Here is a 71,137-nt window from a genome sequence, read left to right on the forward strand (position 1 = left end):
AATTAAACAGGATAAACTATGGAAAGTAAGGAGTTGTTACACATAGCAAAAGAAATACTACAAAATATAAATAAAAATAATAAATGATATAAAGAAATAAATGTATAAATATATAATAATATAAAAATACAAATAATATAAATGCATAAATACTAAACATAATTGATGTATAACCACTACATTAGTTAAATGCAAAAAAAAATGCAAATTCGTAATTTAATCCCTATTAATATGTAACATACGTTTCCTTTTTATTTATTATTCACGTTTCATTGTAAATTTTAGCCTGTGAAACGCTGTGAACTCTGCGTGTAACCCAGTTTCGCTGGACGAAGCGCAGGGGACGTAGGCGCGCGGAAACCGGAGCCCGAATGGCGTGCCGCGGACCGAGCCGCATCTCCGCAGACCTTGAAGTAACCCTCCGCCCGCAGTGCGAGTGCTGAGGCTGCACGCGCCGCCATTTTGAATGTCAAGTTTGTTCCTCCCTCCGTCGCCAAGAGCGAAGATTCCAGTTTCTTTCTGGTGTCAGCACGACTGGTGAGTAGAAACCCCACCGAGTAAAGAGTCTTAAACACCCCTTTTTCCCCCCGAGTAGAACGCGCAGGAGGTGCGTTTGAAGGACCCCGCGGAGAGACGGCGATAATCCGCAGGTTTCTGAGGCAGTTTCAGGAACTGGGCGCTCGTCGCAGCAAGCCGCAACTCACAGGAGGGTTCGGCTGCTGCGGTGCTGGTGACTGGTTTTAACCAGGCAGAACTCGACTAATGGGAATGTTAGACCCGAACTGCTACTACATCTCTATTACGTACGAGTGAGCAGGGATGAAACGGCTCGCTGGTGCGAAGGAGGCCTAGGCTAGCCTAGGCTAGCTAGAGGGTTAGCCAGCGCAGCGTTACGCATTATCAGAGCTGTCCTGAGCTCTGCTTTTCGTTTATACTCGGAAACAAACTGTGTTTATTTATTTTGGCCTGACAGATATATACGTAGATGATGCTGCGGGACGTCAGTGCTGTCACGAAGGCTGTCGGTGCAGTGTTTTCTGGTCAGGGGCTGGACAGCAGGCCTAGTTCCGAGCATCAGCACCGTCCTGTTTGCGCTGCAGCTGTGTCTTCATTGAGTCACTTCTATTACATTATATTCTTACGTTTATTAGTCTCCTACATTCCTCAGGTCTGCTGGACTTTTTCAACAGAACTGTGTGTGTGTAGTGGGAAGGGATGGATGTGTAGATGGATGGATTAAGTCTTCCAGGCTGGTTTTCTGGAGTTACTTGGTGGTAATTTGTGATTCTGCTTTTCCCACGAGTCAGCACGCCCAAAGTTGATTAAAATTATCTGTAGTTGCGTACATAATAGGTGCATTAGTTCATTTATAATGTATAGTTAGCTGCTCTACATTATGAACTTGTTGAACTTGCTTTACTCTTCATAATTACCCTATTGGCAGCAAGGTCAAGAACTTTGAAATGTTATTTTTTTTTTAGTTCTCAGTATGGGGTTTATTAGGCTGCTAAGTGTGCTTTGCAACTTTAAAGGTGTGGTATTTCACTCAGTAGAAAGTTGAGACTTTTTGGCTCATTAACCACATCAGGCATTCTGGAAATGACATAATTCATGTTGTGACAGTATCCTAGTCAGAGTTAATTCCTCCAACCTCCCCTGTGCATGCAGGTATTCTTGGATAATCAGTTTTGTGTAGAATGGGGAGTTCATACAGAATACTAAAGAAATACATATTTTAATGGTTTATGAAGTGTCATGTGACTTACAGGCTTATCTTCCATCCCTAACTTAACCTGGTGTATTAATCATATGATTGCTTGTATTTGTTAATCAATCTAAGCGTCATTTGCTCAGTGATGATGGGGAAGCATACCTGAGTCATCAGACCTGGTGCTGCACCAACAATATTTGACAAGATATCGGGCAGTGGCTCAGCAAGATGAATACCTTTTCCTGCTCTAGCAAGTCACTCTGTGTGCATCGTTAGACAGTGAAATCTATATTTTTTTCCTATGCATCAGACCAAACACGTTTAGAACAGTCCTTTTGTTACTTTGTTGGCGACAGGTGTAGAATAGTATTTATACCCTTTCCGGTGGTTGATATGTATCTGGCTTGCCGTTGCTCAGGATTTGCTTTCTCAGCGTATAACTGCTGATTCAAAGTTGTTTTTAAAAGGTGTTCTCATGCACCACAGCTGTACAAAAAGCAATCAAGAAGATGGAGTATGTTGAATGATGCATCAATCATGATTTATCCTGACTCGTGACTTAGTGTTGAAAAGCATTACAAACCGTCTCATTCCAATAGCAGCATCTTAGATTATAGCCAGGCTCAGGTATGTATTAATTATCTTTCGGTGTTTGTTCTGTTTTCTTTTATATTTCATTGTACTAGATTTGTTCTTTATTTGGTGAAAGAAACAGCAACATAATGTAGGCTGCATTTGTTATTTAAAGTTTATTACAGACACACCACAAATGTGGTATAGCAGCATCAATGTTTCTTTTTATAATTTTGAAGACTTATTTTACCACTTTTATTAGTTGGAGAACATAGGTTGGTAAGGGAATATAGTCTTTGAATACAGTTTCCAAAAGGTTTTAGGCTGTGAATAACCATTTCAGACAGTACTCTTTGAACATCCTTGATAAGCATCCTTGTAGACTCTACAGTGTTTCTACTTATTCTGTTTTTATTTTTTTTTACTTTTATATATCATGAGGGTGCAGTTCTGACTGTACCACTTTATATTGATTGTTGAGCTGTCAGCTTTCAGTTCCAAAGTGCTAGATATTAGTTTTGTCTTGACAGTGAACAAAAATATGTTCTGAATATACTGTGTTTAAAAATGTCAGTTTTGTTGTGTGTATCTGAAAGATGGAAGAATTGAATTTCACTTCAAAGCACATGCTTGATAAATCTTTAATTTGGATACATGTGGTTTGAAACCTAAGTACTTGTCTCCTCAAGCACTGAGATGGAATGGAATTTCAGGACTCAGACCTTTCAGATACACTGAATTGCTGGCATGATATAAAATGTCCCAGGACAAATCTCAAAAAGATTGATAAAGCTTTCAGTGTTTAAGAAGTTTATTTAAATAGATGAGCAACATGCATGCAGTTATGAGCATTCTCTTAATGACAACATACACCGATCAGCCGCAACATTAAAACTGCTGACAAGTGAAGCGAATAATATTTATCTTGTTAGAATGGCACCTGTCAAGGGGTGGGATATATTAGGCAGCAAGTGAAGTCAGTTCTTGAATTAGATTTGTTGGAAGCGTGAAAAATGGGCAAGTGTAAGGATTTGAGCGACTTTGACAAGGGCCAAATTGTGATGGCTAGCCGACTGGGTCAGAGCATCTCCAAAATGGTAGGTCTTCTGGGGTGTTCCCGGTATGCAGTGGTTAGTACCTACCAAAAGTGGTCCAGGGAAGGCCAACTGGTGACAGGGTCATGTGCGCCCAAGACTCATAGATGCGCATGGCAAGCGAAGTCTAGCCCGTCTGGTCAGATCCCACAGCAGAGATACTGTAGCACAAATTTCTGAAAACCTTAATGCTGGCCCTGATAGAAAGGTGTCAGAACACACAGTGTGTCATAGCTTGCTGTGTAGCCGCAGACCGGTCAGAGTGCCCAACTGACTCCGTCCACTGCCAAAGGTGCCTACAATGGGCATGTGAGTGTCAGAACTGGACCATGGAGCAATGGAAGAAGGTGGCCTGGTCTGATGAATCACGTTTTCTTTTAGATCATGTGGACGGCCGGGTCTGTGTGCGTCGTTTACCTGTGGAAGAGATGGCAGCAGGATGCACTATGAGAAGAGGGCAAGCCAGCAGAGGCAGTGTGATGCTCTGACCAATGTTCTGATGGAAAACCTTGGGTCCTGGCATTCATGTGGATGTTACTTTGACGTGTACCACCTACCTAAAGATTGTTGCAGACCACGTAAACCCCTTCATGGCAACGGTATTCCCTGATGGCGGTGGCCCTGCTACACTGCAAAAATTGTTCAGGAATGGTTTGAGGAACATGACGAAGAGTTCAAGGCGTTGACTTGGCCTCCAGATTCCCCTGATCTCAATCTGCTCGTGCTAGACAAACAGGTCTGATCCATGAAGGCCCCACCTCGTAACTTGCATTTATTCTTTTAGGTGACGCTTTTCTCAAAAACGACTCATAATGTTACAGCTACAAGCATTTACCCATTTATACAGCTGGGTAGTTTTACTGGTGCAATTTAGGGTAAGTACCTTGCTCAAGGGTACTACAGCTGGAGGTGGGGATCAAACCTGCGACCTTTGGATCCAGAGGGAGTAGCTCTAACCACTATGCTACTAGCTGTCCCTGGAAGGACTTAAAGGATCTGCTGGCAATGTCTTAGTGCCAGATACCACCTTCCGAGATCTTGTGGAGTGCATGCCTCAACGGGTCAGAACTGTTTTGGTGGCGCGAGGGGGACCTACACAATATTAGGCACGTGGTTTTAATGTTGTGGCTGATCAATGTATGTGTGGGTTAAAGAAGGTACTGTATTTTGAAAAGGTCACACATAGGCAGTTTGTCAAGGTGCATAAATTTAGTTTGTTTTGAAACCTTGTTGTTTACGCAGTAGAATATTAAAATTTCATTTGTATACGTCATCATGTATTAATAGTACAGGTCTTTTGTGGAAGTGCTTTTGGTCAGCTGAGTAATAAAGTTTAGCACTTTTTATGTTCAGAGGATGCCGGCTCCAATCAGACTCCGGGAGCTCATCCGGACAATCCGGACGGCTCGGACCCAGGCAGAAGAACGGGAGATGATCCAGAAAGAATGTGCTGCTATTAGGTCATCTTTCAGAGAAGAGGACAACACATACCGCTGTCGAAATGTTGCTAAGCTACTCTATATGCACATGCTGGGCTACCCAGCACACTTTGGTCAGGTGAGTGGAGGGTTTTTTATCTTGAACTAAGCAACATTTAAGGATTTTTTTTTTTTTTTTTTTTTTTTGAATTGGTGTTGATCGTATGCACACTTTTTTTTCCTCTTTTCATTTAGTGCTTCATATGCAGTGTCTCAGCTAAAAGTACAAAGTGATGATTGTTTTTCAGTTGGAGTGCCTGAAGTTGATTGCATCTCAGAAGTTTACAGACAAGCGAATAGGTTACCTAGGTGCCATGCTATTGCTTGATGAAAGGCAAGATGTACATCTTCTAATGACAAACTGCATCAAAAAGTAAGAATGGGTTTATCTTTTTTTGCTTAGAAAATTGCTAGCAACAATAATTAACTGTAATTAGTGTCATCTACTTCACCCTGTGCTGTGCTATTCCTGGAACTATTTGTGAACTTATGAACCCAACTAAGATTTGTCCTTCTTGGCCTTTCACCAGTGATCTGAATCACAGCACACAGTATGTCCAGGGCCTGGCCTTGTGCACTCTTGGCTGCATGGGTTCTGCAGAGATGTGTCGAGACCTGGCTGGGGAAGTGGAGAAGCTTCTGAAAACATCAAATTCCTACCTGAGAAAAAAGGTACTTTTCAGTGACTGTTTGAGTTCTGCATTTTGAAAGTTAGCATACATTTTAAATGTGGATTATGTATCTCAGCTACTTTTTTTGACATATATTTAAGCAAGCTGTGTGATTACTCCAAAATGCCATCACAGTTTAGTAATGTGTTTCTGAACTGTCTGTGCAGGCAGCTTTGTGTGCGGTCCATGTCATCAGGAAGGTGCCTGAGCTGATGGAGATGTTCCTCCCAGCAACAAAAAAACTTGCTGAGTGAGAAAAATCACGGTGAGGCTATATCGGGGTCAATTAGTACTTCAGTTTTTGTATTCATGGGGTCAACTTCAGAGCAGTCACACCAAACACAGTCAGTATTTTGACTTTTAAATATACTGAAACAAATTAATTAGTAGTCCACACCATCCATGTAAGTTCTGGCTTAATTTACCTCACTAAAGTCCTTTTTGTTAGCTTGAAAAATTAAAAAAAAATTCTGAAGTTAGGCTTTTTTTTTTTTTTTTTTGCCTCCTTGTAGCTGTGCTTAGTATTGTAGAGGTCTGAGTGTTAGTCATTCATGGTGCTGCATGCTGTCTTTGTCTAGGTGTTCTCCACACATCTGTCGTTTTGATCACAGAGATGTGCGAACGAAGTCCTGACATGCTTACACACTTTCGAAAGGTATGAAATAAAAATCTCATATTTCCGCCTTCTTTATTCTTGTTTATTTTTAAGGCAAAGATGAGTTTTAAACTTAAGGACACGCTGTAAAGGGGTTTCACCTCAATCTTTTCCTTACATGATTACATGTAGTATATCTGAGAGACTAAGGGTTGCATCTGGGCCAAGTATGTGCTTTAGTTTTGAGAGATGTCAGGCTTTTCCTTATTAGACTCTGTACTGTGTTTGAACAAAAACAACTAGCTATCATTTAACTTCAACTTTTTTATGCTTTGCAAAGGGATTTTTTCAGCTGCTGTTTCACAACGTGTTCAGGAACTGTGTTGTTTTTAGTCTTAGAGAACTGGCGTCTTTACAAACAGTAAACATTAGTTACAGACAGAACTCGCTAGTATGCAGAATAGTTAGCCAGGGAATGTGTTTGTATGAAAATAAGCATATGAGCATATGGCTCACCAGGAATTGAGTTTGACACCCCTGGTATGATCCATGCTGTGTTGTCCTTCCCTTTTCTCTAAGAGCTGGTTCTTCTGCCTTCCCCCTTTGGCAGTTATAAGGCTTTCACTCCTCATGCTCATAATTTAGACCCTAGTTGAATCTCTTTGAGTGATATTCTTCTAGTTCCTCCTAACATCTACCTCATTTTTTCTGTCATTTGTCTTTGTTACAATTCCTGCATTGTGTTAGAATGAAAAGGTAAGAGTACATTCTGGTTGATTGCTGGTGCATGCTCGTACAGAGATTTTAAGATCATTGTACTGCAGTTGTGTTCAAAGTATTTTTTGTAATTGTTTTTGAAATGTATTTGTCCTTTTTGCTGTCATGAGTTTATTTACATATATACAGTATATACACACATCCTTCAGTTATACTGTCCTACTTGGCATTCACTTTATAATACTGTGTACCATTTGAAGGTGTATCATTACAAGCATTGTTTTAAATTTGGAAATTCTTTCCCACTAGTGTTAGTTTACAAATCATTATTTGAAATCTTATTGAATTGTACAAAGTTAACTGACTTGAAACTGTTGGGGGGGGGGGGGGGACTTTATGAATAGGATCATACAAACTGAACATTATTTATTACCTTTCACATCAGTACAGTGCTAAAAATATTTAAATCAACCATTTCACAGATACGGCAATAACTGTTTTCAGTAACTTTTAAGAAATGTTATTTTGTAACTTAATTTTTGATCTAAAAATTGTTTCCATATGGCCTAGTTGTATTAAAGTATAGCTGTCTTAGAAATTGATAGACATGAGGTTGTCAGACTTTTACCCACAAATTATTCTTGCTGTGAAGTACATACTATTTTATAGTACAATGATTCACATTCTTACTGCATAAATATTTTGTAAGTCTTATCTGTGATCTTATTCGTCAGCTTGTTGGATAGTAAAGATGTGTTGGATAAGGTCCTTGTTAAAATCTACATTCTTGACTTCTTTTTTTTTTAGCTTGTACCACAGCTGGTGAGAATTCTTAAGAACCTCATCATGTCAGGCTACTCGCCAGAACACGATGTTTCTGGTATCAGTGACCCATTTCTGCAGGTGAGGACCCTTACTTATCGCTCCCTGTAGTTTAGAATGTCCACCTTGAGAGAAGTCAGCTGTTTTTTCTTCTTTAGGTGAGAATATTGAGGTTACTCAGAATTCTGGGTAAGGGTGACGATGACTCCAGTGAAGCAATGAACGACATTCTTGCACAGGTTAGGTTATATCATTTATCTTTTAGGTTTCTTAGTACTTGCAAAAGCTTTAATTTAACAAATATTGTAACCATCTTCTAGGTTGCAACCAACACAGAGACAAGTAAGAATGTGGGGAACGCCATCCTCTATGAAACAGTACTGACCATAATGGATATCAAATCAGAAAGTGGATTGAGGGTTAGTTTGTATAAAAGTTGAATTTTTCCTTTGTTGTATGAGTAGCACTGCTGTAAGGAGGAACAAAAAACTTTCCTGTTTTTACCTTTCAAGTAAAGTAACATGAATTTTGTTTGCAGGTCTTAGCAATTAATATCTTGGGACGCTTTCTACTGAACAATGACAAAAATATCAGGTGAGTTATTTTAAAAACGGAGGAAAGTCTGTCCAACATGGGGGTCGGGTGTGATACTTCTCAGGCGGCAGGAGGGGGCAAGGAGCCGGAACTGGTGCAGGAGGTACAAAAATACCTACTGGATATAGTTGGGCTCTGGAACCAAACTCCTCGATACTCTCTCCTACTTAGGAGTTGCACAGGGTTAGAGGTGCCAGGCGGGTGTGGGGATACTTACAAGCCCCCAGCTGGCTGCCATAGAGTTGGAGTTTATCCCAGTGGATGAGAGGGTAGCCTCAATTCAACTTAAGGTCGCAGAGAGGAAAACTTTGACTATTGTGTGTGCTTATGCACCAAACAGCAGTTCAGCGTATTTGACCTTCTTGGAGAGGGTGGGTGGGGTTCTGGATAGGGCCTCACCTACAGACTCCATAGTCATGCTGGGGGACTTCAACACTCACACTGGCAATGACTGGGAAATCTGGAGTTGGGTGATTGGGAAGAATGGCTTCCCCGATCTAAACCTGAATGGTGAGATATTATTGGACTTCTGTGCTAGTCATGGTTTGTCCATAACACACATTTGTTTGAACACAAGGATGCTCATAAGTGTACTTGGTACCAGAGCTCCTTGAGCCAAAGGTCAATGATTGATTTTGTAGTTGTTTAATCTGACTTGAGGCCACATGTTCTGGACACTCGGGTGAAGAGAGGTGCTGAGCTGTCAACCGATCACCATCTGGTGGTGAGTTGGATCAGATGGCAGGGAAAACTGACGGACAGATCCGGTAGACCCAAGCGTATAATGAGGGCGTGCTGGGAATGACTGTCAGAGGACCAAATCCGGAATGATTTTAACTCGCATCTACAGGAGAGCTTCTCCCATGTCCTGGAGGAGGTAGGGTACATGGAGTCTGAATGGACCCTCTTCAAAACCATTGTGGAAGCAGCCAGGCACAGCTGTGGCCAAAAGCTTGTTGGTGCCAGTCATGGCAGCAACCCAAGAATCCGCTGGTGGACACCGGTGGTGAGGGAAGCAGTCAAGTTGAAGAAGAAGGCCTTTAGAGCCTGGTTGGCTCTTGGGACTCCTGACTCAGCAGACATGTACCAGCAGGCAAAAAAAAAGGTGGCAGAAGCAACATCCAGAGCATGGGAGGAGTTTGGTGAGGCCTGGAGAACCGTCCGGTGGCTCAGGAGGGGTCGGAGGAGCTTCGCTCAAGCTGTGCTCAGCAAAAGTGGAGAAACTCTGACCTGAAATGAGGACATTGTCAGGAGGTGGAAGGAGCACTTTGAGGAATTCTTAAACCTGAGAGCTATGCCTACCTTACAGGAGTCAGGGCCAGAGGCTTCGGGGGCATCGGAGTCCATTTCCATGATGGAAGTCAGTGAGGTAGTTGGAAAGCTCCACGGTGGCAAAACGCCAGGGGTGGGTGAGATTCACCCGGAACTGCTTAAGGTCCTGGATGTTCTTGGGCTGTCATGGCTGACATGCCTCTGCAATGTTGCATGGACCTCGGGGGAAAGTGCCTTTGGATTGGCAAACTGGGGTGGTGGTCCCTATGTTTAAGAAAGGGGACAGGAGCGGCTGGGCCTTTCTATTCTCCCTGTTGCCACCGCGACCCTAGAAGGACAAACGGGCAAGAAGATGGATGGCAAGTCTGTGTGGGTGTTATGTTTTGCTTAAGATGAGACAGGCATTTTAATATGTTGTGCTTGTTTTGTTCAGATATGTCGCACTGACCTCCCTGCTTAAAACGGTACAAACGGACCACAATGCAGTACAGAGGCATAGGAGTACCATTGTGGACTGCTTGAAGGACCTGGATGTGTCAATCAAGAGGCAAGAGAAAATGGCAGGAATTCCTAATTTTTTTTTTTTTTTTAATTAAAATATCAGTGCAGGTGTTAACTGGGATGGTTGGGTTTCTGAGAATTGAGCTTGTATTTCTGTGCATTCTTCAGACGGGCGATGGAACTCAGCTTTGCCCTCGTGAATGGGAACAACATCCGGGGAATGATGAAGGAGCTGCTCTACTTCTTGGACTCCTGTGACCCAGAGTTCAAGGCTGACTGTGCATCAGGGGTTTTCCTCGCAGCAGAGAAGTAAGAGAAATCTTCCTTGCAAAAGAGAAGGTTTAATCCAGTTGTGGCAAAATAGTTTGAAATCTGTTGTAAACTGTGTCCTTGACTTTCATTCACGTTTATTTTTACATTTATTTATTTTAGCAGACGCTTTTCTCCAAAGTGACTGCCAGTGGATACTATGTAGTGTTATCAGCCCACATACCTTATTCACTAAGGTAACTTACACTGTTAGATAAACTACTTACAATGGGTTACTCATCCATACATCAGTGGAATACACTCTCTCTTGTCATTCACACACTATGGGTGAACTTGAACAGCATGTCTTTGGACTGTGAAAGGAAACCACAGCACCCAGAGGAACCCTCACACAGATGTGAGGAGAACATGCAAACTCCACACAGACTGAGTGGGGATCGAACCCATGTCCTCTCACACCACCCAGGTGCTGTGAGACTGCAGCGCTACTCGCTGTGCCATTGTGCCACCCTTTCAAAAATCAGAGGGACCAAAAGTCTTTAATCCAATTTGTTTGGAAATTCAACCACTATGTTACATTCAGTAAATACTTAAGACGGACATCCCTCAATTTATTTATGGGGAACCCCCCCCCCGAAGGTTATAATAAAGTAAAACACATTGTTTTCATTGACTGCTCATCCTATGCAAGGTGGCAGTGTTCCAGAGCCTAAAACAAACATAGGGCATGAGGAAGGGATGTGAATAGGAGGACCCCAGCCATCTCAGGACTTTTTTTGGTCGCTTTTTTTAACTTCTGACGTACAAACATTCATCAGCATCTGACTACTCATGGTTTGCTTTATTATCTACACAGTCAACAAAAGCGTAATAATGGACACACTTTGATTTATTTGCTGGGAAGGTTCTGTAGATGTCCCAGATATGGCTATAATAAATGCTCAACTTTGACATTTTTATTTACTTTGAGTAACATTGAAATTTACACTAAAATTACTGTTTAAATATCTGTGAAAATTTATTCAAATTATGGATTCCCCCAGAAACATGCACCATTTGTCACCTAGTTATCACCAACACTTAAATATCAAACATGAGCTGCAAACACTGGAAGTTGGTTTGATTAATATGGAATTTCCCTTTGTTTACTGCTGGCTAGTATTTGTTTCTCAAATTCTGGAAAATGGATGGGTGAATAAAATGCATATTTTTGTTTCTTTGTTACATGAAGACCTACTTTATATTGAAAGTCTAGTATTTCTAAAGGGCTTACTTACCGTACTGTGTTTCATCCTAAGGTACTATAACAGATGGAGATTTCTTTGGATTCTAAGATTCTAATTGTAATATAAATCTGATAATTTGCGTTGCTTTAAGTAAAATAAGTGCTTTGTTTACAGATTTGCACCGTCCAAAAGATGGCACATAGACACAATTATGAGGGTCCTCACAACGGTATGATATGGATTCAGACTTGTTTACATGCATTGTGCACAACTTCACAATGCAGATAAATTATTGATCTGTTTGGAAAGGCATAAAAATGTTTCTTATGCTGTTGGATGATGATAAATTGAGTGATCCATCGACTGAAAATAAGGATGAGCTTTAAAGTACTGACAACAGCTTGTGTATTTTTGAATGAGCGATTTGTCATCTTAACAGTTTGTTTTGCTTTTAGAGTTGACAATTTAATGGTACAATACAATTGAAAAACTTATGTGTCCAGTAAATTTTCATGAATTTGTTTGTTTTAGGCGGGGAGCTATGTGAGGGACGATTGTGTTCCCAATCTCATCCAGCTCATTACCAATAGCTCAGAGATGCATGCCTACACAGTACAGAGACTATACAAAGCACTTTTGGATGATATTTCACAGGTAAACAGTCAATTCTGGCCCTGTATTTTTTTTGTCACTCTATAAATGAATGAAAGCTTCTATAGTACAATGATTTTCCCAAAAGTTTTATATAGACATTGTAATAGTTGTAAAATGCTCAATGGCTTGAAAATAGAGCCCTGTTGATTTTGTATATGTAGACTCTGAAGTACTCAAAATAAGCCATTAAGCACCTTCTTTGGTTGCATCTTGCTTTCTTTGCATACAGCAACCCTTGGTGCAGGTGTCATCCTGGTGTATGGGGGAGTACGGCGACTTACTGTTATCGGGCCAATGTGAGGAAGAGGAGCCCATCCAGGTGCACATCTGGTCACTTTAACCAGCTTTGGCTGATTGCAAAAGATGATTAGAATTTCCAGACAACCCTGAAATACTGACATCTATGAAACACTGGAAAGTATTGGGTTTGAGAAGTAATAAGATTCACTAGGTGGACATGGGAGCTTTCAGCTTTGATTTGTTGTGTGCAGAAGGAAAAAAGATGTAACGCCAAGAAAGTCATACTTTGAACAAAGGGAAAGGCTTTTTGGCACAAATATGGGGGGGGGGGGGCTTTTAGGTGAATAAAACAAACTCACAAAAAAGACATGATACTCTTGCCTTTTCAAGTGCCAGTGAAGCTTCAGTGGCCATACCTTGTGCTTCTTTCTTCTTGGAGAGCTCTCACATTGGTGTTTATCCATCAGGGAGGTGGTGGTGTGGCTCAAATTGCTGTTGATCACACATTGTTCTTCTCTTCTCTTTGGGTTATAGGTTTCAGAAGATGAAGTCCTTGATGTTTTGGAAGGCGTCCTCATTTCCAATTTGTCTTCTCCTGTGACTAGAGGTTATGCTCTCACAGCAATCATGAAGCTCTCTACACGTTTTAGCAGTGTGAAGTAAGATTTATTAGCCTTTATCGAGTTGTTCCTGTGACAGAAACTTTAGTTCTCAGTTCTTATCACTAGTCATCATGAATGTATTTCAGCTGTTAAATAGAATTTATTTTTTTAAGATTAAAGTCATGTTTTGTGTTTTGCAGCCGAATAAAAAGAGTTGTTTCGATATATGGTAGCAGCATTGATGTGGAGCTACAGCAGCGGGCTGTAGAGTACAATGCGCTTTTCAAGAAATATGATCACATGAGGTAAGTTACAATCACACTACCTTTTTTGCCATTTTTTTACTTTTATGATTCACAGTTGAACATTTTGTATTGTAACTGAATATTTTTGTAGCACAACATTACAGTTCCACACTTCTGTTCTGTAATTTCTTTGGATCTAGTTAATTATTTTAATGATGCTCTCATCTGGTTATAGCCATTTTGAGTACCTCAATCGCTGCAGTCATTGACATAAAAATTCCATTCTGTGTAGCTTGGTAACTTCCTTCAGCGTGTCTAGGAGTAGGACTGTCATTCTTTAAAGAATGAGTTAGAGATCTTTGTATGGGGTTTCTAATTCAGCCAGGACTGTTGAAATACGTGTGGTTTATTTAGTTCCTCTGTACATTTTTTTTTTTTTTTTTTTTTTGCATGTCTTGTACAAGCATGTAGATGTTACTAAAATCTTAAAGTGCTAATGCAACAGCTGATTGTGAATGAAGAATAAATGTCGTACTGTCCCTCTTCCTATGCTTGGAAGAGCTGCCTTACTTGAGAGAATGCCTGTCATGGAGAAAACAGCAGCCAATGGCCCCACAGAAATCGTTCAAACCAATGGCGAGGCAGAACCCTCTGTTTTGGACGTCAAACATGTGCCCAGTGCTCCACAGCCCTCTGTCCAGGTGACGTTCATGGATTTTAATTACTATCACATATTGTACGTTTCATGTCATTAAGCAAATGGTGTATTTTAGTATAATGTTTACAAATGTAATAGGCATAGTTCTTGCAGAGAACTGTTTGTAAATCTAAAAATCCAGTGACCCAGCATATTTTGGATACCTTCTGCTCAGTGTTCTTATTTATCAGGCTTTTCTCTAAAGTGACTTACATAAGGTTTCTACACAAAAATTTTGTGCAAAATCTCAAGCTACTTACACTGATGTACCCATTTATACAGCACTGAATTTTCACTGAAGCATTTCAGGGTTAGTGCTGTGCTTAGTTTCTGAAAAGTGGGGATACAAACCCAGGGCCTTTGATTGTAGGTGGACAGCTCTGTTATGCACCTCCTGCAGAGCAGTAACAATGTATTAGCCAGTCTTTGGTTTTTAATTTATCTCTGAATAGGGAAATTTGCCACCCTTCATTTCTTTAGTTAAGTAATCGGATTGAACGATTTGACTATAGTCTCCATTTACACATCTGTAAATACACAGCATTAATATATCTGTACTTTTGTATTTTGCCTTCTAGGCCAATGATTTGTTGGACCTTCTGAGTGGAAACGACATGGTGCCTGTGATTCCAACTACTGTTCCCACAAAGCCTGCTTCTGCAGGTGGAGAATTGCTGGACCTGCTGGGGGATCTCTCTCTGACAGGTGAGCCCAGCTCCTCTTTGCTTGTCTTTATCAGCCATAAAGGTTGTTGTCTTACAGCGGTATTGACACACAAATTATTCTGTAGCATTTGTGACTCTCCTTTGTTAAATCTGTAACATCTAAAAACCCTTTTAGAAAAAGTATTCTGAGCTGTGATATCCATAAGGTGGTTCCATGTTGCTCTGAAAGATCATATTGTCCCAGCTTGTCCTGCCCTTCTTTTATTTCACATTATCCCATCTCAGGTCAGGATACCTTGTTCTTAAGCTTTTCTTGAAACAAAACAGGCCAGCAGGGGGGCATCCACAACTGTACCTCTACCACTTTGCCAGCCCACAATCTAACCAATTTATAAAATAACTCTATGAAGCATGTTTTTTTTTCTTGGTATATTCTAGACCTGAAAAGAAATAAGTATTTGTTGTGTAGTGTTTCTATACTGCCTGCAGAAATGCATTGTTATACCCTAAACCCAGGTGTTCCAGCCTCTGCTCCTGTTCCAGTGTCCATCTCCCAGCCTCCATTCCTGCTGGATGGCATTTCGTCGCAGCCTCTTTTTAATGATGCTGCTGCAGGTGAGGGTGAATGGTGGTGCTCTGCTATGTGCTGCTCAGGACTATTTCTTTGGTGGGGAACTGAAATGTTCATAAACCAGGTCACAAGGGGTGATTATTTGGATTGGTGGAGTTGTGATTTTATTAATGACAGATTGTGGTCTCCTTTACTAAAGCATTTACATTCAGCTATGATTGAATTTCAAGGGTAAATATATGTAAAATTGGTATTTAATATATATTTTTTTAGGCATTCCACCAATGACAGCCTACAATAAAAATGGACTGAAAATAGATTTTACATTTGAAAGATCCAACTCAAATCCCAATGTAGCGGTTATTACCATTCATGCGTCTAACTCCACCGAGGCTGACATGACGGACTTTGTATTCCAGGCTGCAGTTCCAAAGGTGAGTCCTGTTTTCCCTCAATCACACTGCTTTGCGTGTCACTCCATTGTTCAGTATTATCCATATTGTGTTCATCGTGCACTTTTCAAACTGTAAACCCATAGGAGGTTACCACTGTTAATAGTTTTCAAACTCTTTTGTATACATGTAGTGGCTGTTATGTTTTGGAATTTGGTGATGCAGTAACTTTTGCCATGCACATCTCTCTGGTTTACTGAACTTTTGGTGCCTCTCTGTTGAAGACATTCCAGCTGCAGCTCCTTTCCCCCAGCAGTAACGTCGTCCCAGCACTCAACAAGGGAACTATCACACAAGTTGTCAAGGTGCTCAATCCACAGAAGGTAGGCTCTCTTAATAACAATAACTGTTATATTCACCTTATAGGTGAATGCTTACCTTAATTTCACAAAAAATTTGTCAGTTCTGAGACTATGCAGTACTTTTGCCTGTAAACTGGGTGTACACTATGGCCATGTAAGTGGACATCTGAGCATTGTTTCAGTTGAAATCTTATGGTTTAATTCCCAGCAACAACTGCGCATGAGGATCAAACTGACATATAACCACAGAGGGTCTTCTGTTCAAGATCTGGCTGAGGTCAACAATTTCCCCACCCAGTCCTGGCAGTGACACATTGTTTGCTCTTAAAGACCCCACCAAACGAACTATGGGAGAGACTGCTTCCCCCCCCCCCACCAAACTGGTCTCCTTTGACATCACCACAGACTGCTGCTCTGGGGTGGCATGGGGGAAACGGGATTCTTTCTGATACACGATGTTGACGACGACGATGATATCGACAACATATCTGACAGCATATCCATTTACTAAAGTCCAGTTGGTGTCACCGCCATCTCTGATGTCTGCACTCTGTAGGCACTGCTTTCATGCCACTGCTCTCATGCACGCACACACAAAGCACGTGGTCTGGGAGTCCCCTGTACATCTCTGCTTGGCCTGGGCCAACAGAAGGATGTGCTGCTTGAAATAAACTGTTGTCCTGGTAACAGGACTCTTGTCCCATGTTTTTGCAAACTGTAACAAAACTGAGCTGCTTTTTTTTCTTTTTTTTTAAAAATGTGTTCCCATCAGAAATTAAATGCAGCTGAAGGTTAGAATGTTTGCACTTTAATCATTTTTCTTCTGTGCAGCATACAGGATTAAGAAATTATTTCCGGCTTGGGTTCAGATATTCTTTTTGGGTGTTGTGGCATTTTTCAGTTTGGTGTCTCACTCTATTTATTTTCTGTAATAAAAATGTCCATCTTTTCTCTAACGTACAAGGTTTTTGATCCCGGTACATTGTTTCCTGTCAAATATTGTAAGCTTTCTAAAGTATGGTGATAAAGGTCTAAGATATACTTGTAATGAATTTGCCCAACTGCAGATTCTCCCAGCATTGTTTGAGTTGTCATTGTGTTGTGAGTTTAAATTGTCCTCATATTCTTGCAGCAATATTATCGTTAAATTTTGACATTCGAAATCATTTAAAGTTGTTCAGATGGGACCGGAAGCATGAGGCAGAATGGTGGATGTGACTTACTGGTGGGTTCATTTGTTCAACTTTTTTCAGTGCAATTTCAGTATTGGTGCACTGAAAAACTTTGAACTACCAAACCAATGCAAAATAACCAGTGTTCTGCCACGGTAAAGGCCTGATTAGTTCACTTGTTTAAATAATAATATTGAGTTTTATTGTGATTCTCCCCCCCACACACACCGGTTTTTAATTTCACTTGAGCATGTTAGTTTGGGTTGTTAAGACAATTAATTGTATAAGTACAGCATTTCAGAAAAAAATTCTCCTTGCCTTTAAAGACCATTGACTATGACAAGACTTGAATTGTCATAAAGATGCAGTATTTAACTACTGAAAATGTCCCTTCTACTTACTGAAGTGTTACTGCGTGTCATATGTAGCGTAGCCATAGAAAAGTTTTTGTGTGTATGAAACCTATTTTGAATGTAGTTTTATGCCTCGACTGCAGTTTCCAAAGGTCTTTTGAGGTCCATCTCTTTGGCATGTTTGTCTTTTTTTCCACTTGATCATGTTACTTTTTGGATTAAGCACCTGTGATCATGAATTTTTTTTTTTAAAATTTTTTTTTTATTTTTTAAAACTCCATTTGAATGCTGGCAATGAAAGCTCTCATGCATGTGTGCAGTGGTTGATATTTTCCTACAAAATGCCTGATCAAAGTAATGTGCCTTGTGTCATGTGATGAAATCCAAATTTCATTCCCCTTTGTTTAATCATCAGGATGTTTTTGACATGATCCCACTGTGTTCTGTGGTTGCATGTCCTCCCTCCCATAAGGAGGGTGGGATAATTTTGGATCAAGTGAATCTTCCATGTTACTATACAAGCAGAACTGATGGAAACAAGGCGACTGAATACCTCAAGCTATGTTGTCTTATTTGGATTGCTCACCTGTGAGCAGTTTTTCGCAGGACTCTGTCATTCATTTCAACAATATTAACGTGATAAAGCTTTGTGATGCTACAAAGGCCCCCCTTTTTACTTTTTTTTTTTTTTTCCTCCTCTCCCCCCTCCTTTAAATTCTAGCTATCTTGAATCACTCAGACGTATTATTTATTTAGGAGATCAAATCATACATCTTGCAATAATGTTCTTGGGGGAAAAATAGAAGTTTCACTTTTTGTTTTGACTGAAAAATGCAATATTGAGTTCTGTATATTATGAAAGGTGCATTGATTTCACCCCTTACAGATTTTACATATATCAGCAATTTTTTGTTAATCTAGAAGACGGTCTGTGGCCTGCAGGCCTCATGTTATCATGTACATTAAACAAGTTGTCTGCTGCCTGTGCATTGTATATACTTGTAAAATGAAATCAGCCACTAAAAATAGAAATATCCTATTTAAACAGTTTGGTTAATTAAAGACAGTTTAGAATACAAATTAAGTTTTCCCCTGTAGATGATTTCATTTTCAGCTTTTTTCATACTGAATTAGTCTTAATGTTGTTTGAATTTAATGTTGTCTTTGATTTTAGGGGGACAAAAATTGTAGTTAGGATTATGTTGGCACCTACTGTAACAGGTGAGGGCACATTTTGAAATTGCAAGTACTATTAGTATCTGTAAAAGCATAATTAATTTTAGAACTATTTTGACATGTCACGTGTCTGCTGGCCCAGATAATCTCATGTGACTCATTGACATGGCATCACTTTTGTCTTTTTTTGACATGGTTATAAGGCTCCACCAGCCCTACAGAGCATTTCTGTGGTATTCATCACCTCTGTTCTTTGCATTTTTATAGTCATATCTTTTACCACACTGTCCTCTTCTTAAAAACTGCCTAAGAGGACAGTGGAGTTGTATGAAAATTATTGCTCCCCATCCATGTTGCAGCTAAAGTGAGTTTTTTTTTTTTTTCCTTTTTTTTTTCTCCCCCCCCACTTGCATTCTGTTTGTATAATGATATATTTTTCGAATCCCGGTGCCCGTTAAACTCCTGTCAGTAAAATATGAAAATCTTGACCCCAGGAAGGGATTTTTCTGGAGGTGATGCAGTAGCTTTAGGAGGCTTCAGGAGGGAGATTTAAATGCAGAAAGTGTGACTACCTGTACCTGGTATGTTGTCAGACACTGTGCGTGTGTGCGTGCGAGTTGTGAAAGTGTGCTTGGGAGTTTGCACTTGTCTTACTCCACCCCACACATGATTAAACTGGATTTCAGCTGCAATCGTCTCAATACTCAGCTTCAGGGCTGCATGTGAGAACCAGTGTAAATAGCCTCATTTCTACTCTTTAAGGATACTCCTTTTAAAACCCAAGGGAAGATGTGTCTATGAACAGAACCCCCATGCCCCTTTGCTGAACTGGAACTTCAATGTACATTTAGGAGTGTTCAGTTGAAACATCTGTAAAAATGAATAAATAAACTGAATTGCAAAAATCTTAAACTACCATTTCGGAGGAAAATAAAACTGTGTTCACACCATTCTGTTTGTGTTTTTTTTTTTTTTTTTTTTTTAATATTTCTCCCCCCCCCCCCCCCATTCAGTTTAGTGGTAAATTTGTTGGCCCAAAGCAGGGATTAGTTTTATGTAAGCTAATGTCTATTAAACGTTTTATACCCAAACATTGTTACAATTATTATTAAAACTTTTGAAATTGCCAGGGTAACCTGAAAGTGTCCAGTTCATGACCTCCTCCCTGTTCCTGCTGTAGTACTCTTCAGCAGGCTACTTGGCCTGAATGGCTCTAGTGAAAGTTGCCCTGCTACCTCAATGCATGAAATACTTTGGTGCCGCTACCAAAAGCAACATATATGCAGTAATCAAGCTGTACCACAATGTCCTGAGTTCACAGGTCTCTCAAACTCTACCTCTAGCAGCTTGCTGAGAAGAATGGATTGAAGACCAATGTACCAAGTCGGAGGTGATGTGCATAAAAAGTGGTCATGCAAGCCTGGGGCAGCAGATGGGGTAGTGGTGAGAGCCACTGTGCTTGGAATGAAAGGACTCAGGTTTACTCTAAATTCATGCAGCAAAAATTAACCAGCTGTATTAATGGCTAATAATTTAATAATTTCCCTTGTGGGATCAATAAAGTATATCTATCTAAATCGGTGTCAGTAGCCTAATACTGCCGGTTGCTTTGGAGAAAAGCATCAGTTAAATGAAAAAATGACTAAATACGTAAATTTAAGCCTTTGCACATCTGCACATCCATGGGGAGCCAAACCCTCCCTCTCAGCTGCACAGGTGATTGGCTGGACAGAGATAGTAGACCACGGAGACACCACAGGCATGGACTTCTTAAGAAAGATGAGCTAAAGGTGGATGTGCTTCTGCTTTTCAGTGGGATGACTCTCAAAGGAGATCTTTCAACAGTATCATGGTTTACAAGGTTTCTGAGCCAAGATGTTTTGCTGTTTACTATGTGTTTATTGCCTGTGTGGTTTGGACTGTGGGTCTGAAGAAGACTATTATGCCATATATGTTGTGAAAGGTATATATGAGCTACCTATGCTTAAAAATTACTAGAATTTTGGACTGCTGCGTAGTGTAGTGGTTAGAGCTACTGCATTTGGACCCAAAGGGGATACATTTAATCCCCACCTCTGGCTGTAGTACCCTTGAGCAAGGAGGTACTTACCCTAAATTGCTCCAGTAAATTACCCAACTGTATAAAGGTGTAAATAACTGTGAGCATCTTAACATTGTAAATCACTTTGGAGAAAGGTATCAGCTAAATGAATAATGTAGCTAACCATTTTGTTTTTCAGCAATAAGAAAAAAGGACGAAACTAAACCTCGAGAATATACACAAGAATGTGTGATGTATCCATCAACTGTACTATCTTAGCGTGTACTGAATTGGCCTTAATGCCACAGGACAGAAGTCAGCTATTGTTGGTGCTCTATACCCCACCTGGGCTAATGGGCAAAACTACGTACAGGCCTTCAGAAAATCTGTCCGGGTTAATGCAGATAACATGTAAATCTATAAGCACATGATGATTAATGTTGAAATCAGTTTGTCATGGCAAAAAAATTAATGTTCAACTTTTATGGAGCTATCCAGTGGTCATAATAGTGAACTGTGGTGTGAATTATTACTACATAATGTACAGTATGTTTTGAGTGAGTGTGTAAATGGATGAATGGTATCCAGGGATGAAAGAAGTATAATAAATTCTCTGTTGTCTGACACTTTAATACAGTGTTGTTGTGTCCAGTGTAGCCTTGTCTTTGGATCACTGCCTATGGCCTGTCACACAGTGTGGTAAGTGTTCGTCCAGCAACGTGTGTGTGTGTGTGTGTGTGTGTGTGTGTGTGTGTGTCACAAGAAGAGGAGTGGCACCCACAGTATCCTGGAGCCAGTGAAACAGGGCCATGTGCTCCCTGCTCTTGACAGAAAGGAGGGCGCCCTTCTGTGTATCATTCCGCCTACTTTCACAACTCTCCTCTAGCAAGACAGACATGCCTCTCAGCTGCACTGCCATATCGTATCGATTCAACTTTGATTTTGGAATAGCAAATAACAGTGGTAGAATGCAAAGTAAATAGATCGGAAAGCAGATAGGATGCGCTTAGGTCTTGTTTGGGTGAATTATTTGAGGCCCTAAAGCTCTGAGGTCAGTGAGTCTTGCCGGTTGCTGTTCAATTGAAGACTTTGTTGTCTTTGTACTGCTGTGCAATACAATGAAATGATAGTGTTATTCCCTGAGTTCTTCAGACAATATAAAACACAACACTTAAGTACAAAAATAGAAAACAGTTTAAACAGATAATACAGTGTAATACAATAAAAATCAGGCAGTGTTCAGCTGTTTCGCAGGTCTGGGGAAGAAGCTGTTTTTCATTCTTGTGGTGTGTGAGCGAATTGTCCCGTATCGCCTTGCAGAGGGGAGCAGTTTAAAGAGTTCTGACCAAATCTGTCGTTAAACAGATAAAACACAACAAAAAAGGAACTCTGCACACTGGAACAACACAACACCTGACACGTTTGTTAGTCGATATGCTTTCGAGTGCTGAAACTCAAGAGACAAAAAAGGGAAGAACGGTTCTCGGGAATTATCTTATCTTTCATTCGCTGCTGGGCAGAGTACCATATTTTTTATCATGCTGTAGCCTACATCATCATATTTCCTGCAAGGCAGGCCTCTCCTGTTCATCTAGTCTACATCCCTCCCCCCTCGAACCCCTCCCGGTGTCCTGCCTTCCAAAATCCACTCTTCACACTTTCCAATTTGTTCATGACTAGAGATGCATAAATTAGTATTATTAATATTTAGCTATTAATGTATAAATTAATATAATTTATTATGTATTCAAGGGTGCTACAGAAGAAGATGTCTTCGAACCCACACCCTTCTGATCACTGGTGACTGCTGCTACTCTTTACAGAATGAGTGATTGACCAGGCTGCACTGCAGGAGAAAATGGTGTACACAGATTTAGGGTTATTATTCGAGCCTAATCTGAGTGCGCTCCAGATTTTCTATTAAATTCTTAACACTACAGATTCAGAACGAAATATTACAGAAACAGCAAGCATTTTTTTTCCCCCTCGAAGAGGTTCAGCGGGTGCTGCGTCAGCACCTTCCTATCTTCCAAAGGGCGCCGACCGCCAGGGACGCGCACGCACACTGCCTGGGGACGTCCTGACGTTCAGACGCACGCACGCACGCGCAGATCGGACGCTAGGCGACTCAAAGATGGCGGCGACGAGGGAAGCGGCATGATTTGCAAGAGTGCATGCGCGCGCAAGCGACAGAAAGAAGCGCACTGTCCGCCGAGCTTCGCAGACAAACAGCAGCATGAAGCTGTAGGGCGCACGCTTGCAGCACTGCTCTGACTTTAATGTAACGGGAGTCCCGGACGGGAACGTTTCTTTTCTCCCCCCTTTCCTTTGTAGACTCGACGGAGCGAGGAGGAGGCGCGAACGGCAGGGAGCATGGCTGCGCGCGGAGTCCAGGTAGCTGGAGCGGAAAGATTCTGCGTGCACGCGCGCTTCGCGGTGCGCGGCCGAGCCCAGCCGACCGCTGCTGCGGGTCTCGGTCGCGGTGTCGTCGCGGGGCGCGCAGGGTCGGAAGCCCGGCCGCCGCCTCTGATTGACAGTCCCGCGGCCTCGCCGTGGTGCCTCTGCAGGCTTTTCCTGCGCTCGCTCGGCCCCGTCCGGCCTCGGCTCGCTCTCGTCTCGTCGCTTTTCACGTCAGATTCTCCCAAGTGAGCGTCTCCGTTCGCTCTCGTCAGCGGCGCGGAGCTCGTGCGGCTTCGCGTTTTTGGCGGGGGGTGAGACGTGAGCTCAGTAAGCGTCCAACTAGACTAATGAGACGTGCGGTCGGTCACTGTGACTCGTCAGACGACGGGCTGTGGACAAGCGAAGCGTCGTGTGTGACTGTGTTTCGAACGCTTAGGCGAGAAGGCGGAGAGTTCTTTCGTGAAACTTTATCTTTTCTCGTCTCGGGTTCGGCTGCAGCATCTCTGTTTCCTCATGGCATGATGATAGTAACTTCTTCCACTTGTTCGGAGTCGAGTGTCTCGTAGGGGTTTTCGTTTATCAACCAGGTAGCACACAGACAGAGTTGTTGTTGCTGTTGTGTTGTGTTGCCGCCTCAGGATCAGAAGGTTGCAGGCTCGAACCCCACGCACCTCCTGCTGTGTGTGTGCTACTCTTGATTTACTCTGAGGTAAAAATTCCCCGGGCAGCTGGACCTGGTGGGATGGGTCAGTGTGAGCAGTGCTGTGAAGAATATCAGCTCAGTGAACTGAACGGAAACGTCAGTGGAAGTGGCCAAGCGGCGCCTCTGGAACTGTTCCGGGGTGCCGGTTGTGCGATTGGTCGGGAGAGTTGCTCTCGTTCACTGGGAGCTTCTCACGCGGACGCGGTAATGCGCTGCGGTGGCCGTCACTGTCACATGATCTGGGGTGAGTCATGCGGTGGACTGTTACGGTGGCCGAAATACTGCTTCTCCCCTGGAATCGTGGGAGTTTAACGGCTAATCTGCGTGTGTAATCCAGTCTGCCGTCGATGCCCCCCGTCTCCGGTTCGCTGTCCTCAACACGGCGCGTGACTTTCACATCGGTGGCCTCACGTTGCCACCTCCCATGGACAGATTTGACAGTCTTCATACTTTTCTAGGTGTCGTTTTCTTCCCCAAGTTTTATCTACACACACACACAAGATGAAACGGCTTGCCCTGATCGTGGCGAGCCGGAGCCTAACCCAGCAACACAGGGCGCAAGGCTGAAGGGGAGGGGACGCACCCAGGACGGGACGCCAGTCCATCACAAGGCACCCCAAGCAGGACTCAAACCCCAGACTCGCCAGAGAGCGGGACTTGGCCAAACCCACTGCTCTCCCCTAACTTTGAACTATTTCAGTCATTTTCATTTATTTATCGTTAATAGTTTGCAAAGTGAAAACAAATTGAACGGTTGAGACTGAGGTTTAAAGTGTCCTGTTTTAATAAGTTGTAAATTACCACATTTACTGCATCAGCTGTCATATTTTCACACTTACGATTATTGTGGGGAAATTAACTCAAATTTCTCGTGTGCAGCTTGCAAGCTGCAGGACAGGTTGGTACCTCGATGTGTTTACTCTGTTCAGCATGCAGTGCAGTGTTGTCAGCAGCGCTCTTTTTGTCATTTTGGAGCAGTTGGGATGATTGAAAGTCATCGCTCTTTTTTCACTGCAGTTTTCTCCTGCGTGTTGGAGTGACGGTGGGAGGGGCGATGGCGATCCTTACTTGACAGTTACATTACAGCAGGAGTTATTTATCATCTGAACACTTGAATTACAGCTGTGTTCCCTAGTGGTGCGGTTTCCGTAGGGACGCCCGCTTATACGTACGCTGCAGCTGACTCCTTTGGTCCCAGTTCATCTTGTTCGCCGTTTTCCTAAAGCTTACATTAAACCATATCATTTATTAATTTAGCTGACACTTTTTCCAGAGCAACTTACAATAAACTAAGTATATTGTAGTTGAGCCAGAAGTGGGAATCGAACCTTTGACCTTTGAGTCCAGAGGCAGCAGCTCTAATCACTACTGCCAGCTGTCCACGTACGTTGGTACCTTGGATATCTCATAGCACAAATAGTGTTGTTTGAGCTTTTCTTGGGGAAAATAACTGTAACTATATGTCATGGTTTAAAATTGTTGACATGAAAATCAGTTTATATGCATTTTTGTTGTTGCACCTTAGAAAGCATATAATCAAGGAAATTTACTCTAACTTTTAAAATGTTAGAAATTGTACTTTTAGTTTTTGTGAGTTAGAGATTCATGGGCAAAAATTTGATTTTAGTTTAAGTTCTGTGTATCATAAAACAAACATTTATTTTTGAGAATATTTTTTTCATCCTAGACTAAATAATTTGAGGGCTTTTAGATTTTTCACTCTTTTGCAGTCTTTGTGGTACTTCTGAGGGAAATTCTCCAAAGCTGCGTTTTTAAAGTTATTTATTTTCCAGGAGGAAGCCGAGGTGCAATGCACTGTGGGAGAACAGAGCCGCTTGCCCTTGTTTGAACCCATAAAATCTGACCTTTTAACCAGTCGGTGTTCGTGTGTCACGAGTCACTTTTTTTTTTTTTTTTTGCCACAGTATTTAAACCCTTGCATAAAGTCCTTTAACACAACTGCTTTTGTACTAGCATTTGAAGAATGGACACACGTTAATATTCTGGTGTAGGTTTAATTGGCACAGTTGAAGTAATACAGAAACAGCTAGTATTGCCACATTTTCTTGGAGTTATTCATGAATTGATCGACACCTTGAGTTTCTGATGTGTTTGTGTTGTTAAACAATAAAATTGCTCTCCTTGAGGTCTGTATTGAAGTCCTGTGCTCTTGGTGTGAGGCTCTGGTGTAATTTTAACATAAGGCTGCTTAAGGTCTCCAAGGACAGCCTGTAGCGACACCGCTCGTGGACTCTGGCTCTCATCTTCAGTCAGCGTGTACCGGACCTGTTAAGTGTTTTTTTTTTTTTTTTCTTTTTTTTCTTTTTTTTAACGTTACACGTGACTTAGAATGGTGCGTGAAGTAAGGTTACGGTGCCGTTCCTTGGCTGTCCCTCCACTGCCGGGCTCGATAAGGGTTGGACATTGTTCACAGCGCAGCGCCGTCAGGTCTGCTGTGTCACTGTGACAAGTTGAACTGCATGGCAGTTTCTCATGCGTATGAAAATGTTTTTTTTTTGTCCCCTGCCCTAAACTGCCATGTTATTTTTGGTTTTGTTTGGAAAAATGACTTTCACAATTTAGTTATACAGCCTTTTATTTACCACCGAATTTGGCATTGTTACTGCCTTGAATATGCAAATAAAACTATAAAGTATTGTGCATTTGCACACTGGTGTAAACTGTTTATATGAGGTTCTCTTCTAATGATTCCCCTCCCCCCCTTCCAGTACATCTTTGGGGAATTCAGTGCTGATGAATTCAACCGGTTCTTCACAACTCCCCGATCTTATGTTGAGGTAAATATGCAGAATTTTTTTTTCCCCCACTAAATTGCGCCAATAAAAAAAATCTCCAAGCTGTATAAAGGTGAATAATTGTAAGTCACTTTGGAGCAAAGCATCAACTAAATAAACTGTAAATGTATTATGTGCTAATTTGAATTTTCTTATGAGTTTCTGTTCTTGGGTAACAAAACATTTTTTTAAATTATGGAAGAATTTTTACACTTACACAAATTAATAATTATTTCTGTTGTTTCTAACATGTTATAACACAGCATCTGTGTATGTCAGATTACAAGGCACTAGCCCAAAAGGGGGAGACAGCATTATTTTTATTTATAATTTCAAAATACATTTTCAAAAGTTTCTATTTTGAAATGTTAATTTTCAAAGTTTGTGATGTTTGTTTAGCATTAGGTTTTTTTTGTATTTTTTTTTTATTATTATTTTTAAAAACTCTTGTTTTGGCAGCTTCCTCCAGTGTTGGACAAAGTGTCCTGCGTCAATCAGTCCTCAGGTAAGGGAAGTGTCCTTGTTCTGGAAACACTGGGTGGAAATTCACGCACAGTGCACTGTCATTTGGCCATGTTTCTCTCTCACACTGTAGTCAGTGTTTCATACACATTTTTCCTTTTTATCATCATTAGATGAAGTCTGCTTTGTCAGTAGAAAGTCAATCAAAGTGAAATCACAAAAGTGCCAAGCGAACTTGTGCTCTTGTAAATAAAAGGCAATAGGTTGCCATTTTCGAGCGTGGATGCTATACGTGTGATTGTTTGCAAAAGAGTTCTTTCATCATTCTTGAAGTAGATAAAATGCTGTACATTACATTAAAAAAAAAAAACTGTGAGCCAGCTATGGCACTAATGTAGTTTAATGCACAAGAAGGTAAACATCAATATCCATGTCTTAAGAACCCCCCTCTTAAATTTCCTTTGGCTTTAGAGTGTTTTTTTTTGTTTCAACTTAGGTTTGTTTCTGGCACAGTAATGAAATAATACTGTGACTACAGAGAAAGCAAAAGAATAATTCTAATGCTTGAATACAATTAAATGTGACACATTAAAAAAAAAAAAGGCTGGGAGCATATTCTCATGCTAAAGGGTCTTTTCTGGTTATCGCATATTGAGTAAAATAAGCAAATAAATGCAGCTGCACAGTTTTTGTTTTTGCTGCAAAACCTGACCCCCTCCAATGACAATTTCAGGATCATTTCAGTTTTAAGTACGGTTTTTTGTTGTGTGCGCTGTGAACATCTCAATGTGTATTAATTGTGTATTTAGGAGGTTACTGTACTCCTGCTGTGCCTTTCATGGCGGAATCTGTGAGGCGACAGGTTTGTGGTGAGTTGGGCATCCCGCGCAGTGACTTTTTCGCATCCTGTCCTCTTGTTCTCTCCTGAGAAATCTTTGAGGTTTTGCATGCCCAGGTTTTGTAGGGGCTGAAACGTCTTAAGATAGGTTTCTACGGTCTTTAAGATGATTGCCCTCACCTGACCTTCCTAACTAGATGAGTTAGCTGAATTTGTTCAGCACAAGTTGTTCTAGAGGAGCACTAACAGGCCCTCATGTGAAATGTGTGTTTCTTTCCTTAATCTGCCTGCAGGTTTGAATGTTTTACACCTATGAAGTCAGTGGATTTTAGTGGCATGGGCATAACTTTTTCTGACGGGCAGTCAGAGGAGTGTCTTTGGAAGTCCTAACAGTTCTCAACACATTGCTGCTCTTTCAAACTCTGCATTCTCCATACTTTGAGCTGAGCGCTTGCTTTAAAGCCAGTTCCCTAACCATAATTAACTAAGCAACATGCCACAGCTCTACATGTCCTCCACTGTCTCCTGTCATGTTTTAAAAGGCTTTAAGTGTTTCAAGGGAAGAAGTTGAGATCAATGTGTGGACAGTCCTCCTGAGATCCAGCCCCCCAAAAAACTTTGTGAATGTATTTCGAGGAACTTCAAGGCCCCATCCCCAAACACACAGAATTGCATAAAAGTATATAATTTCCTCTGTAAGGTGCATTAACCTTCCCACTTGGCAGGTACTCTTAATATGTCCTTTACGGTGGACAAAAGTGAACGGCTGATCTTAAAAGGATATGGAATTTTTCCAAATATGGGGTTATAAATATGTTCAGTAAACATTCTTAAAGTGTATATTTGGTGGTGTTCTCTCTGTTTAAGCTAGAGTGAAGTTGTTTTACTTTTTTTGTATAAAAAGCTTTTAAGTTTAGTTGGAGGAGGAAAAAACTCCTCAGCTTTAATATTTAATATGTTCATAAAATTGTAGATAGATGCACACTCAGGCACATGAACATTTATTTTTATCCTTTTTACTGTCATCTCATCCCCCCCCAGTCAAAAGAGGTTGAGGAAGGATTTTCTGCACATTTTCCTTTCTGAAGTCATCTGCTGTTTGCTTTCTGCACAGGAGAAGCCTACGAACGCATCTGCTTTGGAGTAGATGAGCCCATGGGCCTGGAGCCGTTGGTGCTGAAAGACTCAACCTGTAAGGTCTCCAGTACTCTAAACCCCCAGGCTCCCGAGTTTATTGCGGGCTGCCAGGCGGTGCCCAAGTCACTGTCATCCCTGCAAGATGGCAATGGGGTTGACTTCAGCACCACGGATGGTGTGGATCTGGAGGGTGGACCAGTCCTAGGAGGTTTGGAGCAGCGAGAGCGCAAGAAGAAGAAAAAACGCCCACCAGGGTACTACAGTTACCTGGAGGGATCTGGTAGTTCCTCCATGATCCATGCCAAGGTGGCAGGGCTAGTCAACGGTCACACATCAGTCACCCCAACTGAGTCAGAGGACATGCTTGCGGAGTCTCGGTCGGAGCCCTCCGCATGTAGCCCTGGCAACAGCCTTCCATCAGATGCAGTGGAGGCATCTGCTGATACAGGCAGTCGGAGGACTTGTGACAGCCATATTGAATCCTCTCCACACATGAGAATCACCTCATCAGACAGTAATGATGCAACCAATTCATCATCCTCCTCTGACAGTGGTGGGGCAGCAGAGGGAGTAAGGACAGCTGGGGCTCCAGCCCCAGAGAACTCCGAAGTGCTGTGTGGAGCAAGGCAGTGCCCAGGCCCTGCCTGTATGCCCACCATCCCCACTGCTTCTGCTCTGAGGCCACATGTGGCCCGTGCTGCTGATGAGCCTGTCAACAGGGGACCAAACAACCAAGCAGCGCTCAATGGGCCAGGTGTCTCCTGTGAGGTGGAGGAACTCCAGCCACGGGTGCCCCAGCAGGTTGCTGAGAGTGCCAGTGGTGAGACCTGGCCGGGGGGCGTACCCACTGCCTCATCCATTGCTCCTTCTTCTGCTGTCAGCCAGCTAAAGTCATGGGCTAGCCTCTTTCACAACTCTAAGCCCCTGCCGGTTGGGCTACCAGCCTACGTGGGCGTAAAGAACATTCCGGCTCCTGTTCCTGGGGCCGCAACCACAGCTCCGGCAGTGGAGCAGGTCAGGGAGGTGAACGAGAGTCACCCTGTCCATGTTACTGAGGATCCCCTCGCCCCAAGGCTTGCAGGTACCGTATTGTCTTCAGTTCTAATTTGTCTCCTCTTGTGGTTGGGGTTGGAATGGACTCGCTTGGCAGTACATCAGCTTGAACACTAGGAGGTGCCATAACATGAGTTATGAGTTTCTCAAAACATGGCATGGCATTGGTGATATAGCATGAAGCTGAAAGGGTTACAGAGGCAGAGCTGATCACATCTATTTCTGTAGGTGCCTTGTGTATGTGGAAGGATGTTTTTGCACACTTAATCACATGCACACAGACACCATAACCATAAGTGTGATAGGATGCAAACATGACGTACTGGAGACAATTTAAGTGAGAATCAAAGACCTTGTGCATCATTTGAATAAAGGAGGAAGTCATTTCCTCCCAGCACACTGGTAGACCAAGAATGACAAACTTTTTAAGACGGATGCAAGGAAAGGCAGTGAATGAAAAATGTTTAGGTAGGTTCGGAGGGAGGGGGGAGCATTTGGCCACTCCTGCTGGCCATGCAGACACCATCCAATTAGGAAGCACTGCTGGTGTTTAATACAGTTTCAGAAATGATCAGGGAGGGATTCAGCCTTCCAGTGATCTTCGGTGGGTGAGACAGGACAGACAGCCAAGGTCTGCAGAGTCGTCCTGGTGAAGTTCACACGCAACATGGCTGCAGATAAATACATTCATAACAGAGGAAGGAGGGCTGCACAGATGAATACAAACATTGTTAAATAGCCTGCAGTACGCACAGCGGTAACTATAGTTCGAATATACAGTTAGGTCAAAGTATTTCCACAGTAACACAATTTTCATCCTTTTGACTCTACGCCACCCCAATGGTATGAAATGAAACACGATGTGCTGTAAGTGTAGACTTTTAGCTTTAACAGTTTTCTCAAACTTTTTTAATGATCTGTGTATGAATTACGACAATTTTATGAATAGACTCCAATTGTAGGGGCTTAAAATTAATGACATACTAATGTAATTTTATTTTGAATAACTTCATGTTGCCTGACTTGCTGCACTGTGGCTGGCAACATATTGGCAACCCAAGATCTGTTGCATCTAAAACAGTCCTTAAGCATTGAAATTTTTTAATGTAACACATTTATTGCAGGTAGTGCCTTGTGCTGCCTGACCTTATTTTTTATTTTTAATGTAATACTTTCCAGGAAGAATCCCCTGGGGTATTGTAACTTTTTCCTGAAGTAACTTAAGATACAGCAGGAAGGACCCGATTAGTGTGTGTGTGTGTGTGTGTGTGTGTATATATATGTGTATATGTGTGTATATATATATTATGTGTGTGTGTGTGTGTGTGTGTAGAGCCATTTTTTTTTTTTTTGAGTGACTAGGTGAAAATGTGATTATGTGGATTTCTTGTTTTTATCCCCAGACTTGATTGAAAATGTGAAGTTGATACACAAACCAGTGTCTTTGCAGCCAAGAGGACTGATCAACAAGGGTAACTGGTGCTATATTAATGCTGTATCCTTTTTTTTTTTTTTTTTTTAACCCACTGGGTTTTTTTTTCCCAAGTGGTCCAGTCATGGTAAAGATGTGGTGTGCCAGGCAAGTAAATGTGGTCAGTCATAAGGCTGTTTCAGTTGTTAATAAACTGAAATGTTTATAAACTCATTTGTACCACCTTTTGGGATAGTGGAGGGAAAAGAATAAGGGAACAAGCCTTGTATCCTTTGGCTCTTTTTTCTTGTGCACAGCATGACCAAAATTAGGAATGCCTTGAAAAAATATAGTTGATTGGGAGTTAGCTGCCTTTCTCCTGTGCTTGGTGGGTTGTCCTTGCCTCTTCACCTAAAGACACTGCAGGCACTGGTTGCCTGCCCGCCGATGTACCACCTGATGAAGTCTCTCCCCATAGTGAGTGAGATGCAGGCATCATCTTCCTCCACACCGATGATTAATAACTTGTAAGTAATGCCGCCATACCTCTGTGCTTCTCCAAAAAATGTATGTGCATTAGTATGCATATGATTTGTGTGACATGCAGTCATTGCGTGCTTAACATCATATAGTCTACCATGATGCAGTTTAAACAAAGCCATTTTTTGCAATGTTTTCACTAATGTTCACTGTAGCAACCATGCTAATAAGTGTGTATTCGTTGTTAATCACATCCTTCATTGAACCTGTGCCCCACTCCCCATCAGTAATAATGGTCTCCTCACAGGTGTATTACTTACAGGGGTATTTTAGGTTTTTGAATTCATTTTGGAACCCTAGTGCTTGTTTTAATGTGCAGTGTGATATTTTAAGAAATGTATATTCATGTAACTATGTATTGCCATTTCTCAGTTTTTTTTTTAAAGCTGAAATAGGACCAGGTAGGAAGGAATTGTGGTGATTTTTTGTGTTCAGGGATGAAGTGAGGTGTTCCTCCAGCTTTACTCTTGACTGCTTTGTCTCCGTTTGTCTGTCCCTGCAGTGTGAGGCTGGTGAGCGAATTCAGCAATATGCCTGTACCACCCAAGGCCAAGACACAGGGTTGAGTACCTGTTGTGGTGGTTGATGTTTCTTCTTCAGTGCAGTGTAAACACATTTTTCATCAGTGTCCAATTCTGTCCCAATTTGTGTTTCAGTGGGAGACAAAATGATGAAGGACATTAGAGCCGGAGTTCCCTTTGAGCCTGACTATATCTACAGACTTCTGACTGTCATCAAGTCAAGTCTTTCTGAGAAGGTAAACTGTCACATTGTGAAGATGAGCAAATCTCCTGTTCTGTTTTAAGGCTAACGGTAAAATAATGCACAGTAAATACTCTCAATCAAATCAGTTACCTAGTGATGCTTTCCGCCAGCTGTGGTGTCTATTAGTCTGTCTTGACCCCCTGTAACCTGCTGCTGACTGATTTTCAGGGCCGACAGGAGGATGCAGAGGAATATCTGGGTTACATCCTCAATGGTCTGCATGAGGAGATGTTGGCTCTGAAGAAGCTCCTTTCTCCACAGGAAGGAAGTTAGTTTGACACATAGCATACATTCTTTAACAGCAAAATTTACCAGTTGCATGATTTACTTTTGCAGTGGTTCTTACTGTCTTTCGATGTACAAAAAACACTGAGATTTCAAACTCCAGTTGTATTTGTGAATTGGTTTTTCTGCGTGGACAGAGGCATCGACACTAAATGGTCCAGTATCCCAACCGAGAGCTCAAGAAGATATGGCGGAAAGACAGGAGGAAGGAAGCGATGACGAATGGGAACAAGTGGGGCCCCGAAACAAGACCTCCGTAACTCGCCAGGCAGATTTTATCCGTACCCCCATCACCGATATATTCGGTGGCCACATAAGGTATGGTGTCCTGCCATCCAGTGTTTTTTTTTTTTTTTTTTTTTATATTTTAATTTTATTTTTTATTTAAAGCCTTTGGAATAAGAATTTTTATATGCTCAACTAGACTAAGAACTCATAGAATCTTTTTTCATAGAAAGGTGGTGCAGAAATGGTGCTGCTTTTTGGAAATTATGATAATTTATGAGTGCATTTTTGATCCTCAGTGCCCCCCCAGTAGTGGGAAAAACAAATTTGATAGATTCTACCGAATGTAACAAAATCAAATGTTTAAGGAGCGTAAAAGAGGTGTTTAGAAAAGGCCTAGAATTTTCCTTTACGCTTACATGTAAAATCAAGACTGACACCTGTGAGTAATGTAAAACCCAGTGTTCTGTCTTTGACGTGTGTGCTGTGTGCTGTGCAGGTCTGTCGTGTACCAGCAGAGCTCCAAGGAGTCAGCCACGCTACAGCTCTTCTTCACCCTACAGCTGGACATCCAGTCAGAGAAAATCCACACGGTGCAGGAGGCTCTGGAGTCGCTGGTGGCACGAGAGTCCGTCCATGGCTACACCAGCAGAACGAAGCAGGAGGTGCGACTCAGTGCACAGTTGTAGGATAGTGGGGCTGGCACCTTGGACAGGCCTCTGTATAAGGCTTTTTTTTCCCTCTCAAGACAAAACTCCCTTCAGTGCGAACATTTAGCAGCACAGTAGGACTTTAACTGTTGATCTTTCTTTTTCTTTCTTGTTAGAGAGCTCTGTGTCTTTGTATTCTAGTGTGTGTGTGTGTGTGTGTGTATGCCTGGTTGTCATGCCAGGGAAACATGTCTGTGTCAAATCTGGCTGTGCAGTTGCTTTACTTTATTCAACTGTTTGTATTTCAGTTCCACAATAAACACCTGCAGCTCAGGTGTAAGATTTCTCAGCACTGTTCAGAATAAATTATGGCTGTAACTAACTGTGCTGAGATGGACTGATCAGATGTTGTTTTACCCTAGTTAAAGTTTCTGGCTTATATTAATCACAGTACAGTGTTTCTGTTATTTGAGATGGGTTTTTGCAATACCTTCATACCATCCTTCAGATGGCATTATCGGCACGGCAGGTGTTTAAGCAGTGTGTTTCTGGTGTCGGTGGATAAACGGGCATTCCTGTCAATGCTGACGCGTTGCTCTCCTGTGTTTTGACGTTATCGCTTCTTCGCAGATTGAGATCAGCCGGAGGGTGACTCTGGAGGAGCTGCCACCAGTTCTGGTCCTCCACCTGAAGAGATTTGTTTTTGAGAAATCTGGCGGGTGTCAGAAGCTAGTGAAGAATGTTGACTACCCTGTAGATCTGGAGATCAGCAGAGGTACCAGCCTATTGTCGTGCTGTGGACCCTGCACTTCAGATTTCGCAAGTTTTTGTTTTTAAACAAGCAGGCAGTGCCTTTGTCCAGTAACAAAGTTTGAGGCCTCTCACTGGCAGTGTGATCTATACGCCAGCTTAATATCTTTGAAAAGTATGAGAACTGAACTAAAACACTGATCAGTTATAGATTTAAATTAGATATTTGTTTGGACAGTGTTCTTCCTGACAATTTTTTTTTTTTTTTTTTAAAAGTATGATTGTAACTAATTGAGTTTTTGGAAGAGTCTTTATTTACACTGAACTATTTTTTTTCAGATCTTCTCTCACCAGGGGTGCGGAGTAAGATTTTCAAAGGCCAAAGAACCTACCGGCTCTTTGCAGGTATGCCATTTTAAAACTTATTATACTGTCTTACGAAGAGCCTGTGAACTCAGGCTCAAGTTTCCATCTGACAAGTAATACTATGAAATGTTGAAAAAGCCAAGTAAAAATTCTGCTTCTATTCCCAAATGTACAAAATCTACTAGTTGCACTAGTTTCTGTGTGTGAAATGTGAATGTGGGTGTAAGGCTTTTAACGAAGAGCTGCCTTTATCAGCAGAACATCCGATGAAACGATGTCATCGCACCCTTCAGCGTACTTCTAGGCCCTCTATTCTCTGCCGTCATGGCCGTCTGCAGCTTCACTGGGAACAGTTGATTGACAAAGTGCAGCCTCAGGGTGACACTCCGGGTTCTCGCGCGCGAAAGGGTGACGGCACTCTGGGTACTGAGCGTTCCCACCCAGGAGGTTCCTGCAGGGTGTGCTTACGTTGTGTAGCATGCCCAGGCCTGGGGCCGGGGTCCTGCACGGCTCCCTGCCGTGTCCAGTTGCCTTTTCAGTACACAACTTTCCTGTAGCAAGAACGCGGCGCGCTTTTCGTCTTTTCACCCAGGCTGAGAAGCAGCTCATGCAGGCACCAGTCCCTGGGGGATCTGGGGTCTTATTCATCTCCTGCAGCTTGAATATAATGAATTACCTTCTGGAGTATATTTTTGTTTCGGAGGTAAAAGGTGCTCATCTGTTGTCGGGAAGTTGCCAGTACAGAACACCTTGGAGACAGTCACTATAACAATGCAGTCATTTTTCCCGGGGCTGCAGCTTAGCGGCTCTTTTTGCTGTCTGCACGTCTGGTTTGAAAGAAACAAATGTGTTGAAAACGATTCAGTGGTTCACACTTTGTCTGTTTTATGACAGTTTAAGAACTTTTTTTCTCCTCATAAAATGAAGAATCTGACATGTTCGCTGTTTTATATATCAAATTACTGTCCTGTTTAAAACTTTGGAAGTTTATACAGGCTACCATACAGAGTGAGCTAGTAGTGTAGTGTTTAGACCCCATTGCCTTTTGATGCCAAAGTTGTAGGTTTGAATCCCTCCTCTGTGTGTAGTACCTTTGAGCAAGGTACTTTGCCCTAAATTGGGCTAGTAAAATTACCCACCTGAAAAAAATGAATTGAATTGAATGTAGGGGTCGCATCCATTAATTAATATTAGTGTGGACATGAGTTTGTAACCCAGACATTCATGGATGCAGACCTGTGAGGGGCTCTGCTCTTGTACTCTGACTAAGCGATACAATTAATAAGGATGTTGCTTCATTAACATTCATTTTCAGTCTCAATCTACTGCCTCTGCCAGCATGTAGTTTCTCAGCAGTGCTTTTCCTCCTCTATGAGTAGATCTGCATGTTTTGTACACATAATTGGTTCCCTGGAAATAAACAGATGATCTGATGTTGATCTTTTGGCTCCAGAAACACACAGTGTCTTAAGCAAGATTTCTCACGAATTTCAGTAGGAATCTTTTAAATTTCAGCCTTCTGTGAACTGTATCTCTTAATTTTGGTGAGAATTTTGCCAAATGTCATCCTGTGGAGGATGTGCTGACAGTTTTATGGGCTCATTACCAGGGCATCAGGAACTAAAGGAGTTGGTTGTTTTCCCTGTGGGACCCTCAGTTATACCTTTTAGTCCTGTTTGCTCTGAGTCTTGTTTAGCATAGATTTTGGTGATATTTCAATATACACAAATATACTTAAGTTCTCAAGCATTCTTTTTTCAGCATCGTAGCTTAGATTTCTTGAAAAAGCTCTCCTGCGAGTTAACAGCTTCAACAGGGATGAAGTAGGTAGACACACTACTACTACGCTACCAGATGTTCTTTATGTAAAAAAGTAAAAACTGAATAAATTTAGTGGTAAAGTTACCATGTTTCTGTGGTGAAAAGTTGGTTCTGGCAAAGGATCCTGAACAGAAGCATTTATTAAAGGCTGCCAGCCTCAGCACACAAGTGAGTCAGTGTGTGTCTCTTGTGGATTTTTTATTTTTTTTTTTGTAAGTAAATGAGAAGGAAACGAGAGTAATACGTCTATTGGTTCAACCCGCAATGACCCTGTTTATCACCTTTCACAGCCACATATTGATGCTTATTGACACTTCGTACTGTAATTTTTAAAATTCCGCGCTTTTGTCTGTCTTGATGCATTGTGAAAAATATGTCTACTGAATGGGCTTTTCCACCCTCTGTCTCCCCTGCAGTGGTTTATCACCACGGGAACAGTGCCACGGGTGGACACTACACCACAGACGTCTTCCACATCGGTCTGAATGGCTGGCTGCGTATCGACGATCAGACAGTCAAGGTGGTAAGCCAGCAGCAAGTGCTGAAGCAGAACGCGGAACGTACCGCCTACCTGCTCTACTACCGCCGTGTGGACCTGCTCTAGAGCCGAGCAGCCTGGCACTCCTGCTGTGAACCTCCCCATTTTCCCTGCGAATCAGCTTCTTCTGCTCTCCGGCTGCAGACCACAGAACACGTGTTCTTCGTGTGTATGGACTAGACTTCGTTCCTGCGCCGTTGGGCTTTAATGTGCTGAGCAGATGGCACTGACTGAAAGGCACTGAGGAACCATTTTTTAACTGCAGCACACATCACAATACACCTGTGGGTCTGTCCCACATCAGGTGGAAGTCTGTCCTTTGTCATCTTTTTTTTTTAAACCTGTTAACAGTGAAACTGAGTACAGTATTTTCTTTCAGTAAAAGGTTTTTTTTCTTTACAGCAGCTTCTCACTACTCAGTTTCAGCCTCTGTATTAAGGCACCTCTACCAGCAGAAGGAAATGTGTGTTTAACCGGAGCCTCCATCTCCTGACCATCTCACTCCTCATCTCCTTGATGCTTCCAAACCCAGGAAACATGTGAGCAGGAGGCACCACCCAGCACTGAAAGTGTGACCACTTTGAGAGAACCTGGGGCTTTCAGGGTTTTAATCTGAATGAAGGGTTAAAAGCATTTCAACAAGTGTAAAGATTTGAATAAACGCGGTATGTGCGCAACGTATGAAACGTGCATCTAGATGTGCAAAAGCATACCTGAATGATAAATGTCAGCAAAACGGTGACAATGCCAGCTGATAGTGACTTTATCTCTCTGGTGGAAGTGTGCTGCCTGTGGCGATACCTTGTGTCTGCAGGCTCAAGCAACACAAATGGCAACTCTTAAAATTGCCTGGCAGTCTGCCTGTGGTTTACAGCTTTTCTTGGGCTCCACTGTGTCCCCTATTGAACCATTGGAAAAGTGTGGTGCCACCAAAGCTCCGTGAACAGTTTCGGTCCCTGAGAAGTAAAAGCCTCACTGGTCTCTCTGAACAGGTGATGACTGTGGATGCTGAATGGTACGGGTTGCAGACTGGGGCAGGGAACGCACTTTGATTCGCTCCTGGATCCCTGTGCTTTGTCTCCTGGAACCCGCATTTGTGTTTCTCTGACTTCTCGTTCATTTCACTGCTTCACTTTCACATGACGGCTTGTTCAGCAGTAGCATTCGGGCCAGTTGTGTCCATTTTTGCCTATAAATATTTTCCCATGATGCACCTGGATCCAGAGTGGTGTAATACTTCCAGCAGAGCAACAGCCAAAACCACGAATAAAACTGCACCTCTTACATATGACTGAGTTTAACTCCCTTTATCTTTGAGAATCTAACAATCTATGGATGTTGACATTCAAATGCAGCAGAATTCTCTTAATTCTGATGTTCAAGCAATGTTTTGAATAGAGTCTTGGAATTTGGAAACATTTGCTTTATTAACTGATATATTTACTATGTCTCAGCAATTATCCCTTTATTAAATATATATATTTTTGAACGACAGTGCAGTGTTCACTAGGTTGTACCACATTAGGATGTCTGTACATATCCTTGGTAGGTAACAGACTGCAAGTACTATGTTGGGCAGCCAATAAAACGAGATGCACAAACGCCTAAGAACGTCTCAACCAACGGGTCCTTTTTCCCCCACAGATGACCTTCGTGAATGCTACAAAGCCCAAGGGTCTTCACGTTAATATAAATGAAAACACTGCTGTCAGTCTGTAATTGCTTTTTATAATATATGTGCAGCTGTTTGGCATTTTGAATGTAATCAACCAAAGTATCCCTTATGAAGATTAGTAATTGGTATACAAGAATTTATTTGAAGTTTTACTGTATTGATATCAGTGCCGATCACCATGGTTCATAATACTGTAATTGACTTACGAATTCAACATTTTTTTGTAGGGATGGGGCTGTCCATGGGGGGCAAGCTGTCGCCATGACAACCACTTAATGTTTTAATCATATCTTTCTCATATTTGAACTTTTCATAAGTTGATTGCAGAATATTTTCTGTGAGTGAAGTGGTGCAGTGGTTGTCGGTAATCATGAAATTCTCTAAATAATTTGCAGGTCTGAAATTGTTACAAAACATTTGTCACATTTAAGTTTGATTTTTAAGTTTTTGTTAAATGCAACAATTGTGCAGCAGAGCTTCGCACAACTCGCGTTGTAATGATGTATTGTCATAATTAATACACACCTGTGGACCAAACGTATGAATTAAAGCAGTGATTCAATAGCACTGTACAACACAAAATCCTCAATTTAAGCACTTCTGAAATATGTATATTTAGTACAGTTGTGGTATTCTTGAGTTTTGCCCAAGGTGCTACCTGGAACCCCCACATTCACCTTTATACTGGATTTCTTTTATCGTTGATTAAAATATTTAGGATGTTGCGCACCCCCCCCCCCCCCCCCAACCCATGTTTTGGTAGTATTCAGATTTTTGTAATTTCTTAGTATAGGTTAATAACCCGTTCAAAGAGAATAGCAATGAGGAGTGGATATGTGTTCGTTGTTCTGGTGCTAATCTGACTGGCTTTTTTTTGTGCCCCATGTACTTGTAATGCTTATTTATTCCAGCGTGTGAAGGCGCTGTTTTCGTTCTGTGTGCTGCCAGGTGTTACATGTGCCTGACAGAAGTAGGTCAGAAAATGCTTAGGGAGTCAAAACCGAATGACTGCACGACTCGACTATCGAGTTTGATATGTGAAGCTGGAAAAATATGAAAGATTTTCATATAATGTTTGATAAGAGCATTTAAAGAGCGCCTCTGAACAGGTTGTCTTGTCAGGCGGAGTTTTGTGCACTTTATTCAGAAATTTGAGCTATTGAAGGACACCTTATTGAACATTTTCTGAGCTCATCCTCTGTCCAGCACCACAAGTTCCACCGTGGTGTCCTTTCATGGAGTTTGTTTGCTGCATCTTAATATCGTTAGTTCTGCAGATGGGTTTATGTGCGTGAACTGCCACAGTTGACTTTCTGCATTAGGGTGCAGCTGGTAGCGTTCTGGTTAGAACTGCTGCTGCCTTTGAATCCAGAGGTGTCAGGTTCAAGCCTCCCTTCCAGCTATAATACCCTTGAGCAAGGTACTCACCCTAAATTTGCTCTGGTAACATTACCCAGCTGTATAAATGGGTAATTAGTTGTAAGTACCTTATCATTGTAAGGCCTTTTGAAGAAAAGCATCAGCTAAATGAATAAATGTAATGTGTTAACTTTATCGTGCATTTTACACTCAAGAGTGCAGGTTTGGGAGCTCTTACCCCCCTTCTCTGTTTCTTTTTGTTTCCACCAGTATCAAGAACTATGTGCAGGTATGGTCTCGGGAGGCTGAAGCCTATCCGTTAGGTATAAGGTATGAGGTAGGGTACACCTCGATGGGTTTCAGTCCATCTCAGGTCAATCACACACGCACAGCAGGCAATATTTATATTTGCATTTATTCATTTAGCAGATGCTTTTCTCCAAAGCGACGTACATGTCGAGAAGTACAATTTGTGCGTTACATCAGGAGAAAGAGACATAGTTGCAGTCATGTGATTCTTAAGTAAACTTAGTTTCTTTCCACAGCATAAAACTCAGAATAAACAAATATTAATGAATCACATGTCTTTATGCTGTTGATGGAAACCCACACTAAACAAAGCTGACAACAGCTGAGCAAATAGTCTGATTTCAGCCAATGTACCTTCAGTACCTTCGCTCTTACGGTTTACTTTGAAGTGTAAATAAATAATGTGAATGTAAACAGTAACGTAAATGTCCCTGTAGGTAATAGATTGGCAGAGTTTACTTGTATTGACAAGCGAAACCTTCGTGACTATTCTGTGTTAACCGATTTCCCTCTGAGAGGTAAATGCTGTCCTTGGAATGTTACGTTGTACTGTGAAAGTCCCGGGTTTGAATGCCCCTTGCAATGCAGTTCGCTGCTCCAAGACAACGTAGCCTAAATCGCTGCAGTAATAACACCTTGCTGTATAAATGGGTGAACCACTGCAAAGTTGACTGTCTAGCACTCCTGGTCTTCTTGGAGCCGGGTGTCTGTGAAATGGGGAATATTTTCATGGCATTGCTTATGAACTGTGGTCACGGCTCGTGAGGTTTGCCAGGAACGGGGGGGTGGGTGGGGGTGTTGTCCTTTGCTTTCCAAGGGTCTGCTGGTTATAAAAGGAGCTGCACTGCCTAGTACCTGTAGACACAGTAACTTCCCACAGGGGGCTCCTGATGTGAGTGTGGACGCCGCACATGAGGTCCCTACGTGTGGACCAGAGTGCGACTCGGCAGCGCTGGAGGATCAGGGCAATCGCAGTTCTTCCACTGACCGAGGTAAGGTGAATTTCACAGCGTAGTTCATGCCTCTGTCCTCTTGGAACAGATTTGCTGAGATGGAACTGGGATCAGGCAGCGATTTGCACGTCATGCGGGAGAAATGGTGAGCTCTAAGGTGACACCCCCCTCCCCAGCTTCACGTCCGCAGCGTTTCACAGCGTTCTCCAGCACTGGGGTCCTGTGTTGGGAACAGGGATGTTTTCCTTGTTTTGGTCCACAGGGGGAACAGAGGGAGACGTTGATGCCGTCGCGTCTGTCACACCAGCATAAAATTCATAACAAAGATGAGAAGGCGCTCAAGTAAACCCTGGGAAGAAGGTGTCGGCAGAGGGGCAGGGCCTAGATGACCCTGCGCGGTTGCCGTGGTGACAGTGCATAGACACAGCCTAGGTGTCAGACAGGAGGCCCTTCCCAGAAGGGGAGGAGGGTGAAGACAGGGTCTGTGTGCTGCTCCACTACACTGGACATTCCCTGCTTCATCCTGGCCTCTTTCACCTCTTGAACCCTTTTGCAGCTTCTCCCAGGTTAATTCCCTTTTTCTTTGCCTTTTTACAGAGCAGCCAGCAGAACCTTGATGATCACCTCACAGGGGTGTCAGACCTAGAAATAAGATGACTTATTAAATTTGCTGTGTTACTTGAACCCTGGAGCAAGATAGTCTGGGCTATTAAGGAAAAATTAAGGAGAATAATTTTCTCGGCAGCCATTTGTTCAGCCATTCCTCGGGGCTTTTATGAAACTTGAGATGAAATTAGTGTGAGAAATGGAAACTAATTAGCCCATTATCTGCGCTGGTTTCTGCAGGCCCAGACCCATTCTGGGTTTATGACTCGTCATTGTGTGCAAACAATAGATTAATTCAGGAATAATAACGGTATAATTTACAAGTAATTACAATTATACATGTGAGTGCACGTCTTAAAGTGCCTTTTATTTGCCGTTCACTAATGAGAGAAGGAGCCTGAATAACGGTTTGCCGGCAGATTCGTGCGTCTGGAGCGATGAAACGCTTCCCTGGTGGATGTTTCAGCGTGCTGCTTAAGTGGTGCTTTTAGCAGCAGTGTCAGTTAAATTTCAATTATGGCAGGAAGGCATCGCTGCAGCCGTAAGATGGGGAGCCGGTTAAGGAAACATCTCGCGTCAGTGCGGAGCTCTCCAGTCTGATTAGAGATGTGGTAAAATACTACTATGCTCCAGACTGACTTGCTTTAACAGTGTAACGCAGGAGATGTAACTGAGTTTTTTGACGCCTGCACGCGAGTCACAGAAATAACACAAGAGTCACTGAGTGAGGACTGGGGGGGTTGTTAAGCAGGGTGTCTCCCCATGTTTGCTGGCCACTGTTTGCTGCCAGAGCTCTTTGTGCACTTCTGTGAGCTCAGCGGCCCGTCCGGCCCCGTGCGCTCCTCTGGAACCTGCTTTGTGAGGCGACAGGAGGCTCCGCACTGAACATTTGTCCACCGATCTCATACGCACACAGGGTGCGGAGCGGCCGAGCGCACAAATCCCGTCCGTCGCTCCTCGCTCACGGGACGCCGTGGGATGACAACTCACTGTGCTGCCATGTGGTGCCTCGCTGCCCTCACCTCCGCCTTCCTGCTGCAAGCCGCCCCGCACGCTGCTGCCCTCTTTCTGCCCAATCCGCCGGAGCTGCAGCGGCTATTGAGCCGGCACCGAGCCGCCCCGGGGCAGAACCGCACTGTGGATGCGACGCCAAGCAGGGGCCGACTTGCCATCCGGTGGTCGGACCGTAAGGAGATCCTCAAGCTCCACAACAAACTACGCGGGGGGGTGTACCCCACCGCCTCCAACATGGAGTACATGGTAAGAAGCGGTTCGGTCTCGCTAATGTCTGGGTGTTCAAGAGCAGCTTGAACCAGTTTTTACTTGAGAAGGGGGCGGGGCTTGAGTCGCACCAAATCTCCTCTGAATAAACTCTCTCTCTGGCTGAACATAGTAACCAATCGGGGGAGGGACAGTCCAGCCCCGAAAGCAATTAAACCTTTATGCGATATTGTCAGAATGACCGTGAAACTTTTCAGTGGTTTGATTTTACAGCCTCAGATTCAAAAATGAAATGGACAGCAGTGGGTATGCCACCCTCTCTTGTCACTCTCCTTTCTGTTACAAGCTGGACTCAGCTCTATACTTTACTCTTTGTTGCACAGCTATTGACACTGCGAGGGAGTGAACCGATGATACGTGTCCCTTCTGTGCTTAGGTGTGGGATGATGAGCTGGAGCGGTCAGCTGCTCGCTGGGCGAGACAGTGTGTATGGGATCATGGCCCCGCGGAGCTACTCCCGTCCATTGGCCAGAACCTAGCGGTCCACTGGGGCAGGTGAGCCACACTGTTTACCCCATAATTTAATTTAGTGATGTGTGATGAACCGAGTGAAACGTGCTTCTGTCGCATGCACACACCTGACCCTCCTTGAACTAGCTGGACAGTGGGCCTGCATGTTTACACACCGAGAGACACACACAGCACTGAAGGAAAGGAATGCGAGGAGGAGGAGACGGATGGCCAAAAGGTCCGGGCAGCTGCACTCAGTGTTCAGTGATGACAGTGCTGCGGTATTATGGGAATTTTCCTCCTTGTCTGCAGACCTCGCTGCTGAAGCTGACAATCATTCTGGTTTTCCAGTGTCTTTACTGGCAATACTTTGGTGCTGAAAAAGTGCTGGAGACGCTCATAAAAGACCTATGGAGAGCTCACCTCGTGTTTCCTTGAGTTCCTCTTGGAAGGAAGTAAATTATAGGTTTGGTCTCTGGAGAAAGACTTATATTGCCCATAGAAATGTGTTTGCTAAGATGAGCCAACAATGCAGCAGGTCTCCCAGATGGGCCACATATGGTCCTGGGGAAGCAGCCCGGCTGTAAATCTGTCACTCAGCCTGTGTGTTACAAGCTGGACGACACGGTGGCACAGCGAGTAGCGCTGCTGTCTCACAACGCCTGGGTGGTGCGAGAGGACATAGGTTTTGATCCCCACTTGGTCTGTGTGGAGTTTGCATGTTCCCCCCATGTCTGTGTGGGTTTCCTCTGGGTGCTCTGGTTTCCTCCCACAGTCCAAACACATGCTGCTCAGGTTCCCCCATAGTGTGTGAGTGACACAGAGAGTGTGTGTGTGTGTGTGTGTGTGTGTGTGTGTGTGTGTGTTCCACTGATGTATGGATGAGTGACCCAGTTTAAGTAGTGTATCTAGCAGTGTAAGTCACCTCGGTGAATAAGGTGTGTGGGCTTGTAACACCACATAGAGTTCACTGGAAGTTGCTTTGGAGAAAAGTGTCTAGTAAATAAATAAATGTAAATGTTGTCGCTGACTCAATGACTCTGTGTGTCTTAAGGTACCGCTCCCCGGCCCAACACGTCCAAGCCTGGTACGATGAGGTAAAAGATTACACCTATCCATATCGCCACGAGTGCAGACCCTTCTGTCCTGATCGATGCTCCGGCCCCATGTGCACCCACTACACCCAGGTGAGCGCAGTGACTGAGGCACCTGAATGGAGGAGCACAGTGCACTTGACTGCTATTTCCCGCGGCTAAAAATGACAGAAAATATGCACTTTATTAGGCTCTGTGCCACAGTGACATACTCAATATGTGCTTGATAATAGTGCGTGTAATAAATAGGCTGATCAGATTTACACCACTAAGACCCAGGCTGTCTTTTGTCACCTGACTGTGGATCACATGTGAAAGCTGCTGTTTGTCACAATGATGTTTGGTTTATTTCAGGACTTTGCAAATTACCACATGGTGAATTCAGCCTGTCATTGCACCAGTCACACAGTGGCAATTTATTTTCATCCAGAAATAAAACCAGCAAAATGCATAAGTAGGTGTCATGTTTAGGAATAAACCAGCCAGTGACAGCTAACATTAGCGGTGGACCTGAAAGTAATCAGCAACAGCTGGGTTTCTATTTATTAATGCTGCAGATGCTTAAAAAAAAAAAAAACAAATGTCAGCTCATTTGTTGCCAAAAAGCTGTATTCAAATTCCTTAACTATCGTACAGCATCATTAATTAACAAATTAGCTTTGTATCATAGTAACTCATTAAAATAAACACCAAGGTTCATCATCCTATATGTGACTGATTCTGTAGTTTCTGGACAACAAGGTGTCTGTCAGTCCACTTAACCAGACTGCAGGGTCTGTGCAGGAAGGGCGCTATATAGGGCCTTCAGTGTGTTGGACTTCACAGACTGCTGGAGAAGGTATGCTGTAAATGTTGTTAGCGAGCGAGCAGATGTGGAAGAGTGAAGCGGTCTGGTTGTAGCGGTTGACCAAGTTTTGTAAATAGCCTGGAGCAGTTCTATTGAAGTCTTTGTAGGCAATAACCAGGGTCTTAAATTTGATCCAGGCAGCTATAGGAAGCCAGTGCAGAGAAACAGAGGAGATACATGGGAACACTTTCGTAAGTCAAACAACTCGTGCAGCAGCCCTTTATATCAGCTGCAGAGGTTTGATGGTAGTAGTGGGAAGGCCACACAAGAGAGAGTTGCAGTAGTCCAGACGGGATGTCACCATGGCCTGGACAAGTAGTTAGGCAAAATCAGTTGTGAGGTAAGGACGGATCCTGCGGATATTATGCAGGATGTATCCGCAGGTCCGGGTTGTGGCTTTGATGTGCTGAGAGAAAGATAAACTTGAGTCAGTCATCGCTCCCAGACTCTTAGCCGAGGAGGTAGGCAAAAAAAGATTTTGGCTTCAATGTTTTGAAATGAGCTTCCCTGTCCCTTGGAGCTGCTGAATCCTTCTCAACATTAGTAAAGGGTCTCAAAGCAAATCTTTTTCAGTACCACTTCTCTCCTGCTCTCCTTTGTGCTCCCTAAACGTGTCATGTATGTAACTGTAGTGTATGGTGGCATTGTAAAAATTGAATGTATGTTTAAAATCAAGTGTCTGCATCTATGTCTCTTGGTGAAATGTACTTTTTATTTTGGGTTCTGTGCTGCTCCAGGAAAAAACTGTTTACTAAATGAATACATGGAAATTAATGCTCTTTATTTTATGTAATAGCTTATTCTGTTGAACAATAACTGTAATTTTCAGTATAGAGTTGCTCTTCAAACTGTAAGCAGTGTTACATTGTTCTGGATGAAGGAGTCAGCTAAACAATGAAATGATACTTGTTTTTTTCTCTTTCACCATTGTCTTCAGTAAACTTGTTTGCCTTTTATCTCTTGTTCAGTATGGTCCAGATTTATCAATGCAGCTGTATGCTCCCAAAATGATATGAGTGTCAAATATTGTTGTTAATTTTTTTTAGGAAACAAATGGGTGCTAGAGTGGCCTAGTGATACGTCTGGTCTGGTGTAGTAAAAAGTGTTGCATTTACATTTATTCATTTGGCAGATGCTTTTCTCCAAAGCGACGTACATCTCAGAAAATACAATGTGTGCATTACATTAGGAGAATGTTATATGTCGCTGGATAAACACTTCTCTGTTTGCCTGGTGGAGGGATGCGAGAGATGTCCGCAGAGATTCAACAGCTTTTCTGCCATGTGGCTCTAAATACAACGTTAGAAGAGAGAAAAAGACAGAGAGAACTGCAGAGAGCCTTTCTTGAGGTGGCTGCTGATGTTGCCCCTCTGCCTCCCGCAGTCAGCAGGCAGTTATTTGGATGTCGACCATTAGAAACGGTTCTGTTTGTATTTTTAGCAGGATTGTCAGAGAAGCCAAATACATCTGTAATGAACAGGCTGATCACAAGGTTTCGTACACCTGGACCTTGCTCTTTTGGCTAAACCAAGGAACGGTTCTCCTTCTTGGAGCCCTGACGGCTGTAAGCTGCTTGCTGTTCCAGTGGAAGGGAACATGAAAGTGAAGGGGACCAGGTGCAGCAAGTGGGACAGACGTCCATGTCATTGCTGAGATACACCCCTTGTTGTCATGTATGGATATACATCATTTGTCAGTTTGCTCATCATACCTGGTAGTCACATTGTAGTCACATTGTGTGTGTGGAAGGAGAGGTTCTATTTGGAAAACATCATATATCTCCCTTCTCCTGTCAGATCTCCAGCACATTCAACTGCTGGATGGGGAAATGAAATATTGCTTTGAAGTCATATATTAGTCACATTATCATAGGGTAATACCATGTACCGGTGGAAATTATGTTAAATTGCTAAGAGAGTTAAATTCTACAGTAAGTTCTGAAACTGAACTTTGTGTTAAAATTGGACAGTTATTCCTTTTGGGGTACAAGAGTAGTAGTCTTTATGATAATAGGAGACCTCCAGCTATTATTCTGACAACCTTTGCCTGATTTCCATATTGGTCCTGTATGTAAAGTGCACAAATAAGCTCTGTCTTTTTGTTTAGCCGCATTTAAAAATGTATAGAGAAGTCATGACGAGTAATTTTCAGATGCTGTCTAATTAGTGGAGCTTTTCTAGCTGTATCTCTTGTGTTGTGACCGGATGGGGTCTGCCTGTTTGCAGCTGGTCTGGGCCACCACGAGCAGGGTGGGGTGTGCAGTGCACGTGTGCCCCCGCATGGACGTTTGGAGAGAGGTGTGGGAGAACGCGGTCTACCTCGTCTGCAACTACTCTCCAAAGTAAGAGAAACCTCTGCTGTGTTCTTATTTTCTTTGCACGCTCATCTACATTTATTGACTTAGCTGACGCTTCTCTTCAAAGTGACTTACAATGTTGAGCTGCTTATTTATTTACTGATTTACATAGGTGGGTAATGTTTACTGTATCGGTACAAGGTTACTGCAACTGGGGTTCAACTTGGGTTCTTTGAGTCCAAAGGCAAATGATCTGTTACATCACATGCTGACCCATCATAACATCAAAATTTTCCTTTCCTTCTGTTTTATTAGTTTGTCATGCATTTAATTATATAAAACACATGAACACACATTACAGTACAGAGAACCCAAGACATGGACAGGGATGGAAGGGGTGCAGCGAAAATACAAAAGGGAAGAACGGTACTAAGTTTAGTCCTCTATGAGTTGTAAATTAATAAAAAAAAATTGCGCAGTGTTGCTCCGGCTGATTCTTGGGTTCCCCTTGTTCTAGGGGGAACTGGATTGGAGAAGCCCCTTACAAGCATGGGCAGCCCTGTTCCCAGTGCCCCCCTGGTTATGGTGGTGGCTGCCGGGTAAACCTCTGTCACAAAGGTGAGTGGGCCGGGGTGACCGTGTTTCAGCACTTCTTATGATACCTTAATTCTCTAGTGAAGTACAGTGATTGGAAACCTCTCTTGTTGACTCCTTGTGTGACAAGAGCCTCTGCACTGCTCCCTGTCTCTGGCCAGACCCCTACTGCCCAGAAACAGAGGATATGAACGAGGTGGAAAAGCCCCAGGTGCTGGTGCAACCGCGCAGGGCCCCTGTCAAACCTGCTCCCACACAGAAGCTGAAACCTGCCCAGAAACTGAACCCAATAAGGTCTTCCATCCTGAAGCGGAGACCTGCGGCACACAAGCACTCTTCTCCGCAGAGGGCCTCTACAACTAAGAAGCCGTCCTCGCCCAAGCCTGCGTGGGGTGCCATCCTAAGTGAATGAAATGGGGGGGAAATAGAGCAGAGCAGGGCCTACAGCAGTTTCCATGCACTAGTATTATTATTATCTTGTTTAGCAAATGCTTTCTTCCAAAGTGGCTTACAGTTTCTATACGTTTCCACAGCTGAAAACTATACTGGAATATTTCAGGTTAGACATCATTCTGAGGGGTTACAGATGTGTCTGTTTACTAGGTTACAAGATTTATCTGCACTTACAAGACATTATCGGTTAATTACAGGCAGGGCTGTTGTAATATTAAGATTTCCAGCTGTTGAAGTTGTCCCTCCAGTATTTAAAAATTGCAAGAGAAATACTCTTCGTTTTTGTTATTTCTTTGCAGCTCAGAATATTGACTGTGCCACCAGGATGCAAGACAGGTGCAAAGGAACAACATGCAACAGGTAAGTCAGTCTCTCCCCCAACTTGTCTGTTGATTTTGACAAACTACACACAGTGTCTGAGCCCCCTTATCACTGCAGGTACAAATGTCCTGCCAACTGTCAGAACAAGAGAGGCAGGGTGTGGGGGACCATCTTCTATGACGTGGTAAGGCAAGGTCTGTCTTGCCCAGCTTAAGGAAAAGAGCACGTTGTGCCACTTCCTGAGACTGAGCGTTGTGTTGTTGTTTCAGCAATCAAGCATCTGTCGTGCTGCATTGCACAGCGGGGCAATAGATTCCAGCGGTGGTCTCGTAGATGTCACCCGGAAGGCCCAGCTCCCGTTCTTTGTCAAAGTAACAAAGAACGGAGTCAAATCTTTCAGGTAGAAACCAGGTCATTTTACATCAGCCCGGTCTCCATAGAATGACAGGCACATAAATACTCTTGAATTATAGATGAGATTAGTTGAATTCTTATTGTGCAGTTCTTGACAAAAGTGGCGTGTACTGAGCGAAGGACTGTGTTTTCCATCTTTCACAGTAAATACGAAGCTGGATATGCATTTGCAGTAGCGAAAGTGAAAGGTATGGAGTTCCCTTGGATTTGTATTCACTTTGTACACACACACTCAAGATTTTCCTTGTGTCTCACATACACATGAGAAAAGCTTGGAAAGTAGATGCATTATCATTATAGCACAATACAATGAATATAAAAGGGGAACTTGATCACCAAAATTAGAAAAAAAGTGCTTGAAATAAATGTCTAAAATATTTTTGTATTCTTTGGTACTGTAAAATGTCAACCAAATTATATTTTTTCCAAACTGAAGAGTGTAACAGTGAACAATCATTTACGGTTACCATTTATTTAATCCAATCACTCTGGGGATTCATACAAGGACAATTTCACTGATTAAAAAATACATGTCTCGTTGAAATTATTTGATAAATGCTGCATGGGAATGTAACGTTACAGCAGTCCTTGTCTTTTTCCAAAGAGCAGTCTGTAGATTGCTACACCACCGTGGCTGAGATCTGCCTGTTCAGGAAGCCAGCCTCCACCTGTCCAAGGTACCTGGCCTCTAACTGTACTCACATCCTTATTTCAGCAGAAGCCAAAGGACATCTTGTTGTATTGACTTCAACAGTCTGGAAAGGATTTGCATTGCAACCAAAACAACTGCACATCCCAGGCACGTTCTCCCCGTGTCTCTGCGGGCTTCCTCCGGGTGCTCTGGTTTCCTCCCACAGTCCAAAGACGTGTTGTCTAGGTTCACCCATAGTGTGTGAGTGACAGAGAGAGTGTGTTCCACTAACGTATGTATAACTGACCAGTTGTGAATAGTGTATCTAGCAGTGCAGTGTAAGTCACCTTGGTGAATAAGGTGTGTGGGCTGATAACACTACATAGAGTTCATTGGAAGTCGCTCTGGAGAAAAGCGTCTGCTAAATAATTAAATGTAAACATGTACTGTTACGCCAGCCTTTTACCTGGTCAAACAAAGATGCATCTGAAGAAACACTTTGTATACAAGGAGACAGATAAATGCCTCTGTTATACAGTATCAGTCAAAAGTGTGAATGCACCTGGGCAACACCTCTATGTGATGAACTGGAGAGAAGAATGAAAGTAAAGCAACCCAGGTTTTCTACATGTGTGAAAACTTCTGCATAAGAGCTGGAAAGATATGCCACCTCATTTCCTCATCAATCTACCCAGTAAAAGACTGATTTGAAGCAAATGGACTCACACTCTTGACTGGTGCTGTATGTCCTTGTGTATTTCCTTGTAAGATATCTCACTACCTTCTGTGTACTGCTCCTTAGAGTTCTCTGCCCTTCCAACTGCAAGAACGAACCATCCTACTGGGCCCCAGTGACTGGCAGCAGGATCTACTCTGATGTGAGAACCTGGCCTTAACTGAACTCAGTGAAGATCTTGCATGCTCATGAGCTGGTTCTGGTAGTCCTTAGAAGCTGCTGAAGGATGCTCTGAAGAAAGTCAGATGGTCTCATGTCTACACTGCGGCACTGGAGTGAAGCTGCTTTCTCTCCAGTTCCAGTTAATTCAACCCCTTGCTCACTCAGCTGAAGAAGTAGGCAAACCGTAGTAGATTGCCATGTATTGACGTAAATTTTGTGTAACTGTAAATCAGGCTGTGTGCTGGGAGTGTGTGTTTCGAAGTTTGTGGCACTCGCACAAACCTCTCACCCTCAGCATATTTCAGCATTGCAGTTTGAGATCCAGTCTGGCATGAGAGCTATCCTAGTAAACGTGTAAAAAGCTCCAAAGACGGACCTACCACCAGCACTCACACATGTACATCACACAGAGCATGCTGGTCAAATGCCATTATATATTCTAATTTGTCAACTGGGATTATACAACATGGGTTTGGAAGGAACTGGGTTCAGGTTGGAAATAATGACTTGTGTCCTTTTACTGTTATGTGAGAAACCCCAATGCATTTTGAATTGTCTTAATTTTAATAAAACTTTGACTTCTGTGTTTAATAGCAACTGGATTAATGTATAATGGCACCATTTTTACAGTAGGATAGCAGGTGGAGTTGCACTTAGAGCTGCAGCCTTCGCATCCAAAATGTTACATGTTAAAATCATACCCCTTGCTGTAGCACCCTTTAGTAAGGTACTTGTCCAAAAAATGCTCCTAGTAAAGGGAAAAAATTACCCAGCTGTATAAATTTGTAAAATCTCTGTAAGTGGCTTAACTTAATAGCCAATTTGGGGGAAAAGCGCTAACTAAAGGAATGAAAGTAAATGTCCAGTGAACATTAGTTTGAATAGTAAAGAAAGCAGGATTTAAAATGACTTTTTTAGATCTTGACTTGGGTAATGAAGAGGTCATTATAGTTACTGTCACATCTTCCCCCTCAGAGCTCCAGTATCTGTCGGGCTGGAATCCATGCCGGAGTGATCAAACCCAGCGGAGGCTATGTGGATGTTGTGCCCCTGGAGAAGAGGGAACGATACACAGGAACTCTGAAAAATGGAATCCAGTCTGAAAGGTGCCTGCTTGCTCTCATCGACATTCATTTCAATGTGCTTTTGCTCAAGAGTCAGGCCTTAGAGCTAGACATGGGCTCTAAGAACAAGCTTGGCACTGTAATGAATTAATGCACAGTTTTATGCACGAAAGGACCATAAAAATCACTTTGTTTTCTGTGCTCTGCTGAGTACTGAGTTCCCAGGGAAATTGTAGCATTGACACAATCAGCTCCAGTGGAGTGGTGTCTAATGTTGAAATCCTCACTGAATTTGGAAGCCTGAACAAACACATCAGTTCAAAACCATTCAGCCTTAGATCTACAGTCTTGTACACAAAGGACCCAGGTTCAAATCCAAATTCCTGCTTTACTACCCGCAAGCAAGATACTTACGCTGAGCAGCTCCAGCAAAAATTAATAAATACTTGTAAGTAGCTTAGTGTACAAACCCAACATTGTAAATTACTTTGGAGAAAAGTGTCAGATAATTGATTAAAAAACTGATATGATGATGATATGTTATCACTAGAAGACTGGCATTTAGCTGTCAGAAATTAATTATAGCAGTATTTTTTCAATAAATCAGTCAGCAAAGGTAGCATTTAAATATCAAAGTGAATTTGTTTGTGTAAATTGTGGTTGACCACCCACACAGAAGAAACAAAGTGACACAGGAATTACAACAGCCTGTTGTATGAAGATGGAAATGATGTCAGTGATTGGAAGAAATGGCCATTTGCCTCTTATTGGGGGGGGGGGAACATGCTATGGGGATAGCATTATTAAAACATTGTTTAATATAACTTCAACACCACTGTCTAACACTGGTTTTCAGCCACAAATGTCATGACATGTTTTTTTAGACAAGTTTCTTATAGAAATATGAGGAGACAGTGCTATCACTTTTCTCTGAATTGTAATTATGCAGCAGAGAAAAACCATGCTGTTTTTCACTGCGCAATGGGCACAATAGACGTTAATGTTACCCTCAGAAAGCATGTGGAAGAAACTTCTCTTTTGCTCCTACAGCAAGACAAACTCAGAAGGACATTCCTTCCGTGTATTTGCCGTGAGGGACTGACACAATAAATGACCACATGCTCAAGTTCCTGCCCTCAGCACCACAAATTTCCAGCAATGGACCATCAGAGGCAGCAATTTGGACTCAGTGGAGACCCATGTCATCATCCTCCCCGAGCTCAAAGGACCAGGAACATCAGTGTCCCCGAGCTTACCTGTTTAATTAATAACGAGAACACAGAACTATAACACAGCGCAGACTTTGAAAGGGCATGTAATACCTTATGTCTATAAAATGTTAATCTGTTCATGTTGTGTGTCATATGAGAACTGAATTTAATGTGTTCCGTGAATATGTATGTATAACTGGGCCTGTTATGTCTGACCGAGCAATTGACAATTTACAATTGGCTTATTTCTGAAAGTAATTTTTTTTCTATCTCTTCAAATACAAAAGCAAAATTTTCATCAAATTTAGCATTCTTTGCAGATAATACATACTTCATTTTCATGTTTTTTTAAATGTTAAATGCTGCTGTCTGCTTCAGTGTGGCCAGGTAATTTAAACTGCTTTTAGGGTTTACATTGTGAAAGTGTACATGCTTCTTCTGCACAAACATTCATGGGCTTTTATTTATGCTTGTGCAAAGATAGAAAGCTTTCTCTGTTCTTTAATTGAATGACACGTTTAATTTGACAAGGTCTATTTATTTCTATCTTAATCCAGGTATGCACTTTTTTTAGAGCCAACTTCTTAATTAAATGCCCTACACCTGTCAAATTCTCCATTTTAAAGGCAAGAATGAGAATTTTCTTACATTAAAAACACCATAAACAATTTAAAAATGCATTATAGAGTTCAGTCATGGCTCATTTAAATCTAACTATGAGAATGTGGGCTGGGAAATCCTGTTGTTGGTATTTTTAACACACTATAAAAATACTTCACGGGAAAAAAAATCACAGCATACCACACGAATCTTTTTTATTATTATTATTATTGTGTGTAATGAAGTGTGTTTTTAGCTACATCTTTGTAGCCATGCTGAATTACAGTATAATCTGCATTTTACTGGTATTTTATGGCTCCCTCAATTCTGTAACTAACTGTATTGAAACCGCATGAAACATACAAAGATTCATATTCAGACATGTACAACTGCAGAGATGTTTTGTAAATATTTCCTTTTTGAAGCTATGTCAGTTGTTAAAATGTGTGTACAGTAATTATGCCACATTGTTTTCCTTTAGTCTTTGTCAGAACTCATTTTATTTGGATGGTAATACAGTAATTTACTGATTATTATATAGTATACCATATTGTGTGTGGAAGAGGGACTTTAATATATCTCGGGATTGGAGTTTGCCAAGAATATTGCCAATAAATTGCCTAAAGTAACATTGGGGAGCCTGGGATCAGAAATAGCTCAAAAGTACTGTGCCGAGAAAGAGAGGGATCGAGTATCACCGAATGATACAAACAACACAAAGATATGGATTATCCACCTCAGCCATTATTAACTCGTTTATTTACAGTATGGTGATTGTGTGTGTATAGCGTGTAACAAGCAAGCCTAATTTGTCTCCCCAGCAATACCGAACGAAAAATGATTGACTGTTGATTATACTTTTTGTCTTTTGTCCAGACAGGCAAATACAAATAAACATTCACAGATATGAGAGCGTTAACGTTCGTTTGCCAAAATGGCGACCTTTTCACGATTAAAAACAATTTGAGGCGAGATATTGTAGACCGACATTCTACTTTTATGATCGATTTTAAGTTGAACCTCACGTTCTTAATTAGGTTAATGTTTAACGCTTAATGTTGTTTAACGACAGATACCGAAGTGTTTGAGACTTTTTTTTATTATTCGAGTTAAAAGCTTTGAATAGAGACAGAGTTTCCCGCCAAGAAGTCGAGTCCTCCATCGCGCAGCCGCTCAGATTCTTCTAGAAATTGTTCTAGAAGGTGAGGACACTCCTCCCCCTCTTCTTCTGACGAGGAACACCACTTAATATTTTTATTAACGCTTACAGCATAGATTTACGTGAAAGACAATTTCGCTACAACCCCTTTTTTACGTAGTTCAGGACCAGTAGTACCTGGGAATGCGCGTTTTTGTTATGCATTCAAGTGTGGGAATTCGTAGTTCGCTCGAAGCCAGGTGTGAAAGCTGAAATAGTTCACTAAATGTACAGTAACTTACGGAAATTTATTTTCTCTCAACATTTTTCCTCTTGATGGTGGTTAAATATGTGTTTTGTTTTAAATAATGGTAGGCCAAAGTACAGTTTATATTAAGATGAGTCATGACTATAGCAGTATTGCTTTCACCAAGTCCATGGGATACGCAACACACAAGTGCCTTTTACCTCAAGTCAAGAGCCAGTCTTGAGGAATCCCCAAGAGGCAGGTGAGTTTTCTATGCCATTTTATTTTTCTCTGACGATGTTAAACATTATTAACGGTGTGAATTATCCTAGGATAAGGAAGGTCTTGAAAGCTCTTAAGTTGAATATTATGAGTTCCAGGTCAGGGCCCCCTTGGCGAAAAGCCTCAATTTTGTAAATGTGAATGTGGAGGATGCATGTATTTCGATAAGCATTTCTTCTGGTAATGGGAGAAATCAGAATTCCACCAAAAAAGGTGCATCGATGTGACGCTCCCAGGATGTCATGTTGCTTTCGTGTCTTAGAACCTTCTGCTACTGAAGACTCTCAGTCTGGCTTCGCCTTTGATGCCAAAGAGAAAGTTGTAAGAATACCTCTAACCTTTGTGAGGGTCAGATTTCTGGTGCTATTAATCTATTTATTTTATACGCATATATAACTGTGAGTAAAGAACATCCATCAGGTAACACTCTTTTCATGCCACTGCCCAGGATGCTTCGTTAGAGGTTTCATATAACAGATGGAAGTCATTAATTTCTCTTTTTTTAACTGAAGCATGGAGAAGGTGGCATATGGGGTCAAAGTGCAGTGCTGTGTTTCTTCACCCTTGACCAGTTTACTGGGTACATTTCCATTCCTTGTCCATCCAACTTGCGTATTGATGTGTGCTTAGAAACTTGGGATCCTCTCTTGTCTTGGCTATTGCCCTTGTTAAACAAAACACTACCCTAATTGTGTGTGCTGGGCTGTTTGATCTGACCACTCCAAAAATAAGCAGACACATGAATTTGTGGCATGTCTGGTGCTGTAGCCATGGAGGAAAGATCCAACCATTCATAGTAGAATGTAGATTGACATAAGCAGTGTTTACACAATTGACGGAATATTTCAATTAAATTGCTTTAATCAGATGTTTTTTTCAATTGAACTGTTGACTTTATATTTTCATGGCTGAGCTCACATATCACATGGGATGTTTGGCTTAAAAGGTAATTTTTTGTGTATGGATTAGATAAGAATTGCTGGTTGTTACTGCAAGTATCAAGGCAGAGTGCTGCTTTTAAAGCAGGCCCTTTTGAATTTAGCAGATCAGGAAAAATGTGTACTTGCCAATTGTCATTATTTGGAAAGTAACTTCATCAGCTGCAGGCATGCTGTTTTAAAAGAATTTATCTATTTTATCTGTTTTCATCATCTCACTATTATGAAAATTATCATTATATGCAGATTTGATTACATGATCAGCACTTACATTTTTGCTCTATAGACTTGACTGTTGCCAGAAAGATGTTATTCCATATTATCGGTAGTTGTGAAGAAATATTTCATAAAATACACAAGAATTTCAAACTTTATTGTTTTGTGTAGAATTTTATTTCCTCCTGGGTTGACTAGATTTCTCTAAATGCATTCTTATTATTGGCCAGGCAAGGACATTTCTATTTTTCCTCCCTAGGTATTATAGAATTAGCAGGTTTTTAGATGGCACAACCAGAATGCCAGCCTATCCTTTTCAAATCGTGAAATTTTGACTATTCCCTATAATCTGGATAAATGAAACCGGAGGACTCGTTTTGTTAACTGTACCTTTGGTATGTGCCTTTCTCCTCCAGGAAACATATACTTTCAGCATAACACAGGCTGTTCTTTGCCTGAGATCTTTGTCTCACATAGACTTAGTTTCAAAAACCAGTGAGATTAGAAAAGTGGTAAAGTGGTGCAGCAGGCTTAACTTTTTATGTTAAAAAAGCCATCAACAGAAAATTATCTGCTGAATTCTAATAATTGATATCTTGCTTTATGTTATAAGATGTTGCTTCACTGCCTTGCTTGTTTGTGGAACTAAGGCTTTGTATTTGAAGTGGGTGTTTTAATTGAAGCCTGGAGTGTTGATGCTGATGATGAAGACTTGCGCACTGATTTGTGTTTCCTTCCTCCCAGTGTTGCATTGTGGGAAGTATAGGATATAGCACAAGAGTGTCTGTCAGTATAAACATACTACAGTATTTTTTTCGGCATGGGTGTGCTCTTTGAGTACTATCATTTCACTCTGCTGCAGCAAGTGCCAAAAGCACAGTGAAGGCAAGTTGTAATATTATACAGATGTTATACAGTGTGTTGGTGCAACTTGGATAAATTGGTTTGGGATTTTTGTAGAGACTTGGAACATATGATACTTTTGCCAATTTAAAATAATGTGAACTTGGCTGTCTGTAAATCGCTATACGCAACGTTTTCTGGAATGAATTAGTTTTGTAAACTGAGAGATACTTCGACTCAGACTCCATTCAAAGCATTTTTTTTCTGGGAATAAATATTGCTGAGTCTAGGTAACCTTATCCAAATTCCATTCATATTTAGATAGCCACATCTGGAGCTTTTGTCACACATTGCAGAGCCTTACTGTTAGAAACTGCTGGCAAAAGCTACTTTGAATGTGTGAGCTCTGAGATTATGCAGAAGTATTCTATTAATGAGACAATATGTACTCACCGAAAATGGGCCCTTTGCACAATTAAGCAGTGAACTGTAAACCTATTTAAAATGTATTTTTTGAACACACTTTTTATTATGTAACTAGAGATCGTGTAAAATTCTCCCAGGGTAAAATATGTTTACAGACTTGTATCATGGAAGCAGCCTTTGTTTATTTACAGTATATTTAATAATATTAATATGGTGCTTTGTCTAATGATAATGTAATGCTAGCAATGCAGTCGTTAAATGACTCCAATGTAAACATACTTTCTTGATTATCAGAATTTGTATACTTTTGTAAGAAAAACTCTCCCACTGAGCATTTGTCTGCTGAATCAATTTTCCTTTCAAGCATCAAATTTACTTGATAAAAAGAAATTAAAGTAAAATAATTAAAATGCAGGGGGCGCAGTGAGTTGGACCGGGTCCTGCTCTCCGGTGGGTCTGGGGTTCGAGTCCCGCTTGGGGTGCCTTGCGACGGACTGGCGTCCCGTCCTGGGTGTGTCCCCTCCCCTTCCTTCCTTACGCCCTGTGTTACCGGGTAGGCTCCGGTTCCCCTGTGACCCCGTATGGGACAAGCGGTTCCAAAAATATGTGTGTGTGTGTAATTAAAATGCTGAAATAAACAGATTTATAGTTTAACTAGGTAGCAGCCTGTATTTTATACCATGAGTATCTGTGGGCAAATTTATGAAATGTCTCTGACCAGGTTCTACACTCTTATACCCTGTGCTTCTGTGATTTAAATCACATTAGGACAAGCAACTGTTCATAATGGATAAATAAATGGAAATATAAAATAAAAAGACAAGATGGAATTAGTAATTTCTTTTACGAATATTAGAAAATGTGTTGGTATTATTCTCTATAAAATACCATTTATTTTGGTGTGTTAATTTTTGTCTTGAACCTTTTCTTGGGTAACTTGATCCTCACACAACAGATATTTGCCTGATAGGGTGATTTCATAGAGCAGACCCTGTTGTGTGATGGATGGGAATACTGTTTAGCTTTGGTCTGGAGTAAATGGCAAACATTTTATAGTTCAGAAGAGTTAGATGTACAATCTGTTGTGGCAATGATTTTCACCTTTGTATGAGAATGAGAAGGAACAGTCCTGTGGTGAATTGGTACATATTTGGGAGGTTCACAGTGAAGGTTTCATCTTCCCTGATTGAATTACTGTGGAGTTTGCTTTGCTATGTTGACCTCCAATGCTTTCTGCTGCTCTTCTTTTTTTTTTTTTTTTGTTTTGTTTTGTGGACTATACCCATAATGTCACACTCTCTAATGTCACGCTAATAGACCGTAACAAAGAAGACTTGCACCCTGCCTGTTTCAAGGCCTTGCTGAACACTTCCTCAAAGATGGAATGTGAAGATCCCAAGGCAAAAGCATTTCTTTACTTTCATCTGATACGGTAATGACAGTGACGGATGACAGCTGTGTGCTTGTAGCAGGTAATGGAGAGGCAGAGACCTGGGATAATGATATGCACATGTAGCTTGTGAGTCTTGTGAAAGCAAGCTTGCGGTGGGTACATTCTGAGGATGGCAAAGCATTCTGTTTAGAAATGCAGCAGAAACTGTCAGAAACATGTCTATAAATGTTAATGCTACTAATCAGTATGTCATTGTGTGCATATATAGCTGAGGAGGTGTGCAACAGCTGTGGTGGTTGTGTTGCCGGTGGTGGGACAAACCCAAAGAGTTGGAGTATCAGCAACAGTGACGCTTTCTAAAGTTCACAAGTGGCTACAGAAAATGTTCATGTTTGACTGGTTTGGCTTTCTTGGGAAAGGCAATATCCTTTTGTATGTTGATGTCTCTTGCCACCCTTAGAAGTAAAACTAACTCAGAATAGAAACTCAGTGCTGTGTGGGGGAAGACAGGCGAGCGGGCAGCTTCACTGACTTGTTTCAGTCAGTGTAATTTGTTTTTAATTTATTACAGTTCCATCTGAGATTTTTACAGGAACTTCCCAACAAATAAATTGAGGTACATGTCTCTTATTACAGATTCATAAGTGGAAACTGAAACTAGCCAAAAGTTTGTGATAAATTGGTTTCTTCCTTGTGGCCATTTTTGTTGTCCTCAATCACAAATGAGATGTGAAGTTGTTTTTTTTTTATAGCCTGACATTCTTACAATACGTTCTCCTTGTCGCTGTCTTTTCATGCTCAACCTTTCAAGTATTGAAAGCTAATGTTATTGGTGATACTGGTACCAGTATTCTTTAATGCAACTGCTAAAAGTTTTCAATCATCACATTTTTTTTTATTATTGTTTGGTTTTCCTTAAATGTTTTAAGTGAATTAATTACTTGGTAAAACTCCGAATCTTGGTTATGAAATTAAAAATGCTTTCATCTATTAGAGTTTTCTCATCGTTACAATAATGATGATCCAGTTGCTTCTATTTACAGCCAGTCATTATAAATAGTAGAAAAATCTGAAGCATCTTTCCTGCTGAAAGGCATTAGTTTTCATCATGTTTCTTTTTATCCAGTGCTGTGTTCCAGGTACACAAATAACTCAAATTCTCTACTTAAATATAGGTAATAAGACACAAGAAGAATCAATTACAAGTTAAGCATAAGCTTGCTGGTTCAATCTTGGTACTGCTAAGTGCACATGTTCAAGAAGCTTACTCTGAATTTCTCCAAGAGAAATATTCATAAGTGTTCCTTCATTGTGAAGGAACTGGAAAATGAGTAGACTGCTCTGTCAATGACGCAAAATGTAGAACAAAATGGTTTATATATTGTCTGGAAAATGACAACCAGGACTTAGTCCTCCATGAGTTAAATTCAATATATAGAGAATAAATCTGTTATTTGTTACAGTTTTGCGGTACACATCAGGTTCTTAAAATATTGAGCCCACGTTAATCTTGGTCTGCTGTATTGTCACAGAGTACCCTATCTTACAACAGTTGTGTCTGTTTTCACCTCTGCTATAGTTGCATGGTGCTCGGATTGACATTATGTTCTATCTACTGTTCTAAAACCACCTCATAAATGGTTAAATGTTTTTTTTTTTTTTTTTTTTTCTTTCTGTCCTTCAGAGGGAGACAAAGTACACAGTATAGTTGGTGTCGTCTCCAAGGACAAAGCACACACTACATTGAAAACCTAGTGAAAGACTATTTTTTTTTCCCCTTTGAAGCACCGGGGACACAGAGGTCAGTCTCATAATTTTTGAAGAATAATGCACAAGTTGACTGATACAAACTCATTGTCAAATCTAATTTTATCTTAGTATCCAGTCTCTTATGATAACATACTGGAAGCATAGTACTTTCATGATTGCAATTAGTGTTGATTCTTAAAAATGGAAATTTAAGACAGAGAAGAAAAGGTACTGGTGCAGGAAGACGTTTTTCGGCAGTGGCTTTTCTTTGCATCATGGTTTCAATTGTGGCCGAGGCTTATCATTGCTAGTGCCTTTATTTTTTTTTAAGAGAAAAAAGGGATATCGAGATGGATTTCTTGTACGCGCAATAAATTTTGCACCCATATTTTTACAAATAAAGCTATGGACTGTCGCAGTACTGTAAAAATCAGAACCAGATGTCGGCTTCCCTCATTTGATGGGCTCCTTGTGCTATAGTCGGGTTACAGCTGACAAGCTGGAATAAAATTCTGGCAATAGCTCCTTGTTCTTAACAAACATAGTACTAGGTGTTTGGTCAAAGGCCACTCTTTGAAAAACCATTCTCTTTCACTGTCTGTACACACCATGACATGAAGCCGCCTGTAACGCTCCCCTACAAAATGTGGGCAGATCTTTGATTTTAGTGATTGTAAACCAGCCTGTCAGGCTTCATAAGTATGAGTGACAGATCAGTGATGAACAGGGCACAGAGGTCATAAGATACAAACAGCTGGTAGGTTAATATTAGTCTAGTGGTGGGGCAGGGTTGTGGGGGCAGGGAAATGATCCTCAGGGTAGAACAGCTTGCATTAAAACTGTACTAATACAATGTTTCTGAGAGTTGTGAATATGTAAAACTTGATATTAAACACTGCTAATCACTTCTACTGATTCTTAGAATGTAACACTCATTTGAGGTAATTTTTTACGCTAGTTTAATCTTATACCTTATTTACTTCGAATAAAGTCTCTCTAATGTTAATTTTTGTCCTGTGTGGTCTCTCTTGAGAGATTAGATATTTATGATGAGATTGGTAAAACATGGCAAGGAGCTTTGCTCTGTGTATATGTGTTAACCCCCTAATGGACGGGAGCACAGCCCATTCGCTGCATCTCTGACCCTGTCTCTTTGTCCTTGTGTCTGTCTACCTGTGCGTTGCGTTGATCGCATCTCGATTTCTTGAATAATTCAAACCATTCATTGAATTATTTAGGAAACCAGGCATAAGAAAAGAAGGCAGGCTGGGGGCTGCATGGTTTTATAGGGTCCTACCTGAGAAACATCTGAGAATCAGATTGAACAGAAAGCCTAGAGATTATTTACAGACATGGAAATGATTGTTAAGATACATTTGAATTGTTGTGGTTTTGCTGTCAGGTGCACAGGAAAAAAGTTAATGTGAACTGCTGAAACTTCTCACTGATTTCAATACAGTGCAAAAATGAGGCATACGTTGTCTTAAAACGCGAAGCTTTCTCTAATTTTCTTAATAAAAAAAGGAAAAAGCAAAAAGACATTGAAGTAGCTTATAAAGTAGTGTGCAGCATATGATTTAGTGAGGCAATAAAGAAAAGGAAAGGTAGCCGTTCATCATGGAGGCAAGCTCACTAGCAGAGGGCTTGTCGCAGACAGATCGCCCAAATACCCATTTAGCACGATGTTTTTTCCAGCCCAGACAGAGCACAAAGAGGGATCCCCAGATTCATAAACCATCTTACTGCTGTATGTGAGGGGTAGGGGTTGGCCTCCAGTAGTTGGAAGCACAGAGATGCAATGTGGTTTACCTCAATCCGCTATCCAGTGCGTGGATTTCTCTGAGAGAGTTGCTCTATAATACATTGTTGTTTCTGTAGCTCTTCACCAGCCCCCTCACTGAGCCATCATCTTCTCACCTGTAAGACAGCATTTTAATGATGGCAGCTCTGTGACTTCACATTTTACGATCGTCACTTCATTTCTTCAAATCTGGGAAGAGCGTAATGTAACAATTCCTCTTTTTTTTTTTTTTTTTTTTTTTTCTCTCCTTCAAATGATCATTTTCTTGTTTTACCTGGTCTTCTGTTAGTTTGGTCAATCTAGACCCCAGAAGTTTAGAAAGGTTATTGAAATTACACATACAGACAAACACTGTAAAGGGTAATTTACTATTCTCTCTACTGTTCTTCTAATTTACTGTTCTTACACAATTACAAAGACAGTTTTAGGTAAAGGGGTGAGAATGGTTTCAAATCTAAGGTGTGCGGTGACAAGGTTACCAACTCGGCAATCATATTACTTTTGAGAGGGTCTCTGACTGACATTCTTAAATTTAACTTGTATAAACGTCTGCAGTGGATGTTGACTGTCAAGAAACTTAAAATTCAAGCAGTCTGTTTTTTCCTCCTAGTATTTCTCTGACAGTGTTCAGTTACTATTTTTCTAGATTCTAATAACAGAACAGTAAACCAGTTCGGCATGATAGTAAATATACTCAAACTTAGATATATTCTGCGAATTTGCTTTTAATGAAAGCCACAAGTTCCCCAAACTTGGACTTACTCTATACTAGTAGTCATCTGTGAGATTAGACATTTTCAGTGAAAGTCGGGTTATAAATTGCAAATGCAAATTGCTTTATTTGAAGTCATTGTCATTTAGTAATTAAGAATAAAATAACTAGTTATGACAAGGTCACCTAATTCCTTCCACAGCTTGATCTGCCATCTTGCCTAAATGGTATGGAGTTTATTCGAACGGTTAAAGAGGTCAGGATAAAGGGTATTTCAGATTCTCTCACACACACGTGCTGAAGCCGCTTGTCCCAAGCGGGGTCGCGGCGAGCCGGAGCCTAACCCGGCAACACAGGGCATAAGGCTGGACAAGGAGGGGACACACCAGGATGGGATGCCGGTCTGTCACAAGGTTCCCCAAGAGGGACTCAAACCCCCGACCCACCAGAGAACAGGAACAGGCCAAACACTGCTGCACCGCCCCCCCGGTGTTCATTTACTAAAGCTTTATTCCAGCAGTCGTTTGGCTCTTATCTGAAAAGAACTTCAGAAGCATTAGGCATTTCTGGTGCACTCAGTTCATAATGACAAGTTTGCAATGTTCTAAGCACAAGCAAGTTTTTTTTCCTCTTGATTAAAAAAAAAAAATATATAAATAAAAAAAAATGCTGGTTTGAAGCAGGAAGTGCTAATAGAAAAGGTTATGGAAACTGAACTCTGATATTTTTTATACATTTTATAAAAAAGAATATAGTCAAATATGAAAGTAAAATTTGTATGGTTTTTGTGTATATACATAACATGCATACACACAATAGTGAAGTAAATATTATTTGCACATCTGTGGAATATTTTTGAATGAATATATTTGTCCAAGAAATAGCAATAGTATTTCTCATAAAATTTCTTTTAAGTTATAACAACAAGAAGTTAATTGAAGGCTTAAGGAGATGGGAAAAGCCTGAAGTGAACTGAAGAACTGTATCTAACCGGAAGGAATGACACTGATTATTATTCCAATACACCTCATTGTATGTAGAGAGAAGGCAAGATATGAGCTCAGTAGACATCCCGAATTCCATTAGGGTGTGTTCCTTCATATTACCTTTTCTTTTGCGACAGTCTGTGTGGGTGGTCAGATGTACAAGCTATATAGCTTATAAAACACATTCTCAGAAGTGTGAAAGTTTTGTGGCGAACTGTGAAAATAAAATGACAATTCTGTAGTATTGTATATGATCACAAAAGTTTGATTGGCAATTTTCCACATTTATTAATAATACACATGCTGATCATTATAAACAATCACATTATAAAATACTATCTTGCCTATTTGTAAGACCAGCCATTTTCTCATAATATCCATTGAACTGAGGGAATACTTCCTGGGTTATGGGTGGTGTTTTACTCTGTCACTTTTCTTAATGCATTTTATTAATGAGACTGTTGTGCATAAACAGCCTGCATGGCAATTTCTGAAGCCCCTGCTCACGCTTCTGAAATTTTGCTATGGAGGTAAGGCCATGCTTACAAGTTGAATGTCATTGTTCATGTAGTATGAACTTTGTAATTACTACAGAATTTGTTTGCTTTTGCCAGTGTCGGAAGTCAATGCAAAGACACAAATTAACACAAAACATGAATAAGATTTAAATGTTAACTTACATGGTCTCATCCCTTCACGCTCCAGGCTGGCAGCTTGTGATGGACTAGAGCAGTGTCAAGTGAATATATAATACCTGTATAAAAGGTCTAGCTTTACTTTCAGTAAGCAAAGAAAATGTTGCATTTAACCTGACAGAAAAAAATCAGTGTTTAAAGAAACACTGTTCTGAGTTTTCTATTAGGTTTTTTCAAAAGAGACATTCTCACTTTCTAGTAAGAATGCATTTATCACTTCTAAGAGTATTAGCATATAAGGTAGGAGTATAGCACTGTATTCAGTCACTAACTTCAGATCTGGGTACTTCTTGCAGTCTGCATATCTTGTGAGGAGGTTGCCTACCTTTCCTCTGTTCCTCAAGCACCATTCTGTTGCCTCCAGCTATGTTAAATTCCATTTAATTCACCTTCATTAAGACTGCACTCTGTCCTTTTGACTGCGGCCCAACAGAGCGGGTCCCGTCAAGGACGGAAGCGTAATGAAGCTGGAGTGGATTTGACCTTGTGAATACATGTCTCTGTTTCCAAATCAATAAGTGCAGTTGAAGACAGTAGCCAGATTCAGGCTATAATCCTCTGGCATTAATTGCACAGCTTGCTTTTCTTCTTTAAAACTAGAAAAAATAAAGTACGCTTAACTTTAAGCTATTGGGAACATAATGTATTTTGTGCCTCGCTTAGTTTGCTCTTAGTGCAAATTGACACCCTTTTTTTAAATCATAAAAACACTTTGCGTGTGTAGGATCCCAAGGCTGCACCACATGGAAATAAATGGTAATCTTCTAAACACCTGAATTCTCCTGCCTCGCATTGTTTTAGGAACTGTTGCAACTGAAAATCTGACGGTGGCTGCAGATTTCTACTTTTATAGACTAAACCATTAAAGGCGGAATTGTTAACTTACCGCTGATAAGAGAGTCTCCAGAATGAGGCATTTATCAAAATTAATTAAAAATGGCTTCAAGTGTTAATTGTCGTTTTTGGACCGGTGTTATGGAATAACAACAGAAAAGGAGATAAAAATGAAATGCTTTACTTCCAGGATCTACTGCACAGAGGAAACATCAGAACTTAAGTAATATACTCTTGACTGAGTGATTGTGCAGGAAGAGAAGGATAATGATGTAGTAGAAATGGTAAAGTCTCTGAGGAGTTCATCTGGGATAGAAGGAGTCTTGGAAAACAGCAGCATCTGAGCAGGCCGCAGTCCACAGTGTACTGCAGCTGCCATTCACCCTACACGGTTCTTTTTATGTGAATTGTCCCGTGGTGATAATTTCTGTTTGACAATGTTCATAATGCGAAATCAGGATTTCTTCCTGAGGGGGTGGGAAATTTGCAGCGACTTAATTTTTTTTAATCAAATTCCCTCTTAAAATTAGCTTTATTAAATTAGGCAGCCTACACTTTGGGAGTAGCAGCTGTGCCAGAGTGAAAACGATTCATAGCATAATTAAATACAATTACTAAATGCCCTGCATCAGTTTAAAGGCAAGAAGCGGACAGAGCGAAAGCCCTTGTAGTGTCAGTGTCAGTGTCTTTAGTGGTCATTTTAGCCTCTTTAGATTTGGTACGTAATTTTGATTTCAGTAGACAAGCTATGATGTACCCAAATCTCCCAGTCTTAGTCCATGATGTAGACGATGGATACAGTAAACCTTTCTTATGATTACTTCAAGGTGTATTGTGCATGCCCAGCAGCCTTAGAAAAAACTTACAAACAAAAATTATACACGCATACACGCTGTCTGAAACCACTTCTCCTGATGAGCGGAGCCTAACCCGGCAGCACAGGGCGCAAGGCTGGAGGGGGAGGGGACACACCCAGGATGGGACGCCAGTCCATCGCAAGGCACCCCAAGCAGGACTTGAACCCCAGACCCACCAGAGAGCAGGACTCGGCCAAACCCACTGTGCCACCATGCCCCCCTCGAACACCCAAAAGACTAAAAATATAATAATAATAGTATGTATTCTTTCAGCAAATTTTTTTTTATCTTTTCAAAATAGTTGTACATTTATTTCTCTGATGCATTTTTCCAAAGTGATTTACAATACTAAGCTACTCATGGTGATTTCCCTGTTTATTCAACTGGCTAATTGTTACTGGCATAATTGAGGGCAAGTACCGTGCTTAAAGGTACTACAAGAGGAGATTCAAACCAGGCTCCGTGGAGTGCAAGGCAGCATCTCTAATCACTGCACTACCTGCTGCTGCCTCTAGAAATAGGTCTGCTAGTGTTTTATTAGTCCTGGGACTGCACCATATCTGGTTAAAAGAAAAAAAGGTTCCAGGTGTACAGTGGTAGAGAACTATTACATAGTAATATGACCTCATTACATAGTAAAAAGACATCTACGGTGCTGGGTGTTTCTTCATAACTAGATAACTTACTCTGAATGTGAAAGTCATTGTACAGTGATGCTAAGATTTTGTCGGATTAGAGTAATTTCATGAGGTTTTTGAATTTTGCTAAAGGTATTATGTGTGATACAAGTGTGCTTACATGGATTATCGCTCGTCCACAATCATCTTATCTCTTCTCTGTATTTAAGCAGGGTACAGAGGAGCTGAATGGCACAGGCATTAGACTTGTCTTAATTCTCCTGCAGTATTACCATAATAGTATACCTGGCAGCTCTAACACTGTGACACAGCAGTCAGAAATCTGCAGCAAGGGGTTTCATTGCATCAGTGAGAATGTCCTTGTCGTGTAGTTCTTCTGGAGCCAGTAGTCTTTGGTTCTTGTTTTATTAGACACAAAGTATGTTTGTATGTTTTTTTTGCAAATGTGTATGCAATAGGCTTCACTGGATATGATGTGCAGCAAATTGGATAAATGATTTTATCGATTTTGGAAAAAGATTTGTAAGGTTGCAATCATATTGCTCTGTGGAAAATTAGCTACGGTGACCCCCTGTGAGTTTTTAGGGCTCTGTCACCAATAAGCTTGTTTTTTTAATGTTTAATGTTTTTAATCTTTCCCCAACATTTCTTATGATTTGTCCTTGAATGTGGAAATCGTTCAAGTTTATTAATAGATTCAGACTTTCCCTCATATCCATAAGAGAAATTAAATTTTTCTCCAGCCTCACTTGGACCATAGCCATATGCTTCTATCTTAATCCTTGTATAACAAACTGATATGTGGATAATGCATTTATAAATGTCAAAGGCATCAAGATATTGGTGGACTCAAACTGTGGCTATGGACGCAAGCAGTTTATGAACTGTTGTATGGATGAAAACTTTTTTTTTTTTGCAGTAGGGTGACATGATACACTAATTTTTCCCTTGTGGTTGGGTTAGGGGGTTTTTTGCAAGAACATGGAGTGATTGGGACTGTGAAATCACACTGATTCATGGTGTACATTTCTGACAATAACCTGTAACCTATAACTTTATGCAACAACACTTGAGTGGTTGAGTTAAAGATATTGTGTTCCTCTACAGTCAATGGGAGGCTGGGGCATTTATTTGGTGCTTCTAAGGCTTCACTTGTATCTGCTAAAAAATGCTGTGACAGAGGGGCCCTCATAATCATAACATTGCTAAAACTGCTGCAGTGCTGCTTTCAGCACTGTTAATATGAATATAAAGCATAGCATTTTCTTCACTCCATATTGGCTATAAGCATAGCGTGTAGGAATTAACATCCTGTCATGAAATTAACAGGGTGATTTGTCAGTGGAACACAAATACCTTTATTGAACAAATATTTCTCTCAATTGCTAACCTTTTCTTTCATGCCAAGAAAATTAAATGCATTATACAGCAGCTAATATGCAGTGGTCCCACAGCTTTGCCTTGTATAAAAATATACCTACGGCTGTTTTTCGTGTTTAGCAAGTTCTATTGTAACTGCAAAGAAATTGTTTTCCAAACTTTTTCAAATATGTTCTTGTGTGGAACAGAACTAAATTCCAGTGGTAATTGTTTTGGGGTTCAGGACTTCTTGTTAGGAAGGTATGATACTTGATTCATGTGGGTTTTATCCAACAAATGCCAGCACTCTTTGTACTACATATTCTGTGAACTGTTGTGCATGGATTTTAGGTATGTAATTTTAGCACTCCCATTGCTGAAATTTAAAGCAAGATTAACGACCATGCTTTAAAGTTTATGCTAATTTTTATTCTGAGCCAGTTATTTTTTAAGGTCATGTTAATGTTAGGGGCACTTAGCAAAGCGATTAGAACTTCTGCCCAAAGATTGCAAGTTTGAGTCCCACCTCCAACTATAGTATCCATGAGTGTAGTACTTACACTCATTGCTCTAGTAAAATTAACCAGTTGTATGAATTGGTATATAATTGTAGGTAGCTTGATATTGTAAGTTGTTTTGGGGAAAAGGTGACATCTAAATGAGTAAATGTAGTGCTCTACACAAAAGTTAATGTAACTGACTGTAGAGATAATTTTAATTGCCTCATTAATATAACTTACACGAGTCCAAATAAGTTTTAGTTTTAAGTGCAATGTGATCAGTGACAGATTTTATAGATTGTGGTAAGTGAATACTCTTTATTAAGATTAGCTCAAGTGTTGTAACTTTAAGTCCATTGTTTAATTTCTACAGGCAGTCCCTGCGTTATGAACTTCCAATTTACATACAACCTTTACTTACGAAACTCCCTCGTAAAGGGTACTATATTAAAATTTTGACTTATATACACACACACATTGTCTGAGCCACTTGTCCCATTTGGGGTCGCGGGGAGCCAGTGCCTAACCTGGCAACACGGGGCATAAGGTTGGAGGGGGAGGGGACACACCCAGGACAGGATGCCAGTCTGTCGCAAGGCACCCCAAGCAGGACTCAAACCCCAGAACCAACGAAGAGCAGGACCCGGTCCAACCCACTGCACCACTGCACCCCCTGACTTATATACAATGATCCGTAAAAATAAACTGGCGCTACTTTGTGACGTGCATCAAAACATTGTGCCGTCTACAGTGGTCCGTTGGCTCGTGGGCGTGTGAGCCCAAGGTAGGACAAAGGCTTTGTTATTTTCAGTTGGACTGTCATGCCCACAACCTCGCCCCGAACATCCGCACCTGCCTGAAATCAGAGCAGCGAGTTACGAAGAAGCCGCACCTGCACACTCTGGTTGCGGAATCTCATTTGAGAAACCGCTCACTCCAGCGCTCTCGAGTGAACCCGTGACAACCTACCCGTCCTTCCAAGTCCCTCGTTCTCCTCAATCCCTCGTTCCTGCTCCTGACGTCCACGGCTCCCG

General features: G+C 41.5%; 3 protein-coding genes and 1 non-coding gene across 6 annotated transcripts; all 4 read left to right on the forward strand.

The window, feature by feature from the left end:
• Nucleotides 1-452: 452 nt before the first annotated feature.
• Nucleotides 453-19,007, forward strand: LOC108926333 (AP-1 complex subunit gamma-1-like). The gene is given in 25 exon segments (XM_018738976.2): nt 453-537; nt 4,732-4,935; nt 5,105-5,229; nt 5,387-5,528; nt 5,695-5,763; nt 5,765-5,792; nt 6,106-6,182; nt 6,870-6,878; nt 7,647-7,742; nt 7,820-7,900; nt 7,982-8,080; nt 8,200-8,255; nt 9,961-10,074; nt 10,197-10,337; nt 11,699-11,753; nt 12,056-12,178; nt 12,408-12,497; nt 12,953-13,077; nt 13,221-13,325; nt 13,825-13,966; nt 14,541-14,667; nt 15,144-15,242; nt 15,472-15,632; nt 15,875-15,973; nt 16,161-19,007. Coding segments are annotated over 24 exon segments (2,466 nt in total). The 5' UTR covers nt 453-537; nt 4,732-4,734; the 3' UTR covers nt 16,263-19,007.
• LOC114910993 (small nucleolar RNA SNORD71) lies at nt 11,851-11,927 on the forward strand. Its single transcript, XR_003797840.1, has one exon. It is a non-coding gene; the product is annotated as a small nucleolar RNA SNORD71 (small nucleolar RNA).
• Nucleotides 19,008-22,815: 3,808 nt separating the features above from the next.
• Nucleotides 22,816-39,038, forward strand: LOC108926342 (ubiquitin carboxyl-terminal hydrolase 10-like). 2 transcript variants are annotated; one of them, XM_018739004.2, is made up of 15 exons: nt 22,816-23,088; nt 26,527-26,595; nt 27,052-27,097; nt 27,864-27,923; nt 29,007-30,110; nt 31,486-31,577; nt 31,911-32,020; nt 32,536-32,594; nt 32,690-32,790; nt 32,967-33,066; nt 33,221-33,401; nt 33,808-33,973; nt 34,589-34,733; nt 35,048-35,113; nt 37,312-39,038. In XM_018739004.2, the coding sequence occupies exons 1-15, from the start codon at nt 23,068-23,070 to the stop codon at nt 37,497-37,499; spliced, it is 2,508 nt and encodes an 835-aa protein (XP_018594520.1). In that variant the 5' UTR covers nt 22,816-23,067; the 3' UTR covers nt 37,500-39,038. The 2 variants fall into 2 exon arrangements, with proteins under 2 accessions (XP_018594520.1, XP_018594521.1); XM_018739005.2 differs by lacking the exon at nt 27,864-27,923.
• Nucleotides 39,039-41,718: 2,680 nt separating this feature from the next.
• On the forward strand, nt 41,719-54,105 carry LOC108926277 (cysteine-rich secretory protein LCCL domain-containing 2-like). 2 transcript variants are annotated; one of them, XM_018738872.2, is made up of 15 exons: nt 41,719-41,768; nt 43,252-43,595; nt 43,993-44,111; nt 45,121-45,253; nt 48,233-48,348; nt 48,821-48,921; nt 49,059-49,301; nt 49,650-49,710; nt 49,789-49,855; nt 49,941-50,071; nt 50,230-50,273; nt 50,690-50,762; nt 51,519-51,594; nt 52,590-52,720; nt 53,729-54,105. In XM_018738872.2, exons 2-15 carry the CDS (start codon nt 43,314-43,316, stop codon nt 53,778-53,780), a joined length of 1,629 nt encoding a protein of 542 aa, XP_018594388.2. In that variant the 5' UTR covers nt 41,719-41,768; nt 43,252-43,313; the 3' UTR covers nt 53,781-54,105. The 2 variants fall into 2 exon arrangements, with proteins under 2 accessions (XP_018594388.2, XP_018594390.2); XM_018738874.2 differs by lacking the exons at nt 41,719-41,768; nt 51,519-51,594; nt 52,590-52,720; nt 53,729-54,105 and having other exon boundaries at nt 43,151-43,595; nt 50,695-50,758.
• Nucleotides 54,106-71,137: the final 17,032 nt, after the last annotated feature.

The sequence above is a fragment of the Scleropages formosus genome, chromosome 7 (assembly GCF_900964775.1).
Source record: "Scleropages formosus chromosome 7, fSclFor1.1, whole genome shotgun sequence".
Lineage (NCBI taxonomy): Eukaryota > Metazoa > Chordata > Actinopteri > Osteoglossiformes > Osteoglossidae > Scleropages > Scleropages formosus.

Coding starts and splice junctions, on each gene's coding strand:
- LOC108926342 (XM_018739004.2), top strand. CDS start 23,068: ATGGCTGCGCGCGGAGTCCAG. Junction 27,924..29,006: donor TGTGAGGCGACAGGTTTGTG/GTGAGTTGGGCA, acceptor CTTTCTGCACAG/GAGAAGCCTACGAACGCATC. Junction 33,402..33,807: donor ATATTCGGTGGCCACATAAG/GTATGGTGTCCT, acceptor TGTGCTGTGCAG/GTCTGTCGTGTACCAGCAGA.
- LOC108926277 (XM_018738872.2), top strand. CDS start 43,314: ATGACAACTCACTGTGCTGCCATGTGGTGCCTCGCTGCCCTCACCTCC. Junction 44,112..45,120: donor CTAGCGGTCCACTGGGGCAG/GTGAGCCACACT, acceptor GTGTGTCTTAAG/GTACCGCTCCCCGGCCCAAC. Junction 50,274..50,689: donor TGCAGTAGCGAAAGTGAAAG/GTATGGAGTTCC, acceptor CTTTTTCCAAAG/AGCAGTCTGTAGATTGCTAC.